The sequence below is a fragment of the Vulpes vulpes genome, chromosome 10 (assembly GCF_048418805.1).
Source record: "Vulpes vulpes isolate BD-2025 chromosome 10, VulVul3, whole genome shotgun sequence".
Classification (NCBI taxonomy): domain Eukaryota; kingdom Metazoa; phylum Chordata; class Mammalia; order Carnivora; family Canidae; genus Vulpes; species Vulpes vulpes.
The window spans coordinates 97,102,823-97,174,911 of NC_132789.1; the positions used below are offsets into that span (position 1 = coordinate 97,102,823).

Here is a 72,089-nt window from a genome sequence, read left to right on the forward strand (position 1 = left end):
GCAGAAGCAAAAGACAATGGATTATGATATTACTAGGTCAGGAAATGATGAGCAACGAGTGTACATTTTTTATTAGTTAACTTCCTCAAGAGTCAGTGTTTTTAAAAACATTTTAGTTGGAAATAATTATAGACTCATTGCAAGTTGCCTTTCACCAAGTTTTCTCCAATGGTTCCATCTTGCATAATTATGACACTACATCAAAATTAGAAATTTGAGATCGGTGCAATGTGTACTCACAGTTCTATGTCATGAGTTTGTTTTAAACCTTGGGGAAAAATACTTAATTTCCTCATAATTAAGATACCTTTCCAAGTATACTTGTGCCTGAAATTTTCACCTGGGGCTTAAAATACTCTAAGCGTCAGCTAAACGGTAGCCTCATTTGTCCAGAAGCCAGATTTTATCCTATCTTTATAGGTAAAGTTGCTGCAAAGAAAACTAGTATTTGAAAAGTCTGTTAAAACATTTTTTTTTTTTAATGGTGGAATTGGTCCTTGCAAGTGTTTCTGCCTGAAGTCCGAGTTGGTGTTTTGAGTTCCATGTATCCTAAATTTACGATGTTCTTTTCCTCCAGTCCTCTAGCTGCCCTGGGGTCTTACCTGTTTTGGGATTGTTTGGAGTCATTTTCTCTGTATACCCTGATCTTCTGGCAAGTATATTATACGCTCAATTTTTCATGACTGCTGGTCTTTGAGTCTGGTGGAAACGCAGTGCCCGGGTTCCCTCCAACACACAGGGAGGGTCGCTGACCCTCGGCCTCCTCCACTGTGTGAGGTGGAAGGGCCTGTTGCCGGAAGGGCAGATTTGAGCTCTACCCCCAGAAGTAGCATCAGCTAGCTTATGCTTACTTAGACTTTGCCGAGCCTCCGTTTCCCATCTCTGCAATATAAGTTATAAATTCAAGGACATCTGAGATACTTTTTCTTTTTAAGATGATTTGTTTTAGAGAGCAAGCATGCGTGCAGGAGCAGGAGAGGTGGTTGCAAGGAGAAACCCACCGGGGGGAGCTGATCATTGGCTTTGATCCCACAGCCCTGAGATCCTGACCTGAACTGAAACCGAGAATTGGAGGCTTAATTGACTGAGCCCACCCAGGTGCCCTTAATAACCACTTTATGTTTAATTCAATAATTCTGTGATTTCTCCAATTCAGCTAGGCCATGCAAATCCAATTCTGTAGCCAGCAGTCCCTAGTGCAGAACGTTATCAGCAGGAATGTAGTTTTATTTCTTTGAAAGGATACGGCAGATATGTTTGAGACATCGATGAGAGCTGGGATGATGGGCCAATGAATCTTCTCCACCATGACAGTCTGGCTTGGCCACAGCCTTGACCACTGCGCACTCTAAACTAGGGAGCGTTTGCCAGGCTGTGAACTGTGCCAGGACATGAGCAGCGACAAATTGAAATTCCACTGCTTGGTTGCCAAAAATCTTGGAGAATAGATGATGTGTGATACAATAAGAACAGGAGGTCTGGAGCCAGTCCTTGGTTTGAATCCCAACCCACCTCTTGCTAGCTATATTTATAGCTATATATGTGGATCAGGACTGAAGGAGGACCAGGGTGGGTGAAATCTGGACGGAATTCTAAGAACAAGCACAGAGATAGTTTTATCCCCTACTTCATTTCAAACTGCCTTCTGGCAAAGATGCTCCTGGGCCTAGAAGTGTGATTTCTAGCCAAGCAGAAGTCAAAGGACTGTGAGTAAATCCTGCTCTTAAAAAGACTTAAGAGAAGGTAGGATGACCTCACAACAGGTAAGTATAAGCCATGAGCACAAACGAAGATTAGGATTATAGACCTTCAGATTTGGAAAAAAATACTGATGACCCAGTCCTCGACACCTACTATACCCGGCCCGGTGGTAGTTGACCATCTGCTTCAATATCCCCAACTGTGGGTAATTCACCTTCTCCCGGGTTAGTAAACAGTTTAATTTTCTGCCTTCCTAATTGCCTTCTTAATTCAGCCCTTCCTAATTAAGAACTGTCCTTAATTTTTTTTTATATTTTTCTTACACAATGTATGGAGCAGGAAGTAAAAAGGAATATGGAAGAAGAAAAACCACAGCAGCTCTTGCTGAACCCTGGCTTAATCCTTTGACAGTATCGCGAATTCATTGGTTTTATTCACAGGAATAATTTAACCTCAGAATCCGTGAATTGCTACGGATAAGCAATTTTTGGTGAGCATTGCCTTTAGGCTGATTTTGAGTTTTATCACTTTTGAGAGAACTAGTTTATATGTCTCAAAATTTTACATTATTGTGACCAAGTTTTGGAAAAATTCCAGGATGGTTTCTTTTTTTATATCTATTTCAGCTACATGGTTTGATGTTTTCCCCAAGCTCTTGCTTGAAGTGCAAAATTGTTCCCATAGCTCTGGTAATGCACCTTAAATTTCTCATTAAAAACAAAGCACAAAAGCATACTGCATTAAAAAAAAAAAAAAAACCCAAGCTTAACAAAACTGTCCGATCTTAGATGGAACCAGAGCCACCATGGCTGTTGCATATTTGGAGCCTCCCAAATGGTTAACAGGAATAATTTTCTTCTTTCCTCAAACTGGAGTGTTCTTGTATCCTTCTATGTTTCCTTAAATAGATGGGGATTATATATGAGCCCAACCAGAACTATTAAAAATGATGGGACTTTGTTTCAGAAAAATAATTTGTGTTTTCTGTAAGCGCACTGCCATTATATTTTAAAACTTGCTTTCCTACTCAGCTCTTCAGACTTTGCACTCCAGAAAAAGCAAACATTATTAATTTCTCCCCATATGCAGGCGTAGGAGGGGGTTACAATGAAGTTGAAAGGCCTAACTCTTAAGGAACCATCCATCTAGGAAATAAAGATATTTTAACAGGAATATTTATACGTATTAACTTAAACAGTGGAGAGGACCATAAAGTGATTTTTTAAAAAAAGAGATTCCACTAGTTAAATATGACTTTCTAATAAAACTTTGCTCATTTTGAGGCATGAGAACAGAGCAGCGTTGAGAGGAAAGGCTCCAGAATCAGGCAGTTGCGAATTCAGATTCCAGCTCCCACCATCACTACCAGTATGATCCTGAGCAAGTTATTTGTAGTTAAATCTAAACCAATAATTATCTGCTTAGAGATCACGCTAACACAAATATTTCACCTCATTAAATCCTTGTGATGAATAGTTCAGATAAAACTCAAAAAATCACCTCCTATAGCACCCAACTCATGGGGGTGCCTTGGGTGGCTCAGTTGGTTAAGCCTCTGCCTTCAGCTCAGGTCATAATCCTGGAGTCCTGGGATGGGGCTCTGTCTCCCTCTGCCCTCCCCACTCAGGAGCTCGCTCGCTCTCTCTCTCCCTCCCTGTCTCTCAAATAAATTTTAAAAATCTTTTAAAAAGCACCTAACTCATGAGTATTACCACATTATTGCTTAAACTTGGATTCTAGACATTTTAATTGCATTTCCTGCATTCCAGGTCCTGTGTATCGTACTGAGGATATAAGAACTTGAACTTCTTTCCTTTATTGGTTCTCAAAATCTAGTAGACAGGAGAGAAATAAAAGCAAAGGGCAGGATCCCATGAACAGCCCCGTGACACAGAGAAGTAGGAGCACAGGCGAGGGGGGTCCAGGCCAGTAGCACCGGTACGACATCAGCTTTTAGATGGCTTTATCCCTGAATGGCTTCGCAGTGACATGGACTTCTCGAGGCGGTGCTTGAGCCTTGCCCAGTTAGGCCAGAGTGTCCATGGGGAGGATTTCGGGGAGCAAATGATGCCTTTGTAAAATCTGCCAGCATTTCTTTAGGCTGTTAAGGATGCCATACAGGCACCATTCTAGTGATTCCCGTTAAGCAAGCGCATTCCAGGCCTTTCCAGAAGTGTCAGAAAGTTCTATGGGGTCTCTTGGTGTCCTTTACTGTTGGGGGAGAATATGTGATTTTATATTATGCAATGGCTTGAGGGTGGCCTCTGGAATTAGGCTCCTGGGATTGACTTTTTTTTTTTTTAAGATTTTATTTATTTATTCATGAGAGACACAGAGAGAGGCAGAGACTCAGGCAGAGGGAGAAGCAGGCTCCATGCAGGGAGCCCGATGCGGGACTCGAACCCGGGACCCCAGGATCACCCTCTGAGCCCAAGGCAGAAGCTCAACCACTGAGCCACCCAAGTGTCCCCCTGGGATTGACTTCTGACTCTTTTATAAGCCCTGGTTTGCTGTGTGCAAAATACTCCCATTTCCCTAAACCACAGTGTTTTCGCCTGTAGAATGGGGAGCTTGATATTGGTTATTTTATAAAATTTTGTGAGAATTAGCGGAGATAATATATGTAAGGCACTTGACAGATGTTAAGCGATAAACGGAACACCTCTATTTGTAATTTAGTTCCATTTCCCTGGATAGTGAAGGGTGAAGGATTCTATGAGTGTCAAATTAGATAAGGATTGGTTTCCATTTACATTGTTGTGATAGCTCTATTTTCTCTGTGCTTGTTCATAATGTTCTCATTTAGCGTGTAAATATGTTTTAGTCCTGACATAGTGTGCTCCTGGTTTTATGACCAAATCTGTTGCTACGCTGCCTATGGTTTTGTTTTTCATATTTTAATAAGAATCCATTGGTTTATCCTTTTTATCAGATTCTTGTGAGAATCGGCCAGAGCTAAATAGCAACGCTTCGCTAAATACCCAAGACAATAAAGAAGGAAAGGAGCAGGGCCTTGGCAGGAAGCTAGGTCACCCATAGAAATATGAATAATAGACTCTGGACACAGGAAGTGGTGGGAGTGTCATTCATACTAAAATAAACATGCTGATTAATTAAAATTTCACTCACCATGCTTTGCTTGCAGGCACTTCATTGTTACTCTCACCAGCAGCAAAGCTGTATTGTCCTTCTCTGATGTCCAGAGATTATGGTCTGAAATGTTGTATTGTAACTGCAAAAAGCAGCTCCAGAATCACCAGCCACTCCCTACCACACAACAATTAAAAAAAAAAAAAACCCAAACCCCACATTTTGTGGGTTCTAACAGTCGTACGTAAACCAAACTCCTATGATCCGCCTGATTCGATTGCTCACCCCCCATATTCTCATCACACTCCGATTTGATGGTATTTATGCCAGGCTTTCTGCTCAAGCAAGCTTGTTAGAGCTTTTTCAAAATTGGGAAATATAACACACATGCAAAAAATTGCATAAAGTTTAATTGGCGAGCATAATGAATAATCATAAAGAGAACGCCCAGGATGAGAAATAAAACCTGCTGCCTCCTAGGTTCCCTACCTCACCAGGTCTCCTCCAGGTGCTGTTCCTCTCCTGTCCTGCTTGAGGTACCATTGCCCTGATTTTACAATAACACTTTCTCTATGGTCCCCCCAGATGTGTGTGCATCCCTAAAAATGTAGTTTTTTGGGGGGTGGGGGTTTGGGGAACTTCATATGAGGGGTACCATACAAAATGTGTTATTTTTGTCTAGTTTCATGTATTTAATATTGTCTGTGGGAAGATTTGGAATCGGGCCAGACTTTACTTAGTTTTGTGGCTGTAAGATATTCCAGTATATGAAGATACCATGATCATCCGTTCTACTCTCTTTGGATATTTGGCTTCTTTCCACTTTGGGATAATTAAGAGCAAGGATGCTATAGACATGCTTTTACACATATAGTATTCTGGACTGCATGAGCAAGAGATTTTAGGAGTTTTCTACTAGGGTTAAAATTGTAGGATGATGACGTAGGCATTTCTTCAACTTGACTGGAGAATTCCAAATTGTTTTCCAAGGTGGTTGCACCTGTTTACACCTCACCAGCAGTGTATGCAACTCACACTATTCTCATTTTGGCCAATTTTATGGATGTGTAATGGTATTTTATTGTGGTTTTAATTCACCTTTTCCTCGTTACCAGTGACACTGAACACCTCTTATATGTCAAGCAACAATTTGAATTTCCTTTCTTGTGAAGTTCAAATATTTTGCCCATTTTTTAATTGCATTTTATCTCTATTTCTTAATAGTATTTTAAAAATAAAGTCTGGCTTCCAGTACTTTGGAGGTCCCCCACCCCCAGTTTTAGGATATAATTGAGAAATAAAGTTGTAAGATCTTGAAAGTGTACAACGTGATGATTTGATACATGTATGCATTGTAAAAGACTCCCCCATTGAATTAACACATCCATCACCTCGTATATGAAATCTTTTAAAAAAAAATTTTCTTCATTTGAAAGAGAGAGAGAGAGAGAGAGAGAGCTGAGCAGGGGGAGGAGCAGAGGGACAGGGAGAAGCAGACTCCTCGCTGAGGGCAGAGCCAGAGGAGGGGCTGGATTCCAGGACCCAGAGATCATGACTTGAGCCAAAGTCAGTCCCTTCACTGACTGAACCACCCAGATGCCCCTACCTCTCTTTTTGGGGGGGAGTGTGTCAAAACATGTAATTTTAAGCAAATTTTAATTATACGATACAGTATTACCGATTATAGTCACCGTGTTATACAGTAGATGCTGTCACTTAATTCATCTTATAACTGGAATTATGTGCCCTTGTCTTGAATTTCTCCCACCCCTCAGCTCCTGGCAATCACTTTTCTACTCTCTGTTTTTATGAATTCTACTCTCTTTTTTAGATTCCACATGTGAGTCATACTACTTAGTTTATAATGCCCTCCAGGTTTATCCATTTAGTTGCAAATGATAGGATTTCCCTTTTTCAAGGCTGAATAATATTCCCCTCTCTCTGTGTATGTGTGTGTGTGTGTGTGTGTGTGATATTTAAAAAAATTCATTTATCCATCTTTGATGCTGAAGCCGTTTCCATACTTTGGCTGTTGTGAATAATGATGCAATGAGCGTGGCAGTGAAGATATCTCTTCAAGAGATACTACTTATTTCATTTCCTTTAGATGTGTATCCAGACGTGGGATTGCTGGAATAGATGGTAATTCTATTTTTAATTTTTGGGGGAATCCCATACAATTTTCCACAGTGACTGCACCAATTTACATTCCCACCAACAAGGGTTCCCTTTTCTCCACATCCTCACCAGCACTTATTATCTCTTGTTTTTTTGATAACAACCATTCTAATGGATGTGAGGTGATATCTCATTGAGGTTTTGACTTACGTTTCCCTGATGATTAGTGACACTGAGCACCTTTTCATGTATTGTTGGCCATTGGAATGCCTTCTTTGGAAAAATATTTAAGTCCTTTGCCCAGTTTTAAATAGGTTTATTTGGGTTTTACTACTTTTTTATGGTATTGAGTTATATGAATTCCTTATGTATTTTGAACACTAGTCCCTCATCAGATATGTAGTGTGCAAATATTTCCTCCCATTCCATACGTTGCCTTTTCATTTTGTTGTATGCCAAAGCTACGGAGGAGCTTTTTAGTTTGATGCAGTCCCATTTCTTTATCTTTGCTCTTATTACCTTTGTTTTTGGTGTCAAATCCAAAAAAGTCATTGCCATGACCAATGTCAAGGAGCATACCCGTTATGTTTTCTGTTAGGAGTTTTACAATTTCAGGTCTTATATTCAAAACTTACAAACATTTCTCTTTCTGTTCCATGACTTGTATTTTCACTCTATTATAATTATGTCTTTTTTAATGTACAAGAGTTCTTCCTTATTTTAATGTAGTCAGGTTTACTCATTTGTTTCTTGGATATGCCTTTTTTTTCTTTTTTGGTCTCATTAAGAAGGAAATCCTTCCCTAACCCAAAGGTTATGAAGATAGTTCCCTATAGTGTCTTTTAAAAGCTTTAGAACAAAAACTTTGTCTTTGACATATAAATCTATAATCTACCTGGAGCGTTGCTCTTTGTATGGTCCGAGGTAGGGGTGTGATTTTTTGTGTGTGGGGAGGGATGCCATTTTTCAATCAGGTAACTAAATTGAGAGATCATGACTCACTCATTGCTGTTTAAAATAACCTATCAATAACAACAACAATAGCAACAACAGTAATGATAATGATAAAGAATTGGTCTACACTCATTTAATAAAAATGTGAATCTCTGTTCCCAGACTCTTTTGTACCATTGTTTATGTGTTTACCTATTTCTATACCAATATTATCTTAATTGTTATAACTTTGGTTGTGCTTAAAATGTTTAAAGTAATTATAATATAAAAACATATTGAGGGTATTGCGGCGTAGTAAAAACTAGGTATCTCTTAGTCAAGTGTCATAATTACTAATGGTCAATTATTCATGGTCTGCATGGTTAGAATCCATGTAAGACGCTTAAATTAGTTAAGTCAAGTCATTTTTAAAATATGATGAATGATTCTGATTATCTGAGTCAGCTAGTTTAGGAAGGAAGATGATTTATAATAAAGAATCAAAAGGGGAAGCAATGGACCTTACCCAGGGGTGCATGTCAGAACAAGTTATGGAAGCCTTCAAACTTTACCTATGGTTGCTTAGTCCCCAGAAGTCTGAGATATAGGTTAGGCATGTATAGTTTGATGAAAAAAATATGTGTTTCCAATCATTGTTCATATTGATAATTACTCCAAAAAGTCAAAAGGTGATTTTGAGTGATGGATTGACCACTTACTAGCTTATGACCTTGAATATGTTACCTAAACTTTTGGTTTCCTCAACTGCAGAATGAGGACACCTACCTAAAAGGGGTTTTTAAAGACTTGTAGGCATCAATAAATTTTATTTCTCTTTCTCTTTTAATCTTAGTTTCCTGATCTGTAAAGTGGAGCTAATAATTATTTAGAACAAGAGTTGTTGAAAGTATCTAAAAGAATCAAATTATGTAGAACTGGCTTATGACCTGCAAAACATCGTTTAAATACAAATATTTTCAGCTGAAGATCCATGTCAAGGAAGGGCTAGGCAACAAGAAGTGGTGAATTTACATAATATAAGGTATGAATGCAAACTTTAAGAGATTTAGTGGCCTTTTATGCTCTTTCTGGGATACCATCTTGTGTATGTGGTGATTTGTCAGGTAACATAAGTAGCAATGGGGGAAGTAGGCAATGATATTTCTTTAGCCTTTGTATCAAGTCAATCATACCACTGGGGCTCCATGGTGCAACTCACATGTAGGTTATGCTCACTTGCTCTCTACTTCATTTATTTTGTTATTATTTAGTAGCCAAAGTGACTTGAACAGCAAACTGGAATGCGATAGACTTGCCAAATAAAAGTTGGGGGCAAGTCAGTATAGTCAGAAATAAAAACTAGCTGCACACCCACAGAGGTCCCCAAGAAAGCCTCTTCATCCTAATAAAATGGATAAACACAAATTTCTGCTTAAAGCAAATGAAAGTGCATTTGGGTGTCACCTATTGCTTTCAGATTTCTAATATACTGTAGATATCCACAATAAAACCATATCTTCGGGATCCCTGGGTGGCGCAGCGGTTTGGCGCCTGCCTTTGGCCCAGGGCGCGATCCTGGAGACCCGGGATCGAATCCCACATCAGGCTCCCGGTGCATGGAGCCTGCTTCTCCCTCTGCCTGTGTCTCTGCCTCTCTCTCTCTCTCTCTCTCTCTCTGTGACTATCACAAATAAAATAAAAAAAATTAAAAAATTAAAAAAAAAACAACCATATCTTCTTCAAGAAACCTAAATATATTTAACAAACTTCTGAGTCTCCAGCACTGTCCTAAGGTGCTGCTTATGTGCCAACAGCTGTATTCAAGGAAGAAACATCCTATAACAATTGGACTTGGAACCAACAAGTTAAAAATAATAATTCTTGAATATGTTCGTTTTCATGAACATTAGCTGATATTTCATTAACAGTTATCTTTGATTAATGTTAGCTCCTTTCTCAGCTAAACTATTTATTCTTACTAAATGTTTAAAAATAACTTTTGCTTTGAATGTATAATGTATAACGTAGGCAAAGAAAAAAAGCAAAAAATTCTAATAATTTTGTTGTATCCTGTATGACTTGGCCAGATTAAGATTCTCCATAATTCTTCCTGTCATGTGGTAGCAGGCCTTACTGCAGCTAATGCTCTTGCTCACTTTCAAGGCTTGGTATAGATGTCTTCAAGAAGCTTCGTTCAGTCTGAAGAAGGTAAGTACTTCCCAGAAAAGTGGGAACATGCATTTAGGATTACATTCACTACCTGCTATGAGTTAAAATGATACATTTCTGTGCATATCATCCATGAATTTAATGTCTATCAAGAGTAAGGTCAGTCTTGTTTGGTTGCCAGCATCTTCCAGAGATCTGGGCACTACTTAGGTTACTCATTAAATACTAGTTGAATGGAACTGAATTGATTCTACCGTTTGCTGAGAGCCGCAGTTTCTAGTATATTAGATTACTTTGTTTTCACCTTGTTTTTCTTCTTTTAGTGACTTCTTTGAAGAGAGTCTAATAATGCTGAAGCATTTAGAGTATTATCTTGGCTACTTAAGCATAAATTATAATTTGACTCAAGATGTGATTTTCATATTCTTCAAACACTATTTATTTATATGCAGATACAATCTTTCCCTCAAAAAGTACGTAAGGGGGGCTGGTGACGCAGGCGGTGAAGTGTCAAGCTCTTGGTTTCAGCTCAGGTCATGATCCCAGGATCGCAGGACCAAGCCTGCTTTCACTCTTGCACTCTCTCTTCCTCTGAAAAATTTTTAAAAAACACAAAGTACTTACATAGGAAAATAAGATGTCCTTGAAAAAAAAAGTCTAGTTGAATGGACGTGCTCAAGCTGAAAGCTATATATATACAACTTTTAAAACTTCCATTTGCCTGCTTGTGGGAAGTATAATAATCCAGTGTTTAACTAGACTTTTGTTGGAGTCACCCAGATGTGGGATTAAATTCGGCTTTTGCCAATGACTAACTGTGATTTGGGGGAATGCTATGTAATCTTTGTGAACTGCGACTTCCTTATCTAAAATAACAGCAGTGTCTGACTTATGGCTTGTTGCAGAGTTCTAAGCGCTCACTTGGTAACTTTAAGTACAGCCTCTATGAAATAATTTGTACCGCTAGCCATTGATGACAAAGGATTTCTTTCCCCATAGCCCTTTTCCTTCATTGGGAATGAGGTTGTTTGATCGCTTTTGTTACTGGTGTTTGTTGTCATTTCGCATTAGTACTTTCTCATTATACGTTTCCCAATTTCAAACCTCTTATTGGAAAGATAGACCACCGTCTTCCTTTCAACACTTACTGATTACTGATTTTCCCTTTTTTCTTGAACCTCAGCACAATCTTCTGGCCTCTGTGGTCCTATGCTCTTTATAGGCCATATTGCATCTGAATTCCACTCTGTACAGAGTCCATTAGTTGGGGCAATTTGCTTTCCTCTCCCCAACTTCGTTCACACCCAAATATATTTCTAAATATCTTATTCTGTTCCCAGTCTTAAAATGTCTTTTATATGACCTTTAAAAAATTTTCCCATTTGGAAAATCAGGTGCCTTCCCCCAGTTGGCTCCTCCATACCCCCGACTTCCCCAGTCTACCTCAATCTTACATTCTGTTCCAGTCAAACTTGTTTCCCTTTGGTCACATGTTTTAGCTTCTGCACCTTTCCCCAGTCTGTCCCTATGTGTGGCACAGGCCTCTTACTTTGCCATACCATGTCTCTCCTTATTTTTCAGGATAACCCCTCTGAGAGGACTTGTTACAAGTAGAACATTTTACCTGGAAACAGTCCCTAAACAGGTATCCCCTTTCTCTTAATTCATTCTTAGATTTACTTAAATAGAATCACATGATTTTGGAGCTTTTATCTATCTTAGATATAAAATAGAGATTAGATATAGATATACCATATATATAAGATGTAGATAGATCTGCATATAATACAGATATTATTTAGCCTAATTTCCTTATTTCACAAATAAGAGTGCTGAGGCCAAGAGAGATTGGTGCATTACAAGCGTTTCATTTATGTCTATGAAGATTACCTAGGGGACACCTGGGTGGCTCAGTGGTTGAATGTTTGCCGTCGGCTCAGGATGTGATCCCGGGGGTCCTGGGATAGAGTCCCATTGGGTTCCCCACAGGGAGCCTACTTCTCCCTCTGCCTGTGTCTCTGCCTCTCTCTGTGTGTCTCTCACGAATAAATAAATAAATAAAATCTTAAAAAAAATATGTACTGGTGACCTGAGACCTTTGTTAAGTCCCAGCGATTTTTTTAATTAAAAAAAAAATGAAAAAGATTACCTAGAAGGAATGAATGAATAGTAGTGTTAAAAGGAAATAAGCAATAAAACGAGACTGATGGAATGAGAGAAAATGTTTGATATGGGTGGTTACTCATTTCACTAATTTGTTTTAGAAGCCTTAAAATACTAAGGCTCAAGATAAAAAAGAAAATAAAAAAGTAGGGGTCAAAACACTAGCAAAATTAAAAAAATAAGAAAAACAAGTCTTTTTTTTTTTTTTTTTTTTTTGGTCATTTGGGAAAAGCACAATATTTTGCTTGATTACTTTTCCTCACTTTTCAACTAGTAATATAGATTGCATGAAAAATAAGCAAAACAAGTAAACTTTAAATGTTTGCTGGGGTAGAGGTGTATAAGAACAATCCATGGATTTTACAATCACAGAAATCTAGGTTTGATTCCTGTGGGCATCAATTTACTCATTTGTAATATCATGAGCTAATGTAGAAATAAGAACATCTGGTAACAGACCTTGAGTCAGACACATATTTTAATGCAACATTCCCACGAGGCAATTTAATAAAAAAATCTTTCTCTCTCTCTCTCCCTTAAGTATGTAAGAGGTAAATGCTAAGCCTGACATCCATACAAGTCTGTAGATCAGTAACTTTGTCTCTGGGACTCATTTCGTGCATATCCAGTGAATCCGTATGAGCATTAATACGGCAGCTTTCACTGGAAGAAGCCAGAACACTGCATAGATATAATGAGAATGACAAAGCATGAAATATTGTGAGAATTACCCAGATGCAACACAGAGACATGAAGTGAGCAAATGCTGTTGGAAAAATGGCACCAACAGACTTGCTCAACGGAAGGTTGCCACAAAACTTCAATTTGTAAAAACAAAACAAAACAAAACAAAAACCACCATGTTTGCGAAGCACAAGAAATTAAAGTGCGTCAAACCGGGTATGCTTCCTTATGACATTCTGGAAAAGGTAACATTTTGTGGAATAGAAAACGGGTGAGAATATGCAGCTAACAGTAAAGGAACAAAACTAATATGAGTAATCAGATTCCATTTTTAAGTAGAATTCTCTAATTCACAAGGGAATTAGAGACACATATAATCCTAATGGCCATTTTCTCTCAACTTTTCCTCACTTCATTCCTTTCTACAGCCAAAATCAGAAAGACGGTGAATAGTAATATTATGCCCTAATAATTTAACTTGTAAAGAGAGAAAAACAAATTATTTCTAAAGCTCTTTCATAGGTTCAGCTGATTGCTTGGTTTAATAGCCCCGGACAGACCTTGGTTGGATTTTTGCTCCACCTGTGATGCAGCGTGAGGCTCAAATTTTACAACTTTGAGCTTCACGTTCCTCTTAGGGGAAGTGGTCTCATTAGTCATGCATCTTCACAGCTACTTAAATATTTGACATAGTACTTGGCACACGCTAAGTGTTTAAAACTTCTAGCTACTATCATTTTACTCTAAATTCATATAAGCTACACTGTAATTATGCTCTTGTACTAAGACAGTTGATGGATTCATTTGTTCTTGGATTTAAGAAAACCCAGTGGTTTTGTAGTTGCTATTGTCGTGCATGTTTATTTCTTCTTGAGTCACTCTGGATCTGTTGTTGATTCAGATTTGACTAGTAGTTCATCAACATCTATGGATAAAAAAAGGATTTTATATTCAGTTCATTATTTATGTAAAGATGAGGAATCAGCAGCCTACATAGCTGAACGAGAATCTCAGGAATGGCTATCTCAACAAATGTGCTGACAAAGAAGCACCTACGTGTTAAGGCTGTTCTCAAGTAGCAATTTGTTTCCATAGCACCTAAGTGGAGAAAGACAAGATTTCCCATTAGTCCCCTGAAGCAGAAAAATGTTTAAAATTCCAGATTTTGGTAAGGAAAGATGATGATATTTTCCAATATACGTTAAAAGTTGGTTTTAGAATTTTTTTCTTTGTTCAGTTAACTTAAAGTCATTGTTAGGTAGAATCTGGATGCATACAAACACTCACAACATAAAAAGTTTGATATTTGAATTACAGGACTAAACAAGCAAGTCTCTGAAATCTAAAATATCATTTTTGCCTGGCTTAGAAAGGAAAATAACATAATAAGAGGGCAAACATCTCCTTGGTAAATATGAACTTAGAAGGAGGAGCCCCTCAAAATTTCAAGTTGTAACGTCTGTATGATCATAAATGAGAAGGAAGGAAATTTATTGCTTATTCATTTGTTTGTTTAAGGAATATTAAAAAAAAAAACAAACTTCAAAGTATCTGTGTTAAATGCACTGGGGATGGAGTCACGTAAAGTAGCCATTGCCTTCAAGAAGATTCAAGAAGCGGAGGAGGAAGACCACAGGGTAGAAAATGTTTCATTAATAAGCAGAAATAGGATGTTGTGGGAACATCATGGGAGGGAGACTATGAGCCAAAAAAAAAAAAAAAGAAAGAAAAGAAAAAAGAAAAACTGAAGAAAGACTAGAAGGACATAGAAGAGACTACTCAGAAAAAGCAAAAACCATTTTAATAAAGAAAATGTCTGCCCTTCTAAAATCAAACACATTTAATACTTCTATAATACACCAAAGTTATATGTTGTTCTTTAACATATCTTTGCTCCAAGTGATTCTGAGGCTCAATCACGATTACAGAATGCAGGAAAGTAAGTATATGAACATGACACAACCACTGCATACTCTATTAAGTACGTTATTCGTAAGACTCCACAAGGCACACGGTTTATACAAGTCAATATGGGCTATATGAAGTGTTGTCAGTTTTCAGGTATTTATTCCTGCTAGCCAGGGTGAACATTCTTTTAGCAGTATACTTTGGTGTCCTTCTCTGAGGAACGGACATTGAAAAAGTCAAGAATGAGTTACTATGTAGGCACTGATGTATGGAAAATACACTTTGTGTATTTGTATACTGTAAGCTGGAAACGCTTGTTGAGTCACATATACATTTACGCTAGAAAGCTCGACAAACACTGAATAGTCTGTGAAGAATGGAAAACCTCTTGCCGATTCAGACGAATATAATTCAACTATTTGCTGCAGTACTAATTTGCTTGTTAAATTAATTACTCTGAAATCCTTTGGTTGTCAGGTACCAAAATAGTTTTGAAATTAGAGAACTGCTTTCCCACTTAATTCTTGTGGGTGGCCCAATTCCCCATGATATTCACAGCTGAGAAGTATTTTTTATGCATTTTTATGTTAAGTGATAATCAGGAGCAAATTAAGTCTGGTTTTAAATTTAAAAGAAAAAAAATGCAAACCGCTCCTCAATGACTTCGGACTGTGGGTATGCAAGACATGGGCTGAGCTGCACATCTCGCATGCTGCTTTTGCATGCTGTCACCTTTGTAACAGCCTGAAATGATGTGTGTCATCACATCAGGATTGCCCAATCTAGTGACCATCTAAGGCAATCAAATCAGGATGCCCGATCTAATGAGTATCAGATGTAATGCCTCTAAAGTCAGTCAACAGTAATATTTTAAAGAAATGTCATTCCAACGAATAGAATATAAAAGTGTATTATATGCAGATGTTTACAAAAAAAGCACTTCAAGGACCTCTGGTCGAAACTCCTGCCAGAAGATTCCAAAGCCCGTACATTTTTGTCCCAGCGTAATTACGACAGCTACAATAAAAGCAGCAGAAAGCAAGACAAGCAAATCTTGGTCTCTTAAATGATTACGACCTCATTCCTTGGGGGAGCAGGTAATTGAAGTATGTTGTAAGTTGTGCTTGTTTTTAGACAGTTGTCCTCTGGGACCATATGCTACAGAAGTTTCAGATTTTTTCATTGTCATCATTGTTGATTTTCTTAAATGCGACTGGGCTTGCTTGTTTCAAAGAAGTCTTGGAAACATCTGTGTGCATGGTAGACATGGCTATTGTCTCATAGTCATCATCCCGAGACCGGAAATCACAAAAGTTAAAGAAGAACTGCAAGTCTCTCTGGAAATTTTTGTTCAGAAATCCGTAAAATATGGGGTTGACACAAGTGGAAATCATGGCCGTAAGGTGGCACAGCAGGAATAACAGGTTATGGTTGCACGTAGCGATGATCTGATGATTCCAGTCAAACACAGTGTTGAAGATGGTGAGAGGCAACCAGCACACGGCGAACGCTACCACGATGGACAACAGCATGATGTTGATTCTTTTGGTTTCACTGGACCTGTACTTGTTGTCTCTCATCTTGTCCATCATGTTGTTTCTCCTTTTCAAGCGTATATATATCTACAGAGAGGGGGAAAAAAAAGTTCAAACAGAACCGCTAATTTAATATGGGATTCTGTGGAAAGAAGGTTAAAATGGAAACGGTAGGGGGAAACGTTTTCTTACCTTGAAGTAGCAAATAAATATAAAACAGAGTGGGCCAAAATACTGCAGCATCAAGAGGAGAGTCGTATAGGACAGCCTATGGGAGTCCGATGGAAATTTATCAAAGCACACGTATTTGTCCTTGAACGCGTCAAGTGTTACATTCTGGAACGGCTCATCGGTCAGTACTTGATAGATGAGGAAAGGTAGAGACGAAACCACAGCAAGGACCCAAATGACAGCAATACCTACGTAAGCATGTCTGTTACTTGGTCTCCACCCTCGTGGGTTGATGATCAGCTGATGGCGCTCCACAGCAATGAGAACCAGAGAGAAAATGGACACGGTGATTGAAACACATTGCACAAAAGGGTTCAGTTTGCACATCGCCTCACCAAAAACCCAGTGGTCCATTAAGGTGTAGACAAAGGTGAAGGGAAGACACATGATGGCAACAAGCAAGTCTGAGAAGGAAAGGTTCACAATCAGGATATTGGTAACATTTCTCATCTCCTTTTGTTTCAAGATGATCATGATCAAGGCCAGGTTTCCAGTGACCCCAAGAATTATTACAGCTCCATAAGCAAGAGCTAATGTAAATATCATGGCCAAGGGCAGATGACAATCATCACTTTCAAAAGCCAAAAACTGGGAATTCTCTGAAAAATTACAGAAGATTGAATGGTTTTCAACCTGGGAAAATGATGTTGAATTCATTTTGATTGGTTTGGTTGTTACGGATTACTCTAGACAAAGGGGAAATACGATTCTTCAAAGCAGATCAAATGTTCAGCTTATTCTCCATATTGCAATCCACTTATCAAAATTATTCTGAATTCTTCATTCCCTTGAACTGAACAATCTGTGAAGAGAAGATGACCAATGGCGTTACTAATTTTATCGAGGGCAGTCCAAATGAATTCTGACGCATAGTACTGTTTTAAGTGAAGACACCGAAATAAAGAAACAAAATGTAATCTGTATAAACATCTTTTTAGAAGAGCAGAGACAGTGTAAACATTTTGAAAAAAAAAAAAAAAAAAAAAACCTCTCCTAATGTTTTTAATTGGACTTGCAATTACTACATTTCGATTCAGCAAAATGTAGTAGCCTGTAACTCAGTCAGGTGTGCGTAAATCTCATGTCCCAAGTCTTATATAAACCAAAATTAAGGAAACTAACTAAATGAAAAAAATCAAATAAACAAATCAACAGGGATCCCTGGGTGGCGCAGCGGTTTGGCGCCTGCCTTTGGCCCAGGGCGCGATCCTGGAGACCCGGGATCGAATCCCACGTCAGGCTCCCTGCATGGAGCCTGCTTCTCCTCTGCCTGTATCTCTGCCTCTCTCTCTCTCTCTCTGTGACTATCATAAATAAATAAAAAAAATTAAAAAAAATTAAAATTAAAAAAAAAACAAAAAAAAAACAAATCAACAGATTGCTAAACATTGGAAAAAGATGAGTGTGTCACAAAAATTTTAGTGCACAGATTAACACATAAGATAGGAAACAAAGAAAAACAACAGAAGTTTCCCGAATTCTTCCTCTTACTGTAGAAATGAAATAATTCACTAAGTTGTCGTACTAACCGCTCCACCATGCACCGAACAGCTCTTCAAGGCAGCCGTTATTTAGCACGAGGTCACGCAAAAGGCGATGATCAGCAGAGTCAAACATCAAACCTCTGTCGTATGAAGGACTGTGGGAAGCACAGAAGACGTTTAATCCAGAAAAGACTAGCAAGGGTAGGGAGGTCTTCTCATGTCTGAGTGGAGAGCATGTGCTGTAAGGACCTGGGCTTGGGGTATGAAATGTAACTGCACAAGTTAGAAATACGACCAAGGCAAGTATACCACAGTGCATGTTCCAAACAAAACAAAACCAATTTCCTATTATGAGGAACACAAGTTTAATCAAATGAAATCAAGTGCCTGCAAAAAACTACGGAGGGCTCCGGACATCAAAGTTTGCAGCTACTACATAAAAGACTTTTGGGGAGCTCTTGCATTGTGTAGGAGATTTACCAGGCTCTAGCTCTGAGGTTCTTTCTAGTTTTAAGATCCTAGAATTTATTAATATGTCAGAAGCTTTCAAAGGCTTTCTAAGGCTTTATGCATATAAATAACCTGCCTCCCCGCTCGACTTTAATACTGATTCAGTGCAGGGACCTACATTTTAGTGGCAATTTTGATCTTTCACAGAATTTTGCGTTACAAAGACTCTTTTCTTACCAGCAAGAGAAAGTGCAGACAGTGGGTTTTTTAGAGATTAAAAGCTCCTTTTTAAAAAAATCTGATTTCCTTGAGATTGCTAAATAAACATACGAGATTTGGGATTTCTTATGTTAATTAACAGGCCACTGTGCCTGTGTTAAGAAAGGGAATTGCGCTTACGTCTTTTTTTTTAATGTGAGAATAAAGAAAATCATGCAGATTTACTTCCATTTCAAAGGAGATAAGAAATTTAATGAACATTTGCCTTTTAAGCGACACCCTCCAATGAACCTTTCCTTGAGTGTTTTTGCTTTCTAGAATATGAGATGTTTCTTATTATAAAACCACAACTTGGCTTTATAAAGCTGAAGAATAAAAACAAGGGTTTCTAGCATTTAGTAAGAATGGAAGAGTTAACACTAAGAATGATTTCAAGTGTAAATGTTTTTAGAAGTATGGCTCGCTCCACCTCTGTGCAACCACCAATAACACATAATGGCTCCTGAACTCATGCAGCCGTCACCCTTTTTTCTCTCAAGGATGCCAAAGGCAGAGAGAATAATCTCTGGCTCTTAGGGTCTGAGAACAAACCTTGAAGAAGTCAGTGAAAATCGAACATTTCTTTGCAAATTCCTCACTGAAGAATTCAAGAAAATCTTTGCACCATACTTCCCACTCGCGTTGCTGTCAAGATATTCAACATGACTTACTGGCTAATTGTGAGTTTCTCTTCATTTTTTAAAGTAAAACTAGCATGATAGGCAAGTGCATCCTCTCTGTCCTCTGACTTCTCATGGCTCCCTGTCACTACACACCACCAGATGAGGAATTATTCTGGAATAAGACACACGAGTGCAATCCTCAGCCTGACCCTTGAAGACCTCTACATTTTCCTGCCCTTTGCCTTTCGCTCCCTGCTCCAACAGCCCCATCGGGAGTGCTCTGCTCCCCGGCCCACCAAGCGCCTCCCAGCCTGTTGTAGCCTCTTGCACTCATCTTTGTCCCTGCCCTTGCCCTTGCTGGGGGTTTCTGTCTCACCACCAATCCAAATCCTACCCATTCTACCATTTGGTGCCCTTAAATCCTTAACTGGCTCTTCCCAATTAAACACAAGCTCTTTAAGATAAGTAGTGCATATACCTCATAGCACCTTGCAAATACTAGATTTAGAACAAAAACGTGTTGACTGACATAGGAGGCGCATGGCTGGAATAGCAGGTTCTTGTGTGAATTAATTCTGGATTCTGTCATAGTCCTTTTACGCGCAAGATGGATGCTAACTACAATAATCATTTTATGAGGTCGGGTAGATAGGGGAAAATGTTCCATTTTTATGTTAAAAAAAAGGAATTGTTTCTGAAAGAAAGTTCATTCATCTGAGAAATACTTATCGAACACTTATTTTGTGTCGGGCATGGTTTTATTGGGGACAACAGTGACCTTCTCATTGAGTTACTGGTCTTGTGGACCAAAAGCCAAGAAAATATAAACTGATAAAAGGGATCATATGCCAGATGATAAGTATCAGACAGAAAAAAATAAGGCAAAGAGGGGTTCTGGGGTTGTTGGGAGCTGCCCTTTAGTACTGGGTGGTAGGAAAGGCCCCTGCTTGCTGGAAGAGGTGGCGTATGAGCTGAGACCTGAAAGTGGTGAGTGAGGAAGCCGTGTGGATATGTCGGGGACTGCATCCCAAGTGGAAAGAACAAAGGTGAATCCCTGAGGCTTGAGCGTACCTGGCGTACTAAACAGCAACGATAAGTGGAATAAATAAGAGACAGCCTAGTAGAAAATTAATTACAAAGGGTAAGCAGAAGAGGAACAGATTATGTAAAGCCTTACTCCCTGGGACAGTTTGACTTTTTTTCTAGGAAAGACGAGGAACCACCGGGGAGTCTTTGGTAGAGGGTTGTACCCACCGGGGAGTCTTTGGTAGAGGGTTGTACCCCATGAAGTTGTATGGGTTGTTTTATCTATTTCAGAGACAAAGAGAGAGAGGGAGAGAGTACAAGCAGGGAGGGGGGCAGAGGAAGAAGCAGCCCCCATGCCGAGCAGACAGCCCAATGTGGGACTCGATCCCAGGACCCTGGGATTATGACCTGAGCCAAAGGCAGCCTGACCTGCCCGCGCCTCCATATGGCTTGTTTTAAATCGTTACTCTAGCTGCTGTTTTCAACAGATTTAAGGTAGGAAAGAGAAGTAGGGAGATTCATTAAAAGGCGAATACAATAATCCAGATTAGAGATAATGGAGACACAGACTGAGGTGTTTATAGTGGAAAGGAAGAAAAACAGAAAATTTACATCCATTGACTTATCTTGACAAAATTCATCTACAACGTGTGGGCTACAAGGGCAGCTCCTTGCAGATGGCTTTACTGAAAATCGAAATGAAACTCTGATACCTCCGAAAAAATATCTGATGGACATGCTCTGAAAGGAATATGGTCTTTCTGAGCAGACATTGACTTAGCTACACTGAAAAGGTAAACTATTTTTTTTTTTTTTTCCTTTAAATGTTTGCAAAGCTTCCTTTTCTAAGTGCATGTTTGGTGGTCATTCCAGTTGGGTAAAACAGTTCTGCATTGGGGGAAAAAATGCGCATTTTCAGCCCACCTGAGGATTACTTCGAGAAAGAATCACTGTCCGAAAACATCACGGAGAAAGAATTCGCATATATCATATTTGCAAAAAAAAAAAAAAAGTGATTTGACACCCACTATCCCAATATTCAAAACCAGACATGCAACTGCAGGCATTGCAAAAACTAAAGGTTGTTAAATCTCCCAGCATCTCCACGTAGCTGCCCTGGGCCATCAGGGACCGATGGAGCCGCCGCATCCATCACCAGTGAGCCCGCCGGCCGCCTCCGAGGGATCCGTCCCCCCGGGACCCACGCCGGCCTCCCGCCTCTGCTCTGGGCGCGGGGGCTTCCTGCGGGGCCGCGCTCCGGGTCAGTCCGCGGCCGGTGCACCTGCTCCGGGCCGAGCGCAGCCACCTGCAGGCGAGCTCCCGGCGGGGCGGGGCGGGGCGGGGGCCGGGGGGTCTCACCGCGCGGCCCCCCGCGCCTCCCCGAGCCCTCCGGGCTTTCCGCTCCGTCCTGCTCGCCCCAAAGAACCGAATGGGGCGGTTCCGTGGAAATCCGCGCGGGCCCGCTCACCTGCCGCCTGCTCTCGGTTGGGCGCCGGCGGAATCGCCCCGACCCCCCCCCCCCCTTCGCGCCCATCAGTCAGGGAACATCTGCGCCCGCGGGGACCGGGCTGCCCAGGGATCCTCCGGACCCCGGGACGGGAGCGGAGCCCAAGCTCCAGTCGGTCCCCCCGGACCCGCCTGAGGCCCTGGAACCTTCTCCCCTCGGGGCGGCCTGGGGCACCGCCGCCCGCCCGAGCCCCGCCCGCCGGCTCCCACCGCCGCCCGCTGCCAGCGCAGGACCCGGGACCCACCGAGGCTCGGGGCCCAGGGCGGGGCCACAGGGGCGGCGGGAGCCTGCGCTCGGCTCCGCGCCCCCCCCCCCCCCGGGGCAAGCCCGCCCCTCGCCTCCGTCCGCTCCCCGCGGGGCAGGTGCTGCGCGGGCGGCGGGCGCGGAGGATCCAGGGGGCCGGGGGACCCCCCTGCACCGTCCCGACGACCGGTGCCTCCGCGCACCCCCGCGCACCCCCAGCGCACCCCCAGCGCACCCTCCGCGCACCCTCCACGCACCCTCCACGCACTCCCAGCGCATTCTCCGGGCAGCCCTCCGCGCACCCTCCACGCACTCCCAGCGCAGCCCCTGCGCACCCCCAGCGCATTCTCCGGGCAACCCCAGAGCACCTCCCAGCGCACCCTCCGCGCACCACCCCGAGCACCCTCCGCGCACTCCCCAGCGCACCCCCAGCGCACCCTCCGGGCACTCCCCAGCGCACCCTCTGGGTACCCGCAGCGCACCATCCGCGCACTCTCCGAGCACCCCCCAGCGCACCCCCAGCGCATTCTCCGGGCAGCCCTCCGCGCACCCTCCACGCACTACCAGAGCAGCCCCTGAGCACCCCGAGCGCATTCTCCGGGCAACCCCAGAGCACCCCCCAGCGCACCCTCCGGGCACCCCCCAGCGCACCCTCTGGGTACCCGCAGCGCACCATCCGCGCACCCTCCGAGCACCCCCCAGCGCACCCCCGCGCACCCTCCGGGTACCCCCAGTGCACCCTCCGCGCGCCCTCCGAGCGCCCCCCAGCGCACCCTCCTGGCACCCCAGTGCACCCCCAGCGCACCCTCTGGGCACCCCCAGCGCACCCCAGCGCACCCTCCGAGCGCCCCCCAGCGCAACCCAGCGCACCCTCCGAGCACCCCAGCGCACCCTCCGAGCACCCCAGCTCACCCTCCGGGCACAACCCGCGCACACCCCGCGCACCCTCCGAGCGCCCCCAGCGCAACCCAGCGCACCCTCCGGGCACCCCCAGCGCACCCTCCGAGCGCCCCCCAGCGCAACCCAGCGCACCCTCCGGGCACCCCCAGCACACCCCAGCGCACCCTCCGAGCGCTCCCAAGCGCACCCTCCGGGCACCCCAGTGCACCCCCAGCGCACCCTCCGAGCACCCCAGTGCACCCTCCGGGCACACCCCGCGCACACCCCGCGCACCCTCCGAGCGCCCCCAGCGCAACCCAGCGCACCCTCCGGGCACCCCCAGCGCACCCCAGTGCACCCTCCGGGCACCCCCAGCTCACCCCAGCGCACCCTCCGAGCGCCCCCCAGCGCACCCTCCGGGCACCCCCAGCGCACCCTCCGCGCACCCCCCGCGCACCCCGCTCCGGAGAAGCACTGCGAGAAGCGCGGGCAGGGCCGGCGGGAGAGCCGACGAGGGGACGGGTCGCCTGCGGGCCGGGGGACGCCGAGACAGCGGGGCAGGTCGCCCCGAGCGCCCGCAGCACCCCGCGAGCCGCCCGCACCCCGAGCCCCGCTGCGGGGCGGACCCGGGCCACCGCGGGGCGCGCGCACGTTTCGGGGTCCCGGTCCCCGCCCGCCGCTGTCGCCGTCCCTGGGCGCTTCCTCCCGCGTCCCCCGAGGGTGCCCGCCGGGAACTCACCTCCGGGGGCTCCCGCCGGGCCCGCGCCCCGAGCCGCAGGACGGCGCCCCGGCGAGCGCGCAGGCACCGCGGCTCCGCTCCGGCCCCGAGCAGCCCGCGGGCAGGAGGCGCCCCCGCGGCCCGGCTCCGCCCCGCGCGGCCACGTGACGGCGCCCCGGCCCCGGCCCCCGCCCCCGCCCCGGCTCCGGCCCCGGCTCCAGCCCCGGCCCCCGCCCCCGCCCCGGCCCCGGCCCCCGCCCCGGCTCCAGCCCCGGCTCCAGCCCCGGCCCCCGCCCCGGCCCCGCGGCCCAGCGCCCCCTCGCGGCCCACGCCCCGCTCGCCGCCCCGCGACCTTCCCGGTCCGTCCCTCGTCTTAACAGCGATCAGGGGCACGGCCTTACCCAAAAGAGAAAAAAAAAGAAAAAAAGAAAAAAAAAAAAAAGTAGCAGGTCCGGGGCCCCGAGCCCGGCGGCAGCGCGCGCCCCCCCCCCCCGGGGGCACCTGCCAGACCCGCGGCCTCCCCACTCGGGAACCGAGGTCGCGCCCCTGCCCCAGGCGGGGCACCCGGGGGGGGGGGGGGGGGGGGGGAGAAGCCGCAGGACCCCACGGAGGGCGCAGCGACCGGGCCCACGCCGCTCCACGATGCGTTTTCTCTATTAGGCAAGATAAACACTATTTAAAGTTCAGCATCAGCCATAGCCGGCTTATTTACATGGTGATGTGAACATCGGGGTTGCCCCCCCCCGGGAAATCTTTCTAAAATATTTGTTATTAGACATATTTTTATGCAATTGGAGAAGGGGTAGGATCCAGAATTAAAACATCCCTTGTAATGAGTGAACTCCGGGAAAGGAGCACACGCTGCGCAAGACCCCACCGCTGGTTAAACGGAGAAAAATGGCATCTATCTGTATTTTTTTTTTTTTTAATTCTTCTCTTTTCTTCTTCTTTTTTTTTTTTTTTTTAACTGAGACTGGAAATATGATTTAGAGATTTCGAGTCTTTTATTTTATTTTATTTTATTTTATTTTATTTTATTTTATTTTATTTTTCGATTTCATTTTTTGTTAGAGGCAGAGGGAGAAGCAGGCTCCGTGCAGGGAGCTCGGTGGCAGGACTGGATCCCGGGACCCCGGGGTCACGACCTGAGCCAGAGGCAGATGCTCCACCGCTGAGCGGCCCAGGCGCCCCAGCAACTTCAATTCTTGTAAAGAGTAATGACTCTTGAGGTTTCTGGTCGCCTTCTGTTGGTTCCATTCCCTCAAGTCACATTCTGAGAAGTAAGCTTTTTTTTTTTTTTTTTTCTTTTAAAGATTTTATTTATTTATTCGGGAAAGACCCAGAGAGAGAGGCAGAGGGAGAAGTAGGCTCCTGCAGGGAGCCCAAAGTGGGCCTCGATCCCAGGTCTCCAGGATCACACCCTGGGCCAAAGGCGGCCCCAAACCCCTAAACCCCCCCAGGCTGCCCTACCCACAAGGTTCTGACCTCAGATTGGCTATTTTCCATCTGCAGTGAGAATCACAAATGAAATTATCTGATTTTCTATGAAGAATACATTTTTAGGTAAGCTTTTTTTCTATGTCAGCAAATATTTTGGAGTCGAAAATATAATCTGGACTCACTAGACATTTTCCTTTCTGTCTTTCCCAAGAATGCTGAATTAAGGCATGCCCATAATAATGCCTAAGCTACTGCGGCCAGTGTATTTCATCATTTTACTAACTGAATTGTTAGGACATTTCCACCATAAGGCAAGTTTATAAAGCTATATTCTTGAAATACTAATATCAAATACCAATCTTTGAAAGATCATTGGTCTTAAAGACTTTTCTGTCAAGTTTTGGGTCCTGAGACACCTGGGTGGCTCAGCGGTTGAGCATCTGCCTTTGGCTCAGGTCCTGCCCCCCAGGGTCCCGGGATCGAGTCCCACATCGGGCTCCCTGCAAGGAGCCTGCTTCTCCCTCTGCCTCTCTCTGTATCTCTCATGAATAAATAAATGAAATCTTAAAAAAAAAAAATTATCGTACAAAAAGAAGTTTTGATATGCTCAACAACCGCAGCAAATTGTATAATTCTCTAGGCATATATCATCTATCAAGGACTCTCTCAAACTGTAAAATAAAACAAATTTTTATAAAGTGTGAAATTAAAAAAATGCAGCATAGTACAATAACCAAATACAATATAATGACGTAATGACGTAATTTTATGGAAGGCTTGACATAAAGTAATCTGAGTTTCTCAGAAAACATACGCTGAAGAGTAATTTGAATTCCTCAAAAGATGTACTAAAGAGAATATACGTGTGAAATAAAGAAAACTTCTTTTTCTAGTCTTAAGAGCAGCCAGTTGCATACTTTCTTTCTGGGGATTCAAACTAGATCAAACCTCACCTTTGCCAGGGACGGAGAGAGAACTTTTTCATTGGGTGTATTTTCTCCTGAAATTTCGGAGCCCTCTGACCTAGAAACCATGACCAGCAGAATTAAATCAATGATCTGTTCTCCTGTTATCTTGGGCAAGTCTTTTGTTCTGTCATTTAAACAGAATAGGCCCTATTCATTAAACCCCTATAAACCTTAGTTTTATCATCTAAAAAAATGGGCTGAACCTTTAAATTGCATGATTCGATGACTATAGAGATGAAAGTGTGTCACTAAACTTGAGTTTATCCATTGTAACTACTGGTCACTTGATGCATTTCTGCTGCTAAAGTTAATGATTCTAAAATGCTAATAGGCCTTGATATAGGAGAGTTGTCATAAATTATGACTCAGAAAACCTTGACAGGTGTTAACCTGTCATGTGAAAACTAGCTAGTGGATGATACTGTAGGAGAAAACCGCGTCGGGGTTGAAGTTCCTAGGAATCACCTTGGTGAATCAGTTCCTATTCTATGCATTAATTAGGTGTCAGTTTTTCCTTCTTTCTGTAACTTATTATTGCATTTATTTGAACCCATGATGTCCCAGAATATAGACAGCAATATTATTTCAGGGACCCCCGAGGAAGAAAGAAGGCGCTTCCAGCAAAGCAATGACGCACAATCCATTGTAGTACTAAAATAGCTCCTTAAAATCCCCGCCTCGGAACCAATGAAATATAGGAAGCAAAGAGTTTTGACTAACTCGGTTAGTACAATTAAATGGTCAACACAATCACGTAACCCAGGTGTCCTTTTGAGAATTAACTCGCAGGAATAGGTTACAATTAATTTAGTTAAAAATGTCAGGATATAAGAATGTAGATAAACAATTCAATTAGCTTTTTGTGTAGAGAAGTAAGTTATATATACGGATTTGTTCTTGGTTTGAAATGGGAATGCACTTCAGGAAAGTTCTCATTCCGTCACATAGACTACAAACCTAGAGCGTTTGTTTTAAAACTGTCAGAATCCGACTCTAGAGGACTAGGGCCCTAAAATTATTTAGTAAATACCCAAACATTTTCCTGCAGACAGACCTCACCTGGTCAGACACCCTATAGACATTCAACAAAAATGTAACGTTATTTTACAAAGTGTCACATGATGCACTTGTTACCTGGGGTAATGAGCAGAGCTTTGCCATTGTTACTATTACTGCTTTTGATTATAACTAGTGCTATTCCCTTCACATCTCCTTTCAAAGTTGTGGAGTAGGAACAGCTGGTGAGCAGGGCAAATCTGAATGCCTCCTCCCACCTCCCATCATCCATGACAAAGATCTCTGACAGTTCTTGCCCCGCTTCCACCTTCACACCACCCTACTCCCAGATCTCAGGCTTAATATGAGACCCTTTCACGACACAGGCAACATCAGGAGGCCACACTCGGCTCCGAAATGTAAAAGCCAGTTCACATCCCTGAGACAGCGCAGTTTTTCCCAAAGGAATGAAGAAGAAAAAGGAAAAAAAAAGACTCCTTGGGTCCACGGGAACAGCAGCAGCAGCAGCTGGCACAAAGGTGGAATCAGGGACTCCAGGCCGCAGTCTGCTCAGGTAAGCAGCCTGGCTTTGTCCCTTTGTTTAAAGTCTAGCCATTGCTTTCCTTCTCTGGATACATATAAATCCAGAAAGAGGGTAAGTATCCAAGGATGGGCTGGGGTAGTAATCGGACTCTTCTGAACCCAGGAAACTGCTTGGCTACCCCCTCTACGAACGCAGCATAAAGGTAAAGATAACTGCGCAGATCGTTGAAACTACAAATTCAAAACCTTAGCTCAAGTTCTTGAGCTTGAGTGGACTTCGATCTCTCTCCTTTTAGAAGATATTTCCAGTTGTCCTCCTTCTCCCCTAGTCTCCTACCTCATATCCTCAATTTCCATAGGCTCCTCCTTGCTTCTGAAGTCAGCAACAACCGGCCTCCCTCCCACAGGCCTCACTTCAGCAGCAGCTCCTCTGCCCCAGCTGTTTGGGCCCCAGGCCTTGAGTCAGCCTAGCCCACTGGGGTTTCCCGGCCGACATCCCAAATGTCGTGTGACAGAGACAAGCCACCCCCGTTGTGCTCACCCCCTCAATCCAGGAGCAGAAAATCCATGCGTGAGTTGTCGTTTATATTCCACTAAATTTGTGGGGGCTGTTACACAATAACACAACTACAACACCTGTTTAGTCAACAGTGCCGCTTTCTTGGTGCAACACTAAAATGAAAACAAAAATAAAATCGCTCACTCCTTCCTGGTAACCCCCTCGCCCATGCCCCAGCTTCTGTGCTGCCTTCTCCTTCCTGGGAACTCCTCCACCAATTGCCTCCGCAGCATGGGCCGCCGGAAACCACCTCTGCCCAGCCCACCAGTGACCAAAGCCCGTGGAAACGGTTCAGACATTATCACACTTATTCTTTAGGGTGCAGGTGCCTCTCTTGACCACCCTACGCTCTTGGAATCTTCTTTCTCCTGATTGCATGAACGCCACACTTCAGGCTTTTCTCCTTGCTCGCTGGACGGTCCCCTGTTCCCTCTCCCAGGTCTCCCCCTACTTCTCACACGTGTTCCTCCCTAGGATCCTGCTAGGTAGGGGGCCCGAGATGGCACCTGCCTATTAGCCCACGGGGCCCCCATACTGTTTGCTTCTTCACTGCGGGTTAGGACTAGTAGCCCAAAGCCAGACAGCACCAAACCCAAATTCTCACACATCTAATTGCTTCAAACGTTATCCAGAGAAATCTGTATGTAACCAGTGAGAGCCCATCCACTTTTTAGAGCCCGAGAAACTGCACCCATCGTCTATGAACCATGGATAGAACAAAATCTGTATCCATAAACGACATCAGGCCGCTGCTGCCCTTCGGAGCTCTGGGGACCACCTCCCCACCTTGCTACTGAGTGATGTCACCTGGGCAAGTGAGTCCCTCTCCATTTTCCTCTTCTTCCCAAAAGTCTCTGTCCTGTTGCCCTTCTGGATGGTTCTTTAGAAGATGACTCGCTCAGAGGACCTTCCCCTCCCCCCGTCCAAGACCACCCCCTCGAAAGCTTGTGTGTCACCACCTTTTGTGGTCCCGTCTTTTCCCTGATTGACTTGAAATACCCAAATTTACCAGAGATCTCATTCTTGATCTTTTCCTTTTCTTTTCTTTTTTTTTTTTTTAAACCCTTAATGCATAATCCTGCCCTGTGTCGTCAAATACACGCTTGTGTGCTCACAACCCCACATCTCCACCTAAAGGACAGATGTCTCTGGGCTTCCTGGACAAATGTGCTTCTCAGCTGGTGAACGGGAATCTCAGTCTGGTCATCATCCCCATCCCTCAAACCAGAATCTAAGAGCTGTCCTGTGTTTCTGTCTCACACTCTCAAATTCAGTCGCTCACACATTCCCGTTGACTCTACCCCCTAAACATCCCTTACATGCGATCAAGCTCTACTTATTTCTCTGCTGAATGGGCTTCTGCCTCAGTGGGTTTCACGATGGTCCAGTTATATCCCTCCCAGCTTAAATAGTCTAGGTGCTCTCCAGACACTTCAAGTGCAGTGTCCTTTAACCGATATTTTCCGTATCATCCTCCACCACTTCCCACACACTCAGTCACACCAAACTCTTTGCACCTCTCTGATACACCCTCTCTCACCTTCAGGCCGTATCCCCTCTTCTTATTTACTCAGGCCCATCATTTGGGGATTTAACTCACCAGTTCCTCAAGCTTCAGTTCAAGTAGCCTCTCAACTAGGAAGCCCTCTTTCATACCTCTCCATCCCCCCCATAGGCTGAATATACCGTATTCATATATTTCTGCAGCCCATTAAATTTATTTCTAACCCAGGATTGAGTACACTAGATGCAATTAATTGTGTATTTGCACAGAACCACACTGTGATCTCTGGAAGACAGTGACGACTTTTTTTCACCTCTTTAAACTCGCAGCCTGGATTCGATGTAGCAACAAGACGTTGAGCAAAGTTCTGTGGAGGATTGAAGAACAAGGAATAAGGGAGGATTACATAAACTATGAACATCACAAATCAGGCCCACGTGTTCGTCCGAAACATTTAAAACTGTCTTGGGCACCTTAGTTACGGTGGATAACTGCTGCTTCTATACATGCACGGAATCCGTGAAAACATGTATCTTACATATATGTAAATGCTACACATATTTTATGCATATGTGCGCTTATTACGTACTTCTCTTGATGAGTCTTCTTATTTTTTTATTTTCTTTGTGTGTTAATTCTGCTTTCCTACTAAATATAAGCTTCAAAAATTCGTCCTCCTGCCTTTAAAAATGCATATAATGTCCAGCAGAAAAATGTCTTAGAAGTTTTTCTACCTGCTGAATAATATACTTTTAAAAGCTGAATTACCTGTATGATAAGAGTAGGAATATGGTTACAGATACATTTTCCAGGAACGTTCACTTCTTCACTTAACCACATCAACTTTGGATTCTGGGCTTATGCTTTGAACAGTTCTCTAAACATTCTTTTTAAAGACTATTCAAAACAAACCAACATATCAAAAACAAATAAATCATTTCTCTTCCATTTCCACTTAAATATAGCAAAGCTATATTTAGACTTATAAGTAGATGTAAAATACTGACCATTAAAACTTAGCTAAGAAATGAAAATTTCGCTTTAAAAAGTAATATTGGGCAGATACTTATCAACATCACCACTTTTTGGGTTGATTTACAAAAGGGAATAATATATGAACTATATATGGATTTACATGATAGAAACTGTATGTCCCCAAAGGAGTCTACGTTGTCTTCTTTTACATATTTTGTGCTGAGATTTTTGAAATAATATAATGAAACAAAGAATCATTTGTTGATATGTAAGACATCCACAACTTTTTAGAGAATGAATCAAGTATCATTATGTAGTTATTATAGCTGCAGGAAAGAGAATGTGCCAGTAAAAATGGAAAGCTATCCATAGTATTTCTTTTTTCTTTTTTTTTCTAATATGGAGAGAAACAATTTCTATGATCATTAAAATTGTCTGAAGATCCAAACAGGTTCTCTTTTTACATATGTATCTATAACACATGCTTGTAAATGGCATAAAGTCCTAGAGAGTCAGACCTCGGGCAGCCCGGGTGGCTCAGCGGTTTAGCGCCGCCTTCAGCCCAGGGCCTGATCCTGGAGTCTCAGGATCGAGTCCCGCGTCGGGCTCCCTGAATGGAGCCTGTTTCTCCCTCTGTCTGTGTCTCTGCCTCTCTCTCTCTTTCTCTGTGTCTCATGAATAAATAAATAAAATCTTAAAAAAAAAGAGAGAGAGAGAGAGAGAGTCAGACCTGAAAGGGAGTTCCATATCTACTAGTCACAACATTTCAGTTTACAAAGAAAGTGAAAACTAAAAAGGCCAAGTGTTTTGTCTAAAGCGATGCCACTAATTTGAAATAAAGCCTGAATGAAATCCAGGTGTTCTGACAAGAGTCCAATATACAACGACATTTGTGATACAGGATTGCATAGAGGTATCTACATATGCGTACCACACGTATGTGTGTATGTATTTCTGGCACGGAGAATTTATTTAAAAAAAAGAACTGTACGTTCTGTCTGGAAATCAGTCACTGCTTTATACTTAATGATTTAATCATTCGGGAGTCAAAAGGAAAGATAAAGTGTTGCCTAAGTAGCAAAGTGCTTGTCAGAAGAAGACAATTATACGTTTGTCATACCCCCTTAGGACCTCAAAATTCTCATTGTATTCTCTGGAACAATGGCTCTCTACACTCAAAACTTTGGGTTAACTTTTTTAATTGCTCCTGTTCCTTAAAAAACTGCATGTATTTCCCAACTGTGTTTAAGTCCTAAATACTGATTATATGACAAACTAATACAATTGCAAAGAAATCAAGACAGCAATGAGCATCATAAAAATATTCTGATAATATGCGGAAATGGCCTCTTCCATATATTTTAAGAATTAAGGATTTAAATTAGCCATGCTCAAAACTGTGGATGAAGACATGTCTACTCTTAATGAGTGTGACAAAAATCCTCACAGAAAGAAAACGCATCAAATAAAATAGTACCATTTTTTCTATTTTGTTTGTTACCGCTATTCCTATATATCAAGATGACATATCATTTGAGGTTATTTCAATGCACATTAGTAAGTGTCCTTCACCAACGGTAGCTGTTATTAAAATGCAGCAATAACTGACAGAAACAACAGACACGTTCCTCAGAGAAATACTACCTCAGGCATTGTTTGGAGCGTGCTTTATTATTCAATAATTTGTCTTAGGAGTCCTGCGTAGTTTTAACTTTCACCTTTACAGAAAGGCTTTCTTTCATAACTGATGAAGAACCGTGAGAAATGGAAAATAGCCAGTTTAATTTTGTAGCACACATAAAATCCAACTTAATTTCCCAAATGAGTATTTTATAAATAGCGAGTAGGAAAAAATACCTAGAGCAGAGGTGGACATTACTATTTGTGTTCCCAGAGGTAGTACTCCACCTGCTTGGATTTACTCCATCAAGTAGGAACAAAATCCCGTATTATGTTCTACAAAGAGTGATGATGATTAGCCTTGAATCCCTCCTGGGAAATTTTTTTTTTAATTTTTATTTATTTATGATAGGAACACAGTGAGAGAGAGAGGCAGAGACATAGGCAGAGGGAGAAGCAGGCTCCATGCAACGGGAGCCTGACGTGGGATTCGATCCCGGGTCTCCAGGATCGCGCCCTGGGCCAAAGGCAGGCGCCAAACCGCTGCGCCACCCAGGGATCCCCCTCCTGGGAAATTTGAAGGTAAAAGCGCATTGCTCTTCGAAGCTTCCCCTTGATGTAGCATATTGTTGGAATTTGCAAGTTGACCAAATCTTCCAAAGAAGGATTTGTCCACCTAATTTGTCTGCTCCACGTAGGTTGAACGTGCGTTGAAGGAAGGCTTCTTGAGGCCTGTATCCTTGTGTGTGCAGCGGGAAGGGAACGGTGGGTGAATCAAAATCTTTGTCTCACTGACATGTCGGCCTTTTATTTTTAATACTCTGATAGTAACAGCTACTTCAAACAAAGGGTCGAGATTAGCCAAAGAAAACAACGTTTGTGGAAAAGAAATAAAATCCATCTTGTATTTTTAACATACAAAAGCTTGTAGCAGAGACTAGTATTCCGGAAGGTAGTCACAACGGGGTTCACTTGGGAGCTGTTTCACAGACCACCGTGTTTGAAGTAGGTGTGCACTGCACCTGCCAGGGACCGAGGGACAGAAATTCCCGTGGCAGTGTGTCCTGTACTGCCTGTGCCAACGCTGGAGTCAACACAGTCTAAGAAGGAAACTGGTTTCTCCCCAGTCACCCTTCCTGACACTCCATCCCTCAGCTCCCTGGCTACAGAGGCCGACCCTGCCTGCTCTGTCAAGCATTTGGGGAGAAGGTGCTAGCATTCCAGAAATAAAATAGAGAAGGATGAAATGGGAACTAGGTTCCCTTGAGGTATTTAAAAGCTCTTGGATGACTCTCTGGCCGATTCCCTGCGTATCAGACACTAAGATGCAGCACAGGGGCCCAGGAATTTTTGTTCACTTCTGCTAGATTTGCAGGTTGCCTTGCCCCGGAGGGGGACAGTCCCCTCCAGACTGGAGCCCCGGCCCCAGTGGATCACACTCATCACCAAACACTTGTGGCTGCGGCCGTGACATGATCGTTTTCAGGTTTGAAATGTACAATAAATACAATCTGTCGCCTGCAAGGTCGCGGCTACAGACACGTGGGCCTGTCTGCGACTCTCCAGTGTGTGTCTGTCTGTCTCTCCCCCCCCCCCCACCTCCTACACACACACACACACACACAGAAGCCTCCAACACCTGCCAACTAATGACTAACGAAAATAAGGCGAACCTGCAAGACAGATTTGGAAACTCTGGGGATGGAAATCACGTTGAGAAACAAAGGGCCAAATGTTTGGAGGGTATTGGGGTGGTTGTGGTTTTTCTTTTTTTTTTTGACCTATGACAACCCTTCCCTCCCCCCCCACCACCGGCCGTCTTTGTGTCTCTGAGCAGTGCCAGCGCGGGTTCGGTCCCGCCTGCCTGACCCCCAGCCGTCGCCGCCATCAGGGGACCGCAGCCCCCGCCCCGCAGGTGCGCCCACCCCCGTCCCCCCTCCCCGCAGGTGCCCCCTCCCCGCAGGTGCGCCCCCCGTCCCCCCTCCCCGCACGTGCCCCCTCCCCGCAGGTGCCCCCTCCCCACAGGTGCCCCCTCCCCGCAGGTGCGCCCCCCCGTCCCCCCTCCCCACAGGTGCCCCCTCCCCGCAGGTGCGCCCCCCCGTCCCCCCTCCCCGCACGTGCCCCCTCCCCGCAGGTGCCCCCTCCCCGCAGGTGCCCCCTCCCCGCAGGTGCGCCCTCCCGTCCCGCTCCCCCCGCCCCGCAGGTGCGCCCCCTCGTCCCCCCTCCCCGCAGGTGCCCCCTCCCCGCAGGTGCGCCCCCCGTCCCCCCTCCCCGCACGTGCCCCCTCCCCGCAGGTGCGCCCCCCCCCTCCCGCCTTCGCACCAGCCTCGGCGCCAGGCTTGGCCCTTCCTCCTGCCGAAACAGGTGCAAAGGAGCAGCGTCCCCTTTGGGGGGTTCTTTCTTTCTTTCTTTCTTTCTTTATTTGTTCCGAACAAAGGGAGAACCGGGCCTTGAAGCGTGCTCTGGGGAGCCCCAGCCCTAGGCGCTGCCCCGGCGCCCCCACGTCCTCCCCTCGGCTCCGCCAGGCCCCGCGCCCCGCGGGCAGAGATCCCGCTGCTCCAGTTAACTTGGCCTCGGCCGGGGGGGGGGGGGGCTGCGGGGGGCCCCGGGGAGCCGCGCCCCGGTCCCGGGGGGTGGTGGGGGGCTGGGGGCGCGGCTGGGAAGGGGAAGGGGTGAGGGAGGGCGCGGGGGAAGGGGCGCCGGAGGGCGGGGGGATGCGGGGGGGCCGTGGGGGGACTGCGGGGGGGGCCGAGGGGCTGCGGGGCCGCGGGGCGGGGGGTGCGGGGCCGGGGCGCTGCGGGGGGCCGGGGCGCTGCGGGGGGCCGGGGGGTGCGGGGCCGCGGGGCGGGGGGTGCGGGTGCCCGGGGCTGCGGGGCCGCGGGGCGGGGGCTGCCGCTGCTCGGGCCCCGCCTTGGCCGGGCGGGGAGGCGGGCGCGGAGCGGCGCCCTGCAGCGGGTCCCCGGGGTCCCGGCGGCGTCACGAGGTCCGAGGCTCCTCTCCGCGCCCCCCGCCCCCGCCCCCCGCCCCGGTCCTCCCCTGCCGCCGCCGCCGCCCGCCGCAGCCGCCAGCGCGTCCCCGGGAGCCGAGGCGCGGGCGCCCCAGGTAGGGCTGCAGCCTGCGGGGGCCGGGGTCGGGGTCGGGGTCGGGGCCGCGGGTCGGGGCCGGGGCAGGGGCCGGGGCCGGGGCGGGGGCCGGGGCCGGGGCGGGGGCCGGGGCCGGGACGGGGGCCGGGGCCGCGGGTCGGGGCCGGGGCGGGGGCCGGGGCGCGGGCAGGTGCTCCCCGGTGCGGCGGGCGCGGGGTCCGGGGGGGGCGCAGCCCGCAGGCCGGGCCGGGGCCTCCGGGAGCGGGGACCTGCCTTGAGCCCCAAGTCCCGAGCCCTCCGGCGGGTCTGCGCGGCCCCGCACCGGCTCCGGCCGGGTCGAATCTTGAATTTCGGGTTTTTCCGGGGGGGGTGGGGGGGGGAACCGCTGTTAGAGCTCAGGGGCGCGCGCCCGCTCCCGTCGGCTGCAGCCGCGTTCCTCTCCCGACCCCAATTCTGCCTGATTCCGGCTTTTACAAGGGGTCCTGGGGGAATTTGAGGACCTGGAGACGTCGCGGTTGCTGGGGGTCGGGCCAGGGCTGCAGGGCAGAGCCGGGATCTCGTCGCTGCTGCGGGGACCAGGATCGCCCAGACCTTGAGGGTGATGCCTCCCCCGTGAAAGCAGGTGCACGTCCCCAGGACGGGAAATACCCGGACAAAGGAGGCTCCTGTAGACCCGTGAGCGGGCTCTCGCCATCCCGTGAATCCCTGGCAGCTCCTCCCATTACTCCTTTTAGGAACTAGCTACTTAAGGCCCATCCGAAACATTTCATTTGTCTTGGTGTCAGCTACAGATCGATTTTTATAAGGAAACCACAGTATCAGAAAGTTCCAGCGAGCCTGCGGAGACATTGCTTTTTAGCAGTCACAATGTGACAAAGAACTTTTTTTTTTTTTTTTTCACTTTTTTTTACCCTGAGGATTAAAATTTGAGGTTGCAGCCTGGGAGCCCTGATGGTGGGACTGGAGGTAAAACTAGATACAAAAGAGGAAAATGTCACCAGTAAGCGCAGCAGAGGTTTCACACTCGGTATCAAATTTCTTCTGATGTGATATTTCGTCTTTAAATGTTTATTTCTGGTTACAGTATCAAATTTCTTCTGATGTGATATTTCATCTTTAAATGTTTATTTCTGGTTACAGTATCAAATTTCTTCTGATGTGATATTTCGTCTTTAAATGTTTATTTCTGGTTACAGTTCATAATTCCTCTGGCACTCTAAGATGAAGAAAAGTATACTTATTACATTACTTGTGTTACATATAAAGTATTCGTGTTGCATAAAATTGTACAGTGTCCCTTATAATAACGCTTGTTATAAAAGCAGATCATAATTAAACAGATCTACATTTCCATGACAGGTTTGCTTATTGTGCTTTTCAGGGAAGTGAAAGGGTAAATTTAAGAAAAGAAGCCCTTTGTGCTTTTTTTTTCCCCCCTTTCATTTTAAAGTAGCTTCAATTAAAACTGATTTTCAATTAAAAAAACAACAACAACAACAACAACACAAATCTCACTGGACAAACATTTCCTACTGTTTGAAATATCCCCCTGGCTACTGTCAGGGAGGAAGAAGTTTTTCTTTGCCCAAAGTTCTAGTTGGACTAAGAATTACATTTCCGTGAGACACATTAACAGAAGAAAATCAAATCTAGCTTCCTACCTACAGGGAATCTACACAGACACGGAAATCCCAAAGAGAGGCAAAATGAGGCGTATATGTCATCCTGAGCTAAGGAGAGGAGGAAGAGAGGAGAGCCATTAGCGGGAAGATGAGAGGAAATGTTTGGAAAATGCAGGTTGCTCTGTTGTGCAGCTGGGTTTCTTAGGCAAAAAGGAATCTCTGTGAGTAGCTCTTTTCCTGGTTCAGGTCCTCTAGCTAAATCTTTCTTAGGCATTTGGTGGGGAGGTCAGAGTTTCTACCCGAGTCTTTTGGGTCTTGATTATTTTCAGCTCCAAATACTCTACATGCCATTGGGTTGCCCATTCCCTTCCTTGTCCCGGCCCCAGTGCAAATTGCTCTAGTTGTGAGAAGTCGTTGGAGCAAAGAGTCACAAAATGCCCATTTAGTGTGGAGCATGATATTAAGTGATATGTGTATTTTTGCATGTGGATGGGATGGGTTGGACTGGGGCTAGAGGGAGAGCAGCACAAGGTTGGCTACAGTCACACCAAAATCAAATGAATAAATGAATGTTAAGTGAGGGAATGAATGTTAGGAGAGGGGAAAAAAAAACATAAAAAAAATGATAATTTGTCAATCTATCAATAGATGCAAAGAGGCATCCATGATATTGAGCAACAGTGTTAAGTGTTCATGCTGTTGTGAAAAAAAAAAAATCCAACACTGGCAGTCAGGAGAATGTCATTCATTCATTCATTCATTCATTCATTCATTCATGATCATTTAGGCCCTTTTATATCTCAGGCACTTGTAGTCTGTAATTACTCATCATATAACCTTGAAATAACTCCTCAGAATTCCCCCCACAGTACCTTGTACCGTGTATTTGTTATGTTTATGGCAGAGCCTTGCGGACCACATCACACAATAATTGTTCAATAAACGCTAGTTGAATGAATAAAGGCAGGAACAACTAATCTCTCTTAGCTATTCCTTAATAAAAGGAGCCTCCCCTTTCAAATTATATATAAAGTAGTGTTTTTTAGGGAGGGAAAGAAGTGTTGCTCTCAGTTTGTCCTGTGTCCAGTGAATACTCAGGATGGCATTTCCTTCCTCTGCTTACTAACAAGGCAATGGTTTTTATAATTTAATGAGTTCAGTGTTTTCTGCGCTTGTTTTATAGAAAATTTTTAGTGACACACCGAAATCTGATGTACTTCTTTTACATTTAAATAAAAACATATGTTGTAAATATTTTTTTGCTATTTTAGCTTTATGTTGCTTTGTCACTGAAGAGACCTCATTCAAAAATTTAAAGTGCTAAACTATCCCCATTGTCAGTGGATCTATCTCCTTATTTCATTGTAGGGCCATTTGAAAACCTGTCTAATTTTCGTGGTTCCAGCATATCTGTGTATGTAACCAGACATATACGTGTGTTTACATACATATGGTCATACACTATCCTGAATTTTCTTGTATTCCCTGGATGATTCATCCCTCTTCATTTAAAGCTGGGAAAAATTAAAGTGCTTTTTAAAATGATGAGTAAGAGTGTTTACTTAGTATCCATCATGTACACCATCACTCCATTAAGCATCATTTCTATCATGAAAAGAATTAAAACATTTTCCTTTGTCTCCATTAGGGTCTAATTGAGAAGACTGACCACTACACTGGAGTCGAACCGAATGCTAGACTCAAAACCACATTGTTTCTATTACCGTAAATTGTACTGCATTTCCTCTTCCTTCGAAAAATTTTAGACAGTAACATTTTACTTTAAGGAGGTGTCATCCTCTAGTTACATGTCCCAAGAAAGCACAAAGCCGTTCTAGAACCAACTGCTCAATTTCTCTTTTGTCCTCCTTCCTTACAAGTAGTAGTGTCCTTCCTTCTACAAGCTAGTAGAAAAAGCCACCAGTAGCCACTGATCTACAGCGAAAAAGAGTTGTCTCAAGAAACTGAGTCAACAGAAGAACTAAGTGGGATCACAGTAACAAATGACCTACACGCATTATAAATGTAAAAAGGATTATGAACGAGGTTGATAACCAGAGGAATTGTCAGAACCCAGGAAATTAGGCAGAAAGGCCAGTCAAAGCTACTTTGATTAGAAGCTCGCTAATCTGTACAGAATAGTTCCTGCGAGGTTGGTATGAGGACTATCTGACTCTGTAGGCCACGAGAGTGACCCTGCACCCGTTTACCCCTTTTAACTTGGGGCAGTATCAATGTAAATTGTTGGCTAGTGCCTAAGAATGAATGAATAAGATCCTGAGCTTTTGAATTAATTTATCTTTAAAGGGATGTGCTTAGTTACCAGAAAGTAATTTAATCAACATAGAATCCGTTGTCAAAGTTCTGAAAAACTTAAACTTTCAAGTTTTCTCATAGAACAATGATGCCTATATCATCCTATTTGAAACCTGCTGTCTATAAACCTGAAGTTAAAATTATTTATAATGGATGTATGTACACAATAGGATTTTCTATTTGGAAATATTTTGGATCAGGACCTAAAAGTCCCTTATAGGGTAAAGATAATAGTATTCACCGTTAATTAAATATATACGTATTTTTATAGTTTTAACTATAGTTATCCAACTATAGACCTAGAAATACGTACATAAATATAAATTGAAATGTAGTGTAAATGCTTTTTAAATTTGCATTATATGAGGATCTCTATAACAACATGTATATCCATCAGAACTAATTAACTATTGCTGTCCCGAGTATTCTATAGGAAACTCTTGTTAAAAAAATAATAGTGCCTACTTTTTTATAATACTGTCAAATCTCTAATGTGTAGCAGGAAATAAGAATACCATTGTGCCATCGATAATATTACACTGTTAATTTTGTTTGAAATGAAAAAGAACTTATACTGGGGTGTGATATTAGTATTACTTCTGTATTTAATTTTAAGATCCAGATTTTCCTTAGACAATATGAATTTATTCCATCTTTTTAAAGTGGAAAATTAGTTTCAGTTTTTAGGCCAAAAAAATAAATAGGTAAATTTTGTTTTTCAAAACACTAGTGGACTGCTGGTCAGTAGCTATCCTAACTCATGATAATCTGGCACATCTCAAAGGACGAAGAATTGATCATGGAACGACTGCCATCTGGTATTGTACACACATAGTCAACAGTACAGCTTGATAAACACTTAGTTAAGTGCCTACTGTATACGCCGAAGTCCTAGGATAGTGTTTCTACACCTGAGAAGCTTACATTTGAACACTGCACGAACTAGATAATATTTAGGATACAAGACATTTGCTTGAATTTTTCCTCTTCCCATAAATATTTATTTTGTTTGAATTTTTCATTTTTCCATAAATATTTATTTAGCACCTACAACTGTGAAGTCACTGGGCCATGGATTGTGGTAGATACCATGATGAATAAATAACAATTTTCTGTTTTCCATTGCTTATAAGTGGATAAGGTAGGCTGCTATGTATTTTAATTGCATTGCAAGGCAAATTGTGACATATGGCATGAGACAGCTATACACAGAGCAGTACAGGGGTTCCGAAGAGGAGATCGCATCCAATTGAGGAGACCCCGGAATGCTTCAGGATAGATGACTTTTAAGTTTGACCTTGATTGAAGTTGGAAACCAGCAAATGTTTTAAGATAAGATTATGTGACCACACCAGGAATAAGCACCTTGACTGGATGAATAGTAGTAACGAGCTATTGTAAATTAGGTCTCTTGAAGTTCTTATATACTTCCCCTTTCATTATATCTATATAAATTTAAAAAACAAGATCTGTGACTTTAATGAAAGTTAATACATCATAGGAATGATGATAGACTCAGACTCACTGTCATTGTTATTAGGTGATATTTGTTCTGCACTTGGAACCAATGAAAGACCTCATGAAACCTTTTTTTTTTTTTTAAGGAGATTAATAAGGGATGCAAACAAATTGTAAAATGTAGTCTCCCTCTCAGAAATGATTTATCGTAGTCATGTAATTTTTTAAAAGTTGGTAACTAATGTCTTTTTATTCCAAGCAGGACTCTAAGATGGATTTAGAACTCCAGGATTTTTATAACAAGACACTTGCCACAGAGAACAATACTGCTGCCACTCGGAATTCTGATTTCCCGGTCTGGGATGACTATAAAAGCAGTGTAGATGATTTACAGTATTTTCTGATTGGACTTTATACATTTGTAAGTCTTCTCGGTTTTATGGGGAATCTACTTATTTTAATGGCTCTCATGAGAAAGCGTAATCAGAAGACGATGGTAAACTTCCTCATAGGAAATTTGGCCTTCTCTGATATTTTGGTCGTGCTGTTTTGCTCACCTTTTACACTGACCTCTGTCCTGCTGGATCAGTGGATGTTTGGCAAAGTCATGTGTCACATTATGCCTTTTCTTCAATGTGTGTCAGTTCTGGTTTCAACTTTAATTCTAATATCAATTGCCATTGTCAGGTATCATATGATCAAGCATCCTATATCTAACAATTTAACAGCAAACCATGGCTACTTCCTGATTGCTACTGTCTGGACACTAGGTTTTGCGATTTGTTCTCCCCTTCCAGTGTTTCACAGTCTGGTGGAACTTCAGGAAACATTTGACTCCGCATTGCTGAGCAGCAGGTATTTATGTGTTGAGTCGTGGCCATCTGATTCGTACAGAATTGCTTTTACTATCTCTTTATTGCTAGTCCAGTATATTCTTCCCTTGGTGTGTCTAACTGTGAGCCATACCAGTGTCTGCAGGAGTATAAGCTGCGGGTTGTCCAACAAAGAAAACAAACTGGAAGAAAATGAGATGATCAACTTAACTCTTCAACCATTCAAAAAGAGTGGGCCTCAGGTGAAACTTTCCAGCAGCCATAAATGGAGCTATTCATTCATCAGAAAGCACAGGAGAAGGTACAGCAAGAAGACGGCATGTGTCTTACCTGCTCCGGCAAGACCTCCTCAAGAGAACCATTCAAGAATGCTTCCAGAAAACTTTGGTTCTGTAAGAAGTCAGCTCTCTTCATCCAGTAAGTTCATACCGGGGGTCCCCACCTGCTTTGAGGTGAAACCTGAAGAAAACTCGGATGTTCATGACATGAGAGTAAACCGTTCCATCATGAGAATCAAAAAGAGATCCCGAAGTGTTTTCTATAGACTAACCATCCTGATACTAGTGTTTGCTGTTAGCTGGATGCCACTACACCTTTTCCATGTGGTAACTGATTTTAATGACAACCTCATTTCAAACAGGCATTTTAAATTGGTGTATTGCATTTGTCATTTGCTAGGCATGATGTCCTGTTGTCTTAATCCTATTCTGTATGGTTTTCTCAATAATGGGATCAAAGCTGATTTAATTTCCCTTATACAGTGTCTTCATATGTCATAGTTCTTCATGTTTACCAAGGAGACAACAAATGTTGGGATCGTCTAAAACGTATTCACAATAATTCTGTATGTACAACAAAGAAATTTTAGTAACATGAAATTTAATTTATGTCTAAGAGTTCTGGATTTGAACGTCAGTTCGTAAATATGTGGAAGACTGTTTCAATGTGTTATATATATAATATGATGAATTCATTTAGTTGTATAAAGTCAGTCTCAAGGAAATCTATAATTTCACTTTAAAAAGTCGTTATATTAACTTTCGTCTTGTCTTGTGAACAAAAGAATTGTAATTTTTGTTTAAAATAAAAGTCCGATCTAACCAACTCAGTGTTTTTTTTTTTGTTCAAAATTATAATAAATAAAAATATTTTTCCTGCGGATCATTTAATTTCAAACGTGGGGAATATAACTTATCTATTTTTCTTCCTTTCTAATTCAAAGGCGTCTTAATATTTAGTTTGTGAAAATGCAGAAAACGTTTAGTAAGATCAGCAGGTCATAAGAAATGACAGATGTATGCCCAAGTCATGATTATAATTGTAAGCATTGAGTACAGTTTGGGCGGGAAAACACTTATTTCCTATCATTGATAATCGATCAAATTGTTCATTTGCCCCCACAAATGTCTAGAAATACACAATTAATTTACCAAATAAAAATAGATCTCAAATCTTTTCTAATCCTATACCACATTAACACTACCCAAGAAGGATTGTTTTCATATACATCTTTTATAATCTGAAATGTGAAGTATAAATGGAATCTGTATTTCCAAATATTACATAATTTAAAAATACTTGAAGCGTCCACAAGGGGAAAAAAGGTCAATCTTTTTGGTCAGGATATAGAATGATCGATAGACTTTGTGCTATTTCAGTACTGAGGTCTCATATGCTATCTTACTAAACTTTTAAATCAAAACTTTTTATTTATTTCAGCCAGTTTTTTGAAAAACTGAGTCCCTGAAAATCATTGAATATTTTCACAAATGGCTCATACATGCAAAATAACATCCTAAAATCATTCCTAGAACTGATTTAGCCCTCCCCTATGTTGACTCCTCTGTTTCCAAAGGAAAGCGACAAAACAAAACAAGAAACATTTTAGGTTTGCAGATAGGTAATTCTGGTAGTTATTTAATCTACTGAAAATCTAAAATCTCTACATGGGGACTTTCTTTCACACACCCTCCTCCTCCTTCCCTAGATGCTCTCTACACAAATGGGGGAAGCTGAAAATGGTGCTGGTCCACATGGTGCCCTATGCCGGCTCCTACTGACCGCCAGCTGAGGAATAATTCTCTTGCCTGGTTCCCGTTATGTCCACCTATATAGTGTATGGGCTGTTCTCAGCAAGGTCAGGAGCTGAGCGTCCAGCCCCCAAATCCTCCATTGCTGCTGGCATTTCATTGATGGTGTGGTTGCATGGAGACTCAGCCATGCCTTCCATTTTGTTCTGAGCCTACACTTGTCTGCTCTATGGGTCTTGTACCTGCCAAGTCTAGCGACTGTTGGGACACTAAATTCATGACCAAGAACCCTGCAGGAGCTAATGAAATTCAACTCCTCACATAGATCCCTAAGAACTGAGGCAGGCAGCATAGATGGGCCGAGGCCTTCTGTGCCCAAACACTAAAGGTGTCATGTCTGTGCTGTTGTGCTCTCCCTATGTTGCGATGAAAGCACTCTGTTTTTCAGTCTCTTTCTAGATTTTCCCATATGAAACTGTGTACAGTCCCCTCTACTTTTAGCTTCTCCGGTCTGCCTGGTGCTATATGAGTGTCCTCCCCAAGTTTTTATATGACAACAGGTAGAAAAAGTGAAAGAACGTTGGTTCACTTTTGTTTTTCTCTTTCTCTTTCTCTCCTTTTTATTCTAAGGGTCTCTACTTCTTTCTGCCTACCAAGAATGTCCCCTACATCTTTGTTTTTCTCTTCAGTGTGGCTTACCACATAACACTATGTTCAGAACATCAAGATTTTCTTTTGGAAAAGGAAGCTTTTATGATAGAAAACCTTTGCCCCTCACAAGGTTTAGATTCAAGACTGTTGTCTTACCCTAGACCAAAAACAAGAAAGTTTAAGCCGAAGGATGACCTCTCATTTTTAAAAACAATAGGCATTTTCACTTTCCCTGGGGCAATTTTAAGGTTTAATTTTAATGGCTCATGGCTGGTGGCAGGGTAAGGGGGAGGGGGTGAGGCGGGGGAGGAAGAGTGGGGACTTACTGATAAGTGCAAATATAAACATATAGGGAGGTATTTTATCCTGGTACAGTAACCTACATTAGTAAATGTGTAATACCCGTCAAACTTCACAGATTTTATGCTTGCTGAGAGATGAATTTAGTTAAACTACATAAACTAATTTTGTTGCTTTTAAACTATTGAACTCAAAGGAAGCAATTCATCTACCCTAACCAGAAGTAATTGAATGTTCTTAATAATTGAAAGTTGAGAAGTATAAACAGATTGGTGGATAGGGGGGCCAGGAGGATAATGGTTTTGGAAGTTTATTATGAATAATCACTTCTTCTATGTAGACTTGGTTAGTGAGTTAAAGAATTTATGTTCAATCAATTCTCCATTGCTTGAGAGCTGATTATCTTAACTCTCCTATTCTCTTCTGGTATCTGACTTGATAACCTGTTTCACATCATCTCCACAAAGCGTGGCTGGGGAAATAAAGAGAGATGAAATTATAAGCAGTCAACCTCATTAGTTTTAACAATGATTTTAAAATATTTATTTCAGAAGAGATGTGAAATTGAGTTTTAGCGGTTATTTAGATCATTCCTGCTGGCTATGCTGCCTGTGACTGTGGGTAATAAAACCCCAAATGGAAACAAAACAAACAGCTGGGAAATACACAAAGAACAACTAAAATGGTTAAATGATGAAATGTGTGTGAAGATTACTTGGCTCGGATAGTATTGAGTACCTGCTACAGACCGGGAACTCTGGTAGGTGTTTTAGGATATAGCAATGAAGAAAGATCCCTGCTATTTTGTGTTTGCCTTCTGGGAGAAGGGGAGTCGGGACAGGAGGTGGGCAAACAATAAGCAATACGAACCATAAGAGGTGAATTAGACACTAAAGCTGTAGTGTACAGATGGATGAATTCATTTCCTAAGGCTGCCTCAACAGAGGGCCGTAAGCTGGGTGGTGAAAAACAACAGAAAATTATTGTCTGACAGTTCTGAAGGCTAAAAATCTGAAATCAGTGTGTCCACAGGGCAGCGCTCCAATGCACACTCACAGAGGGATCCTTCCTTGCCTCTTCCTAGCTTCAGGCTTAGCCAGTGATCTTTGGGGGTTATCGCAGGTGCATAACTAATCTCGGCCTTCATCATCACAGGATTTTCTCCCTGTGTCTCCATGTTCAAATTTCCCTCTTCCTATAAGAACATGAGCCATTTAGAGTAGCCTCCACTACTACCCCCACTCCAGTAAGAAGACTCCACTCTAATTTACCTAATTACATCTGCAAGGACCCTATTTCCAAATAAGATCACATTCTGAAGTGTGTGTGTGTGGGGGGGGCAGTTCAACTCTTAACAAGATAGTAGTGAATATTAGTAACGATAAGAGCCTTGGGACAATAAAGAGGAGAGTCAGAAAGGATGTGCATTTGGCAGGAGAAGCAGGAGAGTTGGTGGTAATTTCCAATGAGATGCACCCATAATCCTCATTGAGAAGATAACTTTCATGCAAAGATTTGAAAAAGACAACAGTTGGCTGTGTGACAGTGAGGGAAAAGAGCACTCCAGGCAGAAAATAGAGCCAATGCAGAGGCCTTGAAGTTGCAACACACTTCAAGTGTTAAAGAACAGGAAGGAAATCCCTGTAGCAGGAGTATAGTCAAGAGGAGAAATTAGGTAAGGAGCTAATTCAAGGACAGCTCTTACAGGTTCTTACAGGCATTTGGAAGGACGTTGGTTTTCACTTTTCAGAAAATTGAGAGCTATTGTGGATTTTTGACCAAATATAAGATATAATATGACTTACATTATAAAAGGATCACTCTAGCTATGAGAAGAAGCTCTGTTTTTCTGGGGCTTTTTTTTAAATGACATCAGCAAATATGAATGCTTAATGTCTATCTATATAGGTAGGCAGTAAGCGTCTGTGCGCATGCGTATAAAAAGAGAGACATTAAACATTCCTTTTTCCTAAAATCATATGTATGTGTGTGTACATGCACGTATGTCTTAATTCCATAACCTTTTATATTTTTATATTAAATACATTAATGAATATGTACTCTCCTTATCCATTATTTGGCTACCCAGTGGTCTGGTTCTTTCAGGAAAGAGAAGATGAATACTTAATACTGTGTATCCTGGATGTCAGAAAGTGATCAAATCATTCATTTGAACACATTTGATGGGTCTGGATGGCCTTTATTGTCATTATTGAAGAAGCTCAAATAGTTTCATCTTTGGCCAGTGGAAGCCTCCATAAGTTGGCCCCGGGTCATTATTTATTTTTTTTAGCCTAGTTTTTATGATTGTTACCTATGGGATGGTCAGGTCCAATAGAAGCTACTCATCCGATGTGGAACTCCGTTATGCACGTTCCAAACCATAAATGATAAAGAGATTTGGAAGACTGAGAGTTTCTCAACTATGGGATTTCAAATCTCTCTTCTTTTGTCTCGGAAAGTACACTAAGGCATTGGATTGCAAGAGCTAGGCAGTATAATATAGAACTTAGATAATTTAGAAAGTAACTATTTCACATAGTCTGGTGGCCAGAGTGCTGCACTAGTCTCAATTTACCACAGAAGTGCTTCTGAGGACGGTGATCTAAGGAAACCTGTTTCCTCTACCCACCGGAATATTTTGACACCAAATGTGTGGGATTTTCCTTCACACCAGCCACCAATTCTCCAACTCCTGGGGTATTAGTTGGGTGTTCTACAACTCAATTCAATTCTGACGCTAACTACCTGGAGTTAGCACAGATCTCACAGGCAAGGGCCCGGTCCCACAAAGCTGCCCCCACTTCAGACACTAGTCATACATCTCGGGTTGTCAACCAATTGACTATAAGTCTGGGATTCCCGCAGTCCCTCCTCAGGCTTGAAAATTTGCTATAATGGCTCACAGAACTCAGGGAAATTCTTTATTTACATTTATTGGTTTATTATAAAGGATATTATATAATATACAGATACACAGCCAGATAAAGATGGAGATTGGAAGGGTCTCAAGCACAGGAGCTTCTGTCCCTGTGGAGCTGGGGTGCTCCACTCACCTGACATGTGGATGCGTTCCCCAATGCAGAAACTCCTAATACATACATACATTTATTTATTTATTTATTTATTTATTTATTTATTTATTTATTTCCTAATTCTCTCCTAGTTCTGAACTTCACAACCTTTTCTTGGATGCTAGGTCAGGTAATCTACTGCCAATTAAACTCCCTAATCCTCGAGATAAGACCTCTAGAATGGCCATTGTTTTTGTCAGATGTGACCAAAATTGGTCTCGGGTGCTTGGACACCATGTAAGAGGGATTGTAAAAGCTCCTCCGGTCTCTGGAGGGAAGAGTGTAATGACTGGTGGTCAGTGTCTTCCTTCGAGGAGAAGAAGCCAGAACTGAGAGCAGCGTTACTGTTGACCTGCTCCAGTTGATTCTCTAAACCAGACACAATCTCTAGAACATCTTAAAACATATCGAATGGAAACAACCGTTAGACAGCACAATGCTAGTATTTAGCATGATTACAAAATAGAGTAGTCATTTATCATCACCTTCATCTTCTTCATTAACAACAATAGATGCTTATCATTTGCCAGACACGCTGACAACACCTCACACAAATGGCCTCATGTGCAACTTCACCTTCAAGGACAGAGCTATCTGGTGCTGCCTTGAGCTGGTGTATCCTTATTGTGGTCTGTAGACCTTCGTGGAACTCATGGAAGTGTTTTGGGCCATTGAAATCTCTACAGATACAGATAGGTGCTGTTCAAGTGACTATTAAAATAATATTTATGGGATCCCTGGGTGGCTCAGCGGTCAATCGTCAGCCTTTGACTCTGGGCCCAGGATTGAGTCCAGCATCAGGTTCCCTGCATGGAGCCTGCTTCTCCCTCTGCCTGTGTCTCTGCCTTTCTCTGTGTCTCTCATGAATAAATAAATGAATAAAATCTTTAAAAAATATATTTATTATGTAAACTCCTTTCTCTTAACAGAACAGTTTTGAGAAATCCCACATGCATACTGAGCCAAAGTTCACAGTAGGCCCTATAAGCCAGAGGAGAGTGCTGATGACACAGTAAGTCAACGGACAAAGCACTCCGCTGAACACTCTACACCACAGTGGTACTTTTCACCATTATAAAGTTTGTAACCGTTTTTAGTCTTGAATCAATAGTCCATAGTTTTCCATGGACTATTACTTCATAGAAGCATAAGGAACACTGTGTTAAACTACGATGAGAAGTCGATGAGAAGGATGAACATGGTAAGTTTTGCAAATTTATCTCAAGATGCCAATCAATAACTTTAAAAGTTGCATTATCTAATAAAAAAATCCTATAAGGCAAATTAAAATGTCTCTAAAACTAATAAAACCATTGTTAAAATAGAAAATAGTTGGGTCTATTTGTGGTTTGGTTTATTGGAAATAAAGATTATCTGAAATCAGGATAAATTTTTGGAGTGAAGTGCTTTAAATAGAGTATCTAGAATCAAAATACAAAAATATTTGTTAAAAAGTTGGATTTATAAGTGCAAATTGAAATACATTGAAGCATCAGGGTATGAAAGCAGGGCCTTTTTTCTCTGGTACATGATTGACTTCACATTTAGTTGCATCTAAACCGATAGATTAATATTTACCTGCCACTAAAAGTATAATTTTCATTTGTGAATTTGTAAAGTTATTCTAACTTATTTTAAAGTAAGTTAGAATATGTGTTACAGGGCAGCCGGGGTGGCTCAGTGGTTTAGCATCTGCCTTCAGCCCAGGGCGTGATCCTGGAGATGCGGGATCAAGTCCCACGTCAGGCTCCCTGCATGGAGCCTGCTTCTCCTTCTGCCTGTGTCTCTCTCTCTCGCTCTCTCTGTCTCTCATTAATAAATAAATAAAATCTTCAAGAAAAAGAAACAAAACAAGAATATGTGTTAGATGTAAAAAAAAAATCTAAATCTCTCTAGAGATACAGTGGATATTGTTAAAGCTCATTGAAAAATAATACTCCCCTTTCCCATAAAATACAATAAAAAAATAAAATAAAAGGTTGTATTGAGCAGTAGCTTTGGCAGTATCTATAAATAATTTTGTTGTGTATATGTACAAGGTGCTGAGCTAAGAGTTTTGGTGGCAATTCAGGAGATAGGAAAGAAAGGGGCAAAGCATCTCACTATAATCTTGTTCTTTTTGATTATTTGCTTCTTCTCCATTCAAGTCCCCTGACTCCGGCTTCCCACACTCAATAACAACTGATTTGAAGTACTCGTCCTCCAACTGATCTGTCTCCCCTCTCTTTTCTCCTGGAGTTAACCGAGCATCTTTTGTTTTATTGTTTTCTGTTACACTTTTCCTACATCTTTTCCTCGTATTCTATTATGTACCCTGATTAAAGCTGTGACAGATTACCCCCTGCCCTCATTTTGATGATTTTCCTTAAAGAATAAGATTCTTACCAGAAAGAGTCTCCTTGTTTGGTTTATTAGAACATGATAATGAAAAGATTTGGCTTAAGTGGAATCTAATTCTGTTTTCATAGGAGATTTTGGTCAGAAACAGTAACACTTTGGGGATGGCCGTACGGCTGATCGCAGGGTATAGACAGCTAAAACTTACATTTAGACTCTCCTTTTCATTCCTAAATTCTTTTTTTTTTAATTTTTATTTATTTATGATAGTCATCACAGAGAGAGAGAGAGAGAGGCAGAGACACAGGCAGAGGGAGAAGCAGGCTCCATGCACCAGGAGCCCGACGTGGGATTCGATCCCGGATCTCCAGGATCGTGCCCTGGGCCAAAGGCAGGCACCAAACCGCTGCGCCACCCAGGGATCCCTTTTTTTTTTTTTTTTTTAATTTTTATTTATCATTCCTAAATTCTTAAAGGGATACATGTCTACTCTTTGTGTCTATACTTTACCAAAACCAAGTGCCTTTGCTTCTTGTCCTCCAACACCACAGATCACTTCAGGCATGTGCCAATCGCTAGAATTTTCACATTCTATTTGCAAATATTTTAAAAGCTGCAGTAATCTGATGTGATAAAAAGTAATAGAGATGGGGGAAGGATGACATGGAGACACAGGTAACCCAAAGTTAATGTCCACCTGACTTTGCTATGCCTTTTTCACTTTTGGAAAACAATGTTTTTAGAAACATACTCAGACTCTTGATAAAACAGGTCTGTTTATTAGCTTGTTTAGTAACTTGAGAAGCCCTCTGACTACTGAAGTGGCTCATCAGCCACTTCATCAAGGTTTGCAGCGGTTAATACCAGACCCTGATATCTGCACCGCGTCATTTTCAGGTAGCCACGGGAAGCTTTAACTACCTGCGAGAAAAGGCAACTCATCTGCAGTACATTCATTTTACTCCTGTTCCAGCAACCAGATTAAGCTTTTTTTTTCTTTTTTTAATTAAAGATTGTATTTGTTTAAGAGAGAGAGAGTGCAAGCACAGCAGGGGGAAGGGCAGAGGGAGAAGTGGACTCCCCGCAGAGCAGGAATTCCCAACTCAGAACACATCCCAGGGCCCCCCCGCTCCCCCCCCCCCCCGCCCCATCATGACCTGAGCTGGGGGCAGATGATTAACCAACTGAGCCCCCAAGATAAGTTTGTTGATGATAGCAGTTTTGAGATAGCATTAACATGCTATAAGGCTCCCCCTTTTAAAGTGTACAGTCGGGGCACCTGAGTGGCTCAGTGGCTGAGTGTCTCTACCTTTGGCCAAGGGTGTGATCCCTGGGGTCCCGAGATCTAGTCCCACATCAGGTTCCCCGCAGGGAGCCTGCTTCTCCCTCTGCCTATGTCTCTGCCTCTCTCTTCGTGTCTCTCATGAATAAATAAATAAAATATTTTTTAAAAATAAAGTGCACAGTCTAGTGGGTTTTATTATGTTCACAGAGTTAGCAACCATCACCACTAATTTTAGAACATTTTCATTATCCTAAAAGTCTCTGTCCCCATTAGGAGTCACTTCCTATTTTCCCCTCCTCCCTTCCTCTGGCAACTACTAACCTACCTTCTGTTTCTATGGATCCGTCTTTTCTGGACACCTCATATAAATGGAATCATACAACACGTGGTCTTGAACGATTGGCTTCGTTCATTAGTGTATGTTTTCAAGGTTCATCTGCGTGGCAACATCTATCAGTACTTCATTCACTTTTATTGTCAATTAATATTCTTTCATACGGCTCTCCCGTACTTGGTTCATAGCAGTTCACCTGCTAATGGACACTGAGGTTGTTGGCATGAGGTGGTATCTCCCGTCGTTTTGGTTTGCATTTCCCTCATGACCAACGGTGTTGAGCATCTTTTCATGTGCTCACGGGAAATCAGTCTTAGGAGAACTGACTATTCATCATTTGTCTTTCTGTTGTTAAGTTGTGAGAGTTCTTTATATATTCTGAGTAAAAGTCCCTCACAAATGTAAGATTTGCAAATGTTTTTCTCATTCTGTAGGTTATCTTTTCACATTCTTCATGGTGTTCTTTGAAGCACAGAAGTTTCTAATTTTAATGAAGTACAATTTATCTAGATCTTTTCACTTGTGCTTTTGATGTCATGTCTCCAAAAGCCATTGCATAATCAAAGATCATGGATATTTATTCCTAAATTTTCTCTTAAGAGTTTGACGGGTTTCTCTTAAGAGTTTGATGGGTTTCTCTTAAGAGTTTGACAGTACAGTTTGTTCTATGATACATTTTAAGTTAGTTTTGTATATGGCTGTGAGGCAGAGGTCCATCTTCATCACTTCTCATGTGCGTATCCCGTTGCGCCAGCAACTGTTGTTGAAAGATTATTCTTAAAAAAAAAAAAAGAAAGATTATTCTTTTTCCATTGAATTGTTTCTGATCCCTTGTCAAAATCAATTGACCATAAGTATAAGGACTTATTGCTGAACTCTGAACTTTATCCCAAAGATTGCTATTTCTAGACTTAGATCAGTACCACACCATCTTGATCACTGTAGCTTTGTAGTAAGTCTTGAAATCAGAAAGTGAGTCATCCAACTTTGTTCTTTTTCGAGCTTGTTTTTGGGTCCTTGCATTTACATATGAATATTTTGCTCTCTCTTCTCCTTTTGGAACTCCCATCATGCCTACTTTGGCCTAATGATAAATTAAATTTGTTTTTAAAAATTCTCTATATTTTAATGCATTTACCATTTTGTCCAGGCAATTTTTTTCTTTTTCTTTTTTTAAGATTTTATTTTTATTTAGTTGAGAGGAAGTGAGAGAGAGCAAAAGAGAGCACAAGCAGAGGGAGGGACAGAGGGAGAACCAGACTGCCCATGAGCAGGGAGCCAGCCATGGGCTCAATCCCAGGACCCTGGGATCATGAGCTGAGCCGAAGGCAGACACCTAACCAACTGAGCCACCCAGGTGCCTCTGGGCAATTTTTGTTATTTCTTTTTATTATGAAACAATATTATTGCTTAATTCTCTATGCTTTTAAGTATTGTTACTTCCTAAATCTTTTGTGTATTTTCTTTGATTTATGCTTTTGATAAATTTGGTATTAGAGAAGCATACCATTTTCTCCTTTCTGATTATTACAAATAATTTTCACAATAACTTCCTTCTCAGGGTAAGCCCGCCTTTCTGGTGTGATGACAAGGGCAGGAAGAGCAAGCTAAATAATAGACTTCCTACCCTAGATATCTGGCAAGAGTAACACAAGAATAAGCCCTTGCCTTTTTCCATTCCGCAGTTCCCTCCAAGCATCAGTGTCAGCTACATCATGAATAGGTATAGTTGTCATAACTGCCTTGAACCAACCAGAGGGCCCAAGAGAAGGGGAATTCTCCTGGAAAAAAACACGCCTGGATTTACTTTTAACAGTGTTGCCTATTTAAGTGCTCACATTTGGACTTATAAAATCACAGCTTATAATCAATGCCATTAAATAAAGGGAGCAGTAGAATGTCTCATGCCAGTTGACTTTCTTATGTGTGAGCAAACCATACACCTGAAGAACCAGATGTTTGTTTGCATTAATATATAGAAGCCACTGGAATATTATACCACTCTGATTTTTCACTGTCCTTGTAATTTTTTTGATCCAAACCTTTCCCCCTAAGATCAAATTTATATTTTAAAATGTTATCTGAACATATGTTATAGTATCAATTCTGATTCACATCATCTTATTTTTCAATGCTAGAAGTACTCTTTTTTTTCATAATTATTTTATCTTGGATAATTTTGACTTTCATTCAAGTATTTTGACTACTTAGCCAGCAGCACAAAATTATATTGAAAAGCAACTTTAATGTTCACAAAACTTTAAAGAGGAAATTTCTTCTTATGGTAATTTCAGATATAAGAAAAATATATTGTCCAACCATATGAAATTGCCAGCAATTATTTTGACCTACAAAAAATAGATACCATAAGCTTCAATCTATAAATAAAAATAAAGAAGCTATCCAACATCAACAATGTATGGAGGTTCAAGACCAAATCTCCAAGACTTATTTTCTTCAATTTGTTTCTTTGTCTGATGTTTTAATTAGTTTTATCAGCTATAAAAAAGCTAAGTGTATACACACACAAAAAAAACAATGTTTTAGAAATCCCTTATCACCCTTGGACTGACTAGAAATGGGAGGTCCAAAGTGATAAGTCCAGACATGAGGAGAGAAAAAATTGGCCAGTGGGAAAGTCCCTGTGGCAAAGGTAAGGAGATACTGGAGGCTGGTGATCACCATGCTCACTCTTTTATTGCCAGCCATGCTGTGATTCCTCATTATCACCTCTTCATTTCCTGAGGAAAATCTACAAAACACTAGACTTGCTTAAGAGCTGGAAGAGGAGGTAAATGAAGCGAAATGATACTGCGTGTCAGGGGAGTCCCAGCTATAGAAAGAAAGCAGAAGCTACATGACCAAGGAACATTGGTAAGAAGACAAATAATAATGAGAAGCAATCTTCAGCATATATCAACTTGGGAGCAGATGTGAGTGGAGGGAAAGAAAACATTTTCCTCCCAAATACCAGATGAAGTTGGCTCCTGAAAAGGTTATGCTTATGGCCAAATGTTTCTTGTGTTTCTCTCTGATAGCTGACACAATTTTAGTTACTCTTTTGTCCTAGTTTGCTTCAGATTTCTCTGTTCCACTTCAGCCCTGATGTTGTTTTTATTGGGCAAAATAAAAATAAAATCTCCTGCCAACCCAGTCCTCTTTCTACAAAGGCAGAAAAGAATTTAGAGGATTTATTGCTCAATAAGTATTAAACTAGACTTGATCACATCATGGGCAATTTGCTACAAAGATCATAAAGATGAAAGGAAATCTCACTTTTATAAAAATAGGCAGGCAGATGCAATCCATTACCTACACATCCTCAAGATAAATGATAACTTGTCCATAGGTGAGAGGACTCAACAGAACCATTTGCTCTACATAGTTCATTTTAAATTCAGTTGGTATCGGCATGACCTCTGGGTTGGCTAATTGTCTTGAACCACAGAAAATAGAATGCCATCTATCTCTACAGCAGGCAGGCATGATTACATGCGCCTACGGTAAACTCCCGCAGAGATGGGGGTTAGGGTGCTAGCTTCCTTGATGGTTTCAATTCAAAGAATGGGCTCCAAGGCCTTTACAAAAAACTTTCCATGGTTGTAAAATTGGCAAGAGGATTTTCTTCCCCTTCTGTTTTGAAAAAGTATTACACATTAAAGCAACAGAGAAAGAATTTACAATGACATTTTTAAAGGGAATGACCTAAGAAAAGAGAAGGGGATCTCTTTCTCTTTTGGTATCAGAGGAAATTCAGGGTTTTTAAAAAGAATTGTTTTAATCCTTACAATGCATGACAGCAGTTCTCAGAAGGCGGCAATCTCCCCCTCTGCCGGATTATTTAAATATACCTGGAAGTATTTTTGGTTGTCATAACTAGGGTAGAGAGGTACAGGCCTCTAGTGCATAGAGGCCAGAGATGCTGCTAAACATCTTTTAGAACACAGGGAAGTCCCCACAACAAAAAGTTATCCAGCTCAGTATGTCAGTAGTGCTGAGGTTGGACAAGCCTGCCCTCCTATGAGAAGAGCAACCACAAAATTTATCCTCTACGCTGGGATGCTCTGTAGAAGGGGAAGATGGCATCACCACTAGTAGGGGCGGGCCAGCGGAGCCATCCATACCCGGCGTGTGCATGTATACATGCGTGTGATGGCAGAGTCACTTTGTCTGTATACCAGTCGCCAATGATTGGACTTTTCTTTTTTTTTTTTTTAATTTTTTTTTATTGGACTTTTCAAGAATTATGCTCAGAACACGTTTATCACTGACAGAGTCAGTGATTTTAAATGCTAATTATAAAATTGTAAACATTTCGTTTTTGAAGTGTTCATTGCTAATATATAAAGATTTTCTTATTACATTGACTTTCTTACTAGTAAACATACAAATTTTGTGCATAAATTCTAGTGAGTTACATGCCAATTATTTTGGATTTTCTACAGATAGCATTATGTGATCTGCAAATACTGATAGTTTTATTTTTCTCATCCTCCTACAGTTTGTTTATTGTCCTTGATTTATTACACTAGCTAAGTCTTCCTCTATAATATTAGTAGATTTAGTGATTGCAAGCACCCTCCTCTCACTGCCAATCTCAGGGGACAAGAATTCATATTTATTTTCTATGCACATGGCAATCTCTATGCTGGGTGTACAAAACCTAAAATTGGATGAAAAAAATGAAGACTTGCCACGTTGCTTCTGTTACATCCTAGTGTTCAAGGTTATCATTGTGACAAAATACAACTTATGCCCTATTCACTTTACCTGAATTATAAGATGAAATTTGAGGAGTATTTCAAACATCAGACCAGTGGCCAGATGAACTAGCGTTAGTGTCAGCATTTTGTTTTTTTTTTTGTTTTTTTTTCATCTTTGTATGTCAGTGCGGCTTACTGATCTCAACCAGTCTTAGAGATTTATCTCATACTTATTTTACTTATGGTACTAGGTATCCGGACGCTTAAAAATGATGCAGTCACTATTATTTTAGTTTCTTTTTCCCTGGGTTGATTTTCAGTGGTCATGGTTAGTTGAAACCACAGACTTTGGAACAATTCAAGCCTGGATCAGTATCTCACCAGACTCATTCGTGTGTAGCCTCAGCCTGAGGGACCCACTTCTCTGAACCTCAGTATATTCATCTATTAAATAGGGATAAGAGCAATCATATTGATAAATGTGAGTATTAATCAAGAGAAGAAAATATCTAGGGCCGCCTGGGTGGCTCAGCGGTTAAGCGCTGCCTTTGGCCCGGGGTATGATCCTGGAGACCCGGGATTGAGTCCCCCATCAGGCTCCCTGTGTGGGGCCTGCTTCTCCCTCTGCCTGTGTCTCTGCCTCTCTCTCTCTGTGTGTCTCTCAGGAATAAATAAATAAAATCTTTAAAAAATAAATATTAAAATATTTAAAAATACCTAGTATAATGCCTGAGACAATGAGTAGGTCCCAAATAAAAAATATTTATTACTAATGGCAAAGGCAATAATAAAATATGTCTGAGTTAGTGCAATATAATGATTCAAACCAGCTGCACCAATTATGAACATGTAAATACACAAAATGCATTCATACCCCTGGTAAGTTACTGAAGTTAACACCTCAAAAAATAAGTTCCCATATTTCTAAAGGAAAAAAAATAACACTAACCTTATAGAATGAAAACGGAAAATTAAAGGACATTGTGTATATTAGAAACAGCACCGGAGTGCCCGAGTGGCTCAGTCGGTTAAACCTCCGACTCTTGAGTTCAGCTCAGGTCATGATCACCAGGTGCTGAGATTGAGCTCTGCCTTAGGCTCAGGGCTGGGGTGGAGCCTACCTGAGCCTCTCCCTTTCTCTTTCCCCCTCCCCCAACTTCTCTCCCTCTCTAAAAACCAAGGAAAAGAAACAGCGCGTCTTCTATACGTGAGAAGCCTGCAGTCAAAGCACTGTTGGATTACCAGTGCTGTAAACCCTGTGAAGATCAAGCCCGCGTATGGAAAGCCCCTAACAAGGTGCCTGAGCTAGGAAGTGTTAAAATTATTCCCTATTGCAATTACCACCATTACTACCCCCACCACCACTACTGCTGAAGATTGATTCCGCAGTTCCAAACTTCTGAAGGTCAGGATTGAACAAATAAGTCCAATCGGTGGAGGATGTGAGTGGGACAGAAGAATTCCTAAAGTTTTCCAGAGTTTCTGCACACTCATCTTCAGTCTGTGGATTAAGCTTTTATTGGTAAATTTATCTTCTCAAAATGCATTTCTTTTGCTTTTGTTTAAAGCCCCCATATAGAAACAAGACCTTATGTGTTTGTCATCTCAAAAATACTACTTGGGCTTTCTACCAAAAGCTGTTCAGAACCGACTCTGTAGGGGGTGCCTGGGCGGCCCAGTCCCTTAAGCAGCAACCTTTGGCTCAGGTCCTGATCCCGGGGTCCTGGGATTGAACCTCCCCCCTCCTGGGGCTCCATGTTCAGTGGGGATTCTTCTTCTCTCTGTCCCTCCCTCTGCTCATGCTTGTGCTCTCTCTGGCTCTCTCTTCTCTGAAATAAATAAATAAAATCTTTAAAAAATAACTTTCTAAAAAAAAAAAAAAACTGGCTACCTAGGTGCACTCAACAAAACTCAGCAAGACTCTGACTGTCCCTAGTTGGAAATTTGAAAGCCCCTGCATTTTCTTCTCTTCAGCATTTTTAACCTGCTGGTAATCATGTTGTCTGGACTCCAGTAAGCTTCCCTGCCTCTTACTTAATGATCTAGGACCTTCATTTCCTGAACAAGAGTAGACACACATGAATGAACTCTACCCATTAGAACACATTGAATTATTGTCCTAAGAACAGCCAGGTTCAGTATTGGAGAGAACCCCAAAAGACTTCTTCCCCTTTCATGCTGTGAAACTAAATGCAGACTGGTTTTTTGTTTTTTGTTTTTGTTTTTGTTTTTTTTGTTTTGTTTTGTTTTTACACCAGTAAATTTGAAGAGGGCTTACTCTTAAAGAGTGACTAAAGGAGAATCACTGGTCCTTAAAGGAAATGTGTCCCCGAGGACCCAGAAATGGATCAGAGATACAATGTGGGGCCTGCTTCTCCCTCTGCCTGTGTCTCTGCCTGTCTCTATGTGTCTCTCATGAATAAATAAAATCTTTAAAAAATAAATATTAAAATATTAGAAAATACCTAGTATAATGCCTGAGACAATGAGTAGGTCCTAAATAAAAATTATTTATTACTAATGGCAAAGGCAATAATAAAATATGTCTGAGTTTATTTTTCTGGATCCTATCTGATCATCTGGGTAATCTGATTAAGTTTCTCACTGGGGATGTGTCATATTATTTTCTCACTAGTATAACAGGTTTGATTGGCAATCTGAAGAAAGGGACAGAGATTAAGAAACATGAAGATGAACTAGGAATTTTGACATTTGTTAAACATGTTTAACGTTGTTGAACATTTATAGAAGTTTCAACAGCCGTTACTCTAGTTAATTGTTACTACAGCTTTATGTGCTGTTATCTTCATGTTAGAGATAAAGAAACTGAGGTTAAAACACTCATTTACACGTGTCAATAGCTGGCTAGTAGTAGAACCGGGATTTGAGACTTCATTGTCGGAGTTCAAGGTCTCCGTCTCCACCCTATATTGCCTTTCTTTTTTTTACATCTGGCATCTCCTTGTCTAAATCAACAGACTTTATCCACCTCTGCCTCTACAGGGGGTACTTAATTCTGTAAGGATTATAGGCAGCGGGTGAATAATCTCTGACCACCTCATCCCACTCAAACCCACTCTCCATGCCAGGAAGAATAATGCTGGAACAGGTGGCCAGAAAACCATACAGGTGTGTTTAGATGAACATTTGGGGAGTTTACCACCCAGGCCAAAGATGCCCATCTCAGGTTCTGCTTGGTAAAGGCTGTAGTTTAGCTGATTTGCTGATTCCTAGGAATGAGAATCTTGATTTCCAGTAGCAGTTGAGGCCTATTACAAATAGGAGTACTTTGGGGGCACCTGGGTGGCTCAGTCAAGTATACGTCTGCCTTTGGCTTGGGTCGTGATCTCAGGGTCCCCGCATTGTTGTCAGGCTCCCCTCTCAGGGGAGAGTCTGCTTCCCCGCCTCCCTCCGCCTCTTCCCCACCCCACACCTGCCCATGCTCTCACTCAAATAAATAAATAAAATCTTTTTTTTCTTTTTAATGTAAGAACTTTTAGAAGAAGTACTTTTCAGAAGGCATTAAACCTTATTTTGAAGTTTTATACTAACAGCATAAAAGATTTATTGACCTGGGCAGCAAGCTGCAAAGGTAGATCTTATTGCTCTGGTTTTATATGATGCTCACATAGCATAGAATGGCCCTTCTAGAATGATAGTCTGTGGCCGAGGTTTATCACTTTGTGGGCTAGGTAAGACTCACCAGGATATGTCTAGTTCAGATAACTCTTTTTTATATATGAGAATGCTCCTTAAAAAAATCCTTATTTGAAATACAAAGCCATATATATTTGATAGAATTATGGAAGGGTCAATGTTCATGCCAGTTGTATTTAGGTGGTAAGATTTGGTGTGAAGTTTTTATTTTCTTCTTTGCCTTTCTGTACTACTTGAATTCTTTATAACAAGCATGTATTATTTACATACCCAATATAAAAGGTGACTCCTATGGTAATGATATAAAAGTGTTCCACAAAATTCAGTTTCTTAAAATGTATGTCATGTTACTGAAATGGGTAGTAAAAAAATGCTATTTTTCATTTAGACTGCATTCTACAAACGTGGAAAAGATGGTAAAACCTCCCGTGTACACAGATGACCTTACACTGAACTGAGAAAGTTTCATCCCAAATGATCACAAGGTAACTACTTCCAAACAACCTGCGCACATTAGCCCACCTCCACTCGAACATGAGTCCTGGGTAAGTGATGGGAGCCAAATCATAGGACACCCCGACTTGCATTACAACAATGTGCCACTGAGGTGCTGTCCTGCATCTAATATACTAAAATAATAATTTTTACATGACTGAGGATAAATGATGCATGTTATTTAATTTAGAGACTCCCCACCCTAGAGAGGGTATCTTTGTAACTCAGTGTATGCTCTACTCTCCACCTAAAGTAATTTTATGGATTTGCCCATTTGTTGTGTAGAATAGAAGCCATAGAATAAATAGAGCTAAGAGACAGTGAAGATGCAAGTCAAATAGGCCAAAATGACCTACACAGCAAAGAGGGAGGAGAATGACACACACAATGATGTAGGCAGGGGGCAGTGGCGCACCTGGATGGCTCAGTAGGTAAAGGGTCCAACTCTCATTTTGGCTCAGGTGTGATCTCAGGGTCATGAGGTTAAGCCCACATCAGGCTCTGCCCTCAGCATGGAGTCTGCCTGAGATCCCTCTCTTCCTCTGCCCCTCTCCCACCAATCAATCAATCCACCAATCAATCCATCAATCCATCAACCAGTCAATCAATCAAATCTTTTTTAAAAAACCATGTAGGTGGGTTTAGATAAACATTTAGAGAGTTTAACATCAGAGGAGTTCCAAAGTACCACGTATGTGTGTGTATATAATATATAATATATTATATATATGATATGTGATATATAATTAGTAATAGGTATAATATACACTCCATATACACCCACACACGGGGTAGAAACAAACGAATCTGAAAGGTGTTGGTGGTATTGACTAACTGCCATTAATGTTCTTTAAAGAACTTCAGTAAATGCGAGCATTTCCTTCTTATTGCCTCTGGATTTCTAGACTGAGTGTCTTTGAAGCTCACTTGGTGCCAAATCTGAGTCAGTGGACTCCATGCTCCTAGTCAATTTGAGATTCAATAACAACAGAAGTAACTTTCTGGCATTAGGAATAACCCTTATTTAAAGAGAAATGGTGACATGGTTAAGAGTGAATAATTAGGAAATATCTCTATTTTCGTTTCCTTTGTGTCTTCTTATTTATTCATCTGTTTTGCCAAAATGTGATGATGACTACTGTTCTTCATCAAGAGAGTCATTTCCTTTATTAGACATTTCGACTAATTCCAGGGGCTCTGAAATTCTTCTGTTCATCTCATAGTAGAGAGTATTTATCAGCTGTCCTTCCATGACTCTAATTATTCCTCCCAGTTTGCTGTGGCAGTGACAATTCAAGACCAAAAGGCCTTTCAGCTCTAAAGAGGACAGCAACCTGGAGGCGACTGGGGATGTTAGTGATTACCAGTCGGGACTTTAAAAGCACTGCTAGTCCCGCATGATCACAGAGATACCACAACAGGGCTTCCCCGATGTTCACTGAAAATGGAAATGAATAAACAGATATAAAATATTTACTTCCTGGTCTTTTTAGAAGTAAGTACTCTCAATGCTGTGTTTTTTTTTTAGAGTCATGAACTTTTCTTTCCAAACGATTTCTAAATACAGATGGTCATGTGGAAATTTTTGACTGAAAGTCAAATTTTCAAGTTCACTTGGACTGTGTCGTGTTTGTTTATTTTTAATACAGTAAATATATTCATCTTAATAGATGGTTCTTTCTGTAAGAAACATAGAAGATACAGATATACTGAATTCTATTGCTTTTACAAAAACTTGACTTGGAGAATTTGCAGTTTTCATAAAAATATAAGTAACCTTCTTTCTTATTAACAGATGACTTTCCCAGAAATGGATTTCATTCATAAAATAAATATTTTATCACCCTTGGTACACTATTTTCAATATTTTTTCAAATTGGTAGGATTTGGGACATGTATACCCACAAATGATTAATATGTCTAACATTTCAATTAAATACATAATGGCTGAAAATTAACTATGTAGTTCAAAAGCTCAGGACGTAAGTCAGTTTCTTGCCACAAGCCCTCTTGTTCGTTGTGAATGCTTTTTGTCTATTTGGAAAATGAAAGCATCACCTATTACTCTATTAGAGTTTTCTTGTTGTTCTTTCACATTTCATTTCAAATTGTTCTTGTGTGTTCATGCCTCTAAATACAGTCCTGCTGGCTTTTGTTCACTTCTTTGGCTTCCCAGCTTAAGAGAAGTTTTTAAAGAAAGAGGTCGCATATTCCCTAGCAACCCGGTTTGAGGGAATTGATGTATCCTGCAATGTAATAAAGCAAAACCAACATCTGGAAGATTTATTATTACTAGCCACTTCTTCACTGATCATGTTTTTCTGGTGAAAAGTAAACAATACTAGGTCTTAAATAAAGGACCTGGAGGTCCCTCCTAAAAGCACTCTGTGCAATGGCAAGAATAGCTAACTATTCTCAAAAGAGTAGATTGGCAAGAAACTCCCAGGTTAGCATGAGCTATCTTTTTTTAAAATTTTTTATTTATTTATGATAGTCACAGAGAGAGAGAGAGAGAGGCAGAGACACAGGCAGAGGGAGAAGCAGGCTCCATGCACCGGGAGCCCGACGTGGGATTCGATCCCGGGTCTCCAGGATCGCGCCCTGGGCCAAAGGCAGGCGCCAAACTGCTGCGCCACCCAGGGATCCCTGAGCCATCTTTTTATAAAAAAAAATTAACTGTCAAAATATGTAGGCTGAATATGATTAGAAATGGCCTGAGGACTTATGAAACTGCAGATGCTACCCAGTAAGGAGTTATAAATTAAGCGATAGTGTTACAATCTCAGTATACACATTGCCTCTTTTTGTTCACTATTATTAAAGAAAGCAAAAGCTCACATACGTTGCTACACACAGGTACTCACAAATAGTACAAAGACATCATGTTCTCCTCGCTCCTATGCTCCATTTGTGCTACTACATCCCAGACATGTACGAGTTTTTCCAATAGCAAAGGGCTTCCAATCGTGGATTAGAACTTTTCCCCTTTATTTTATTCTCTACAATTTCCAGATCAAGTCTGGAGCCAAAAGTATATACACCCTTCTGCACCAAACATGTATCAAAGAATTAGAAAAACTAAAAAGAGCTATTTATGAAAAGGCGGAAACATTTCTCAGCATTGTATATCATTCCTATTAGTACTTTCTTTCTCTCTTTATCATAGGATTTCAGCTTGGTCCAAGAGAAAGAAAAAGATCAACAAACAAAGAAAATTCCAGCTAGATGAAAGAGACATTTTGGGCCTTGTGACAGCTGTATTATTGCAAAGCTAGCAGGCACCAGCTCTCTGGTAGCTTTCTATATAAATCATCCCAAAGTGATAATTGTCCAATTTTCCCTACACTAAGGAAAGGATTATGTTATAGCAAAATCTCCACCAAATTCCAACAGCAAATTACTTTTGGCCAAAAGCTAAATGGACTCTTAAACATCATCTTATCTAAATAGCTTCAGTACTGATGGAATAGATTAGAAAGAGAGGACTAAAAGAGGTTCTGAGTTTGATTTATTAAGAGGAAAAATTAAGAGTGAGTGCTCATGTCCTTGCTTCCAGGATAATTACATTTTGATTATTATGATGTTACAAGGTAGGAATGTTAAGAGAAAAAGATTTGCACAGGAACTCAAGGGGATAATAAATTCATAAATAGTGTGCATGGCCTGTGTTCTCTACAAAGAAGACTAATTATGTGTCTTATTAATGTACGGCTTAGTACTGTCTACCTTCCTTCTACTCGTTTTTTTTTTTCTCCCTTATGTTAACATCTTTTCCATGTCTAACCCTACTAATCCCAAAAAGATAGTGATGATTTCAACATTGTCTGGTAACTCTCATGTACTTCTCAAAGGTCTATAAATCCATGCATCCTTTCAGGAGTATAATTTAAAAATACATTTCAAAACCCTTAAAAATGTACTTTTTGATCTAGGAATTGTATTCCAAGAAATTTTCTAGTAAGAAAATAATCAGGAATTTACACAAAATTAGTTATAGGATACTCATGAAAAGTTGTGTACAATAAAAAAATATGAATAATCAAAATGTCCATTAAGAAGGTATTGTTAAAATTAATTTTGAGCAAGATGGCAGGATAGAAAGCCCTAGACTTTCCTTCCCCTCCACAGACACACCAGTTCAACAATACTTGCACCAATTCCCTTTGCAGGAAATCTAGAAACTGGGCAGCCCGGGTGGCTCAGCGGTTTAGCGCTGCTTTCAGCCCGGGGCCTTGATCCTGGATACCCGGGATCGAGTCCCACGTCCAGCCCCCTGCATGGAGCCTGCTTCTCCCTCTGCCTGTGTCTCTGCCTCTCTCAATCTCTCTCTCTCTCTCTCTCTCTCTCTCAATCTGTCTCTCATGAATAAATAAATAAAACCTTAAAAAAAATCTAGAAACTAGTTCTGAGGCTCCTGAACCCCAGGTGAGTCTGAAACAAGCCACATCAAAGCTGGTAAAAACAAACAAACAAAACCCTGAGACATCCTCTTACCCTAATTTCACTCTGGCACAGAGCCATAGATTAGGAGGAAACCCCGAGCTCCTAGCTTCTTCCTGGGGAGAGAAGAAAAGGACTAGACATTACGTCCAGCATTTGGATTTTTAGGGCAGCTTCCAAAGGAACTCATTTCTGTCTTGCCTGAGTCGAAGTCTCAGGATCTCTAAGGTTGGGAGCTGCTGACTCTGGACTAGTGTGCAAGCACTCACCCTAGGTCCTTCCCACAGCTCAGTGTAGAGCAGATGATAAACTTTGAATCCCAGCTTCACCCTGGAGAGGAAAAATGTTAGACTAGGCATCAAATATTCCTCTTTCATGATCTGCCCAAGAGACTGGCTTCTGTCTTGCCAGGTTCAGATCATTGCCAGGACCCAGATGCCTGAGAGTCATTGAAAACAAAGATGGCAGTTTGGACCATCAGGCAAGCATTTGCCTCACCCCTCTCCCTGGCTCGGCACAGAGCAAGTTTCTTCAAAAAACAAAAACAAAACAAAACACAAAACCCAGATCCCAGCTTCTCCTTGGGAAAGGAGAGTTGGCCTATATATTCAACATTCCATCTTTTCCAGGGGCTGCCCAAGGGACCGTGTTCTATCTTGCCTGTCTCAGAGCACTGATGGAACAAGGCCCCCTCTAGATGCCTGGGGGCCACTGAGAACAACGGTGGGTTGGGCTCGCATGCAGTCACCTACTGGAGCCCCTCCACCAGCAAGATTCTAGGCCCCTGACTTATCTATGGGGAAGAAAAGAGGAGACTGAAGCATATGCCCAATGTTCAGAGCTTTTAGGTGAAAACCTAAGGAATAGTTTCAGCCTTTGCAGTCTTAAAACATGGACAGGACCCAGTATACTTGACATGTCTGGGGGCCCCTGAGAACAGAAAAAGGACTTAGAGGGTGCTGCTGACCTGGAAGAATCAGAGTATAGCAGATGGACACAAAAGGAAGCAAGAGATTGTGAACGCTTGAGGAACCAGCAAATCCCACTAATTGGGAATTTATACACACAAGTCCAGAGAAGACATACACACAGAGAAGGCTTGGAGACATCTTAAATCTCTTGCCAAACTGATCAGAAATGGTTGTGTCCTGTATAAGGCCAGTCTGTGAAGACCGAGAGATATGTCTGGTTTTTTCTGCCACACGGATACCAGCACAGAGTCAAAGAAAACAGGGGAGCATGGCTTGAACAAAGGAATAAAGCTCCAGTAACCAACCCTAATAGAACCGTGATATATTAAGTGCTTGACAAAGAATTCAAAATAACCACTATAATGGTGCAGCCACTCTGGAAAACTGTGGAGATTCCTCAAAGAGTTAAAAATAGACCTGCCCTATGACCCAGCAATTGCACTGTTGGGGATTTACCCCAAAGATGCAGATGCAGTGAAACGCCGGGACACCTGCACCCCGATGTTTCTAGCAGCAATGTCCACAATAGCCACACTGTGGAAGGAGCCTCGGTGTCCATCGAAAGATGATGGATAGAGAAGCTGTGGTCTATGTAGACAGTGGACTATCCCTCAGCCATTAGAAACGACAAATACCCACCATTTGCTTCGGCATGGATGGAACTGGAGGGTATTATGCTGAGTGAAGTAAGTCAATCGGAGAAGGACAAACATTATATGGTCTCATTCATTTGGGGAATATAAATAATAGTGAAAGGGAATAGAGGGAAGGGAGAAGAAATGGGTAGGAAATATCAGAAAGGGAGACAGAACATGGAAGACTCCTAACTCTGGGAAATGAACTAGGGGTGGTGGAAGGGGAGGAGGGCGGGGGGTGGGGGTGACTGGGTGACGGGCACTGAGGGGGGCACTTGACAGGATGAACACTGGGTGTTATTCTGTATGTTGGCAAATTGAACACCAATAAAAAATAAATTCATTATTAAAAAATAATAAAAAAAATAAAAAATAAAATAAAAACAAAATAACCACTATAAAGATGTTCAACATCCAGGAGGAAAACAGGTGAACAAGGTAAGAATTTCAACAAACAGATAGGAAAGCAAAGAGGCATATTGAAACTGAGTAATACAATAACTGAACTGAAAAGCTCACTAAGAAAAAAAGTGAGAAGATTCTAATTAATAGAAATGAAAGAGGAGACATTATGACGTGATATCACAAAAATGGTAAAAATCATAAAAACCACCAGGAGCGATTATACACCAACAAACTAGATAACTTAGAAGAAAGGGGGAAATTCCTAGAAACATACAACCTACCAAGACTGAAACACAAAGAAATAGAAAATATGAACGTTGATTCAGTAATTAAAAACATCTCAACAAAGAAAAGCCCAGGACCAGATGGTTTCACTGGTGAATTCTGCTAAACATTCAAGGAATTAACGCCAAAGGTTCCAAACTTTTCAAAACAGTTGAAGAGGAAAGAACACTTTTAAACTCATTTTTGAGTCCAGCTTTACTCCGATCGCAAAGCCAGACAAGAAAATTACAGGCAATATCCCCGATGAACAGAGATGCAACATTCTCAACAAAACACTAGCAAACTGAATTCGACAGCATATTAAAAGGCACATCCACCATGATCAAATAGAATTTATCACCTGCAAAAATGATTCATCATTTGCAAATCAATAAATGTGATATCCAACAGTAACAAAATGAAGGATAAAAATCTTGCGATCATCTTAATGGATACAGATCAAGCTTTTTACAAAATTTTGATAAAATAGAGAATAGAAAAAAATGTAAAAATCAAGAAAACTAAGTTGACTTCTTGAAAGAATCAACAAAATTTAAAAACCTTTAACTAGGGGATCCTCGGGTGGCTCAGCAGTTTAGCGCCTGCCTTCGGCCCAGAGTGTGATCCTGGAGTCCCGAGATCGAGGCCCATGTCAGGCTCCCTGCATGGAGCCTGCTTCTCCCTCTGCCTGTGTCTCTGCCTCTCTGTGTGTCATTAAGAATAAATAAATAAAATCTTTTAAAAAATAATAAAAATAAAAAAATAAAAACCCTTAACTAGACTTAGAAAAAAGAGAGTAGACTCAAATAAATAAAATAAAAAATGAAAGACGAGTCATTACAACTCATGCCACATATATAAAAAGGATCCTAAGAGACTATTATAAGCAGTTATGTATCAACAACTTGGACAACGTTAGAAATGATGCATAAATTCCCAGAAACATATGACCTAAATAGACTAAATCATGCAGCAATAGAAAATTTGAGTTAACTAGTAAGGAGATCGAATCAGTAATCAAAAACATCCCAGCAAAGAAAAACCCAAGATTAGATGGCTTCACTGGTGAATTCTATCAAACATTTAAAGAATTATCACCTATCCTTCTCAAACTTTTCAAAAAATTCAGAATTTCTTTCACTTTCATTTTATGAGGCCAGCATCACCCTGCCACCAAGGCCAGACAAGGATATTACAAGGAAAGAAAACTATAGGTTAATATCATTGATGTATAAACATGTAAAAATCCTCAACAGAATACTAGAAAACTGAATGTAGCAACACATTAAAAGGATCATACACCACGACCATCAGAGATTTATTGTCAGGATGCAAAAATGTTATAAAATGTTGAGAATAAAATGTTAGGTCATCAAATTGAAAGAAAACAACAACATAATCAGAGAGAGGGAAAGCCTTCAGCTGCAGAGAGATAGGGAAGAGAGAAAGGAACAGGGATTTTCCCCTAAAAGACAGAAGCTTTCATAACTGATTGTTATCAAAATACTTAACTGCCCTCTGAGGTCATGCGCTTATTTGTCCCCAGTGGATTTTATGTTGCTGAATCACTTCTTGCTCATCTCCTCATCTCTTTCATGCTCTCTTGTAGTTTTCCATGTATTCATTTTGCTTTTAGCTTGACTTGTCTGACTTCTTTGTACTTTTGTTGTCTCTATTCTCCAGTATAAAAGAAATGGTAAGTACTAATTCTGAGACAGGAAGGTTTGGGGACCTGTGGCTCTCTAGAATAAATGCCTTATTGTAAAACACTCATTAATAAACCTTCAGTCCAAAATCAATTACAGCTTTAGGTCACGAAGCACACAGAGGGGGAAAAAAAGAAAGAAAGGAAAACCACATTATCTTTAGAGACAAAAGTACAAATATTAGTTTTTCTGGTAGGAGACTATTTGCTACTGCTCCCTGTATTTGCCTCAATGGAAAGACAAATTCATCTAGCAGGCTATTCTTTTTAGAAAGCGCCAAAATACCAGCTGAACAGAGACTCTGATAAGTTGCTATTCACTACAAATATAGAAATAACAGACTTCTTTCTCCTTTGCTTCGGGACATAAAGAAAATGAAGATTTGACATTTTTTTTAAATTTTTTTTTTAAGATTTGACATTCTTGACTACTTCAGAAAAGTTGCCAAATCCTTTTATAAGACATGTAGATAAAAAAAAAAAAAGACATGTAGATAATGTATGCTGCAAGCTTGGCTAGGGATTGTATTTGTTACCTCCTTATCAATGTGCACCCTATACAGTTGGTATTTATAGAAATAGTGTAATGATGTGCCCTCTAGTTTTACTTGCTGCCCCTGACTGCCTTGGGATAGCAGGTGCAGAGTCAGCAGGCATGTTAAAGAGATTATCACCAGCCCTGGGTGGAGTAGGAGTTGATATAGGACCCTTCGAACACTTTAGAGACCAGCAGAATAGCTAAATAAACCCCTATGCCAGGCAGTTAATTCTAGATAAAGGGGAGAATTGGAGACAGCCAATATCAACTATTGTATGGAGATGCTTTGATCTAAAGAACACTGGAGAAACCAGATGTAACTCTCCATGGAAAATGACTGGTTTATGCTTCTACAACTACACCCAGTTCATTTAAAGTAGAGAGTCAGGACCTACTGTCCGCGAGGCTTTCATGTTCTTGGCTTTGCTCTGTAGAGTGCCTGCGGCCAGTTTTGCACGTGAGCTCTCTACTTGCACGCTGCTATGACACCAGGGCGTTCTCTACTTACTGAGTGCTTTCTGTTCTTTGGTCGGATGCCGCCGTGTTCTGTGCTCTTTCTGTGCTTCTGCTAGGAGAAGTCACCTTATCCTCCTTAACGTTACTTCGAAGTTTGGCATAAAGAATAATTTTCTGCTTGGGTATGAATTGAAAAGGGATCCCTATTGGGCACAAACATGAATGCTGCAATAGTCGCGATGTGATATAGTTTATACCCTAAATTATACTTTCTCATGGATTTTTCTGGCTAACCATTTAATGGCCAGAGTATCAGATTTGGGGAAAGTAAAAGTAACCATTTAATGGCCAGAGTATCACAGAAAGAATAACACGAATCAGAATGTGTAGACTCCAGTTCTATTGCTGATATTTATGAGCAAGCCACTAAACATTGTTGATCCTTATTTCTTCTTTGTCAACAGGCAGTAATGATCTGAGTGTGGCCCACAGGCTCTTCTGAACAGCAAAGAGAGAATGTATATAAAAAATGATTTGTACGCCAGAAAAACACTTCATAGACCTAAGGCATTATTATTATTATACAGAAAGTTTTAACGGTTGGTTCTTTACAGAACATTTAAGATTTAAGTAAGATAGGTCAGAAAAGGGTACAAGTGAAATGAAATCTCTGCATGAAGATAGTATTACAGGACATGTAGATGCCACAGCGTCACACATTAGCAAAAAGCTTTGGCCCTGGAAAAGTTCTTGTCTAGGAGGCAGGGTTAAAGACATTCACAGGAATTGATCTTTTTAAAAAGATTTTTATTTACTTATTCATGAGAGACACACACACATTGAGAGGCAGGGACACAGGCAGAGGGAGAAGCAGGCTCCCTGCAGGGAGCCCTACGCGGGACTCAATCCCAGTTCTCCAGGATCAGGCCCTGGGCTGAAGGCAGGACTGAACCGCTGGGCAACCCGGGCTGCCCTTGATCTTTTTTGTAAATGTGAGTTACAAGAAATTGAACTGCCCAAATATACTAATGGCTTAAGAACTTACAGATTGACCAAAATACACACTTGCACATGGGAAAGAACATTTCAGTGTATATAACCTACGGAAGCCATAGCTATCTTGAGAAACCATCAGACTGGAAGAAAGTCCTATTGTCTTTTTCCCCATTTATTGGAGGGTTCTTTAACTTCTAAACTTCTAAAATTACTTCTCAGATTTAAAAACTAAGATGAAAAATTGATAGGAAGAAAGAAATTTAGAAGGGTCATGGACATGACAAGAGTTCAAGAAAATAAATGAAGAGTTGGTCCTAGAAGTGAAATGACCCCTTTAAATAGCATGAAAATCAGAACTTCTGACTGAACGATCAGCAGAGAGAAAAGGGTAGTTGAACCAAGTAGCACCAATTCTGTCCCCTTGATCTTTGCCTTCTTTCTTGGGTTCTTTGTGATTCCATTACCCTGAATAAGCCAATTCCCAGAGGTTTTCCTTGGTCATGCAAACAGCCTTGCCTTGATTCTTCCAGCCTGAATCTAAGTCTGTGGGTCTTTGGTCGAAACTAACATTTGAGTTAAACATGGACTCTCCTAGTAGCTACTTCCACCGTATTTCACATTCTTGACATCTGTAGTCACAATCTAAGAGCAAGCTCCCAATAACTTCCCTGACCTATCTATCATTTCTACTCTGCCTGAAAGATTATTCAGTTGCATCCTAAACCTCTACACAGAATACTTCTTTCACTATCTAGAAAATGTCCGTTCCCAAGAAAAATGTTTTTTTTCTGTAACCATGTCAGGGAGAGCATGTTCATCCTTTTAGAGTTAATATGCCCAAATATACCCCAAAACCAAAAAGTGGGGGAATTTTTAGTCTGAGTAAGCTTGGAAGCCAGAGATTTTGGACAGAGAAGTGATATGATCTGTTAAACATTTGGGAAAGAACATGCTGGATGTTGTACGGAAACAAGAATACACTGCAATAATCCAATTGATTGACAAGAGCATCTTAGACCAGAATGTTAATGATAGAGGTGATGAAAGTGGCGAGACACTGAATATTTTTCAAAAGCAGAGCCGTCAGTATTGATGTTGACTTGGATGAGGATTTAATCAGAGGAGTCAAATGTTTCCCCAGTGTGTGTGTGTGTATGTCTACAATTAGCTGGGTGA

The 72,089-nt window shown here is 41.9% G+C and overlaps 2 protein-coding genes across 6 annotated transcripts; one reads left to right on the top strand and one right to left on the bottom strand.

The window, feature by feature from the left end:
- Positions 1-14,640: 14,640 nt before the first annotated feature.
- NPY1R (neuropeptide Y receptor Y1) lies at positions 14,641-23,858 on the bottom strand. Of its 3 annotated transcripts, none has more exons than XM_072724976.1 (4): positions 23,742-23,858; positions 18,062-18,171; positions 16,494-17,334; positions 14,641-16,388 (listed from the first exon to the last, which is right to left on the bottom strand). In XM_072724976.1, the coding sequence occupies exons 3-4, from the start codon at positions 17,187-17,189 to the stop codon at positions 15,936-15,938; spliced, it is 1,149 nt and encodes a 382-aa protein (XP_072581077.1). In that variant the 5' UTR covers positions 17,190-17,334; positions 18,062-18,171; positions 23,742-23,858; the 3' UTR covers positions 14,641-15,935. The 3 variants fall into 3 exon arrangements, with proteins under 3 accessions (XP_072581077.1, XP_025863871.1, XP_025863870.1); XM_026008086.2 differs by lacking the exon at positions 23,742-23,858 and adding an exon at positions 22,381-22,565; XM_026008085.2 differs by lacking the exon at positions 23,742-23,858 and adding an exon at positions 21,298-21,625.
- A 10,805-nt stretch (positions 23,859-34,663) lies between these two features.
- NPY5R (neuropeptide Y receptor Y5) lies at positions 34,664-42,741 on the top strand. 3 transcript variants are annotated; one of them, XM_072724979.1, is made up of 2 exons: positions 34,664-34,689; positions 41,067-42,741. In XM_072724979.1, the coding sequence occupies exon 2, from the start codon at positions 41,076-41,078 to the stop codon at positions 42,414-42,416; it is 1,341 nt and encodes a 446-aa protein (XP_072581080.1). In that variant the 5' UTR covers positions 34,664-34,689; positions 41,067-41,075; the 3' UTR covers positions 42,417-42,741. The 3 variants fall into 3 exon arrangements, with proteins under 3 accessions (XP_072581080.1, XP_072581081.1, XP_072581079.1); XM_072724980.1 differs by lacking the exon at positions 34,664-34,689 and adding an exon at positions 35,194-35,427; XM_072724978.1 differs by lacking the exon at positions 34,664-34,689 and adding an exon at positions 35,847-36,435.
- Positions 42,742-72,089: the final 29,348 nt, after the last annotated feature.

Coding starts and splice junctions, on each gene's coding strand:
- NPY1R (XM_072724976.1), bottom strand. CDS start 17,189: ATGAATTCAACATCATTTTCCCAGGTTGAAAACCATTCAATCTTCTGT. Junction 16,389..16,493: donor TATTTATTTGCTACTTCAAG/GTAAGAAAACGT, acceptor CCCTCTCTGTAG/ATATATATACGCTTGAAAAG.
- NPY5R (XM_072724978.1), top strand. CDS start 36,400: ATGTCACCAGTAAGCGCAGCAGAGGTTTCACACTCG. Junction 36,436..41,066: donor CAGCAGAGGTTTCACACTCG/GTATCAAATTTC, acceptor TATTCCAAGCAG/GACTCTAAGATGGATTTAGA.